Source organism: Schistocerca serialis, chromosome 5 (assembly GCF_023864345.2).
Source record: "Schistocerca serialis cubense isolate TAMUIC-IGC-003099 chromosome 5, iqSchSeri2.2, whole genome shotgun sequence".
In the NCBI taxonomy this organism is placed as follows: domain Eukaryota; kingdom Metazoa; phylum Arthropoda; class Insecta; order Orthoptera; family Acrididae; genus Schistocerca; species Schistocerca serialis.
Window position 1 is genome coordinate 474,272,981 of NC_064642.1, and position 72,089 is coordinate 474,345,069.

Below are 72,089 nucleotides of genomic sequence, written 5' to 3' on the forward strand. Positions count from 1 at the left end.
CGATAAGACTGTTGTAACTGGAATACCAAAATGCAAATCAAAAACGCTACGACCTTATGTTCAAAAAAAGATTCAAATGTGTGTGAAATCTTATGGGACTTAACTGCTAAGGTCATCAGTCCCTAAGCTTACACACTACTTAACCTAAATTATCCTAAGGACAAACACACACACCCATGCCCGAGGGAGGACTCGAACCTCCGCCGGGACCAGCCGCACAGGCCATGACTGCAGCGCCTAAGACCGCTCGGCTAATCCCGTGCGGCATGACCTTATGCACCTACCTAATATTAAGAACGCCACTAGGCTTTAACGAAAAATTTTGACTGATGAAATAATTTTTACCTGATGTGGAACACTACATATCCGTATCGCTCTATTTCTAATGGAAAAAGTGACGTTGTTGACATTCTTACTTTCCGGGCATGAAACTTTTCTTTCTGCCTTGCATCTTCTTAATGCACATTAGGCTTTTTATTTATTATATTACAAACAGAAAAACAGGACTAGCATACGGACAAGGGAGCACATGTACGATTTTATTAGAGCTACTGTAGCCATTTTACGTGCGTCCATTTTTATAAACAAACTTTATTGTTTGCGCCTCTCATAAAGACGACAACAGGCTCTGGCGAGCGCTGCAGTGGCAAATCGCGTTGAGAAGCACGTTCCGCGTGATGCACCAGCCCGTTTCTTAGCGATTGTAAACCATGATTGAAATGACGTTTGGCATGATGAGAGACACGTCTCACGTAAGGACAGTTTTAGCCACTGAGCTGAGCTTGTGCGCACGAACACCACCATAGGACGCTCGATGTATGAAAGACATCGTCTTTGTTGAAGTATCGCGCTACACGTCGACACGCGCCGAAGGCAGCGTTCAAGTACGTCGAAGATCACCCCCAACGTTCCAACAGAAAAATCCTTCAGGCACGTGCTGGAGGTACTCTAGTGTGGAAGAAGTATACGTGAGATGGAAAGTGACTGCTGCCATCTTCTCTAATCGGCGATCGATAGGAGAATCTTCGGTTCGGTCACGTGCAAGCGTTTCTTCGGCTACAGCACACCTCTTGTAAGGGCCTTTCGTTGTGTACTGGTATTGTTTTGTTAGAATATTCCACCGCGTTCTTCGTACGCGTATGGGGCTCATTATGCAACGAAATGCGCGTGGTTCAATTTATGTCGAAGTCCAACCAGACCTCGACACAGACTATATCAGTTGCCCGCGTTTAAGCGGTAGACGGGCAACCATCACTCTCTGTCCACAGAGCAGCAGGTTGTACCAAAAGTGTTAAATTCGTTGGCTGCAAGGCGATTTTCGAACAACATACCACGAGCTCAGACTTACACCAACGTATACACCAGCAAAGGCAACGGCGTTATAATGAAAAGTCTAATTAATATTTTTATCCGTACGTTAAGTTTTGATGTACGTTGTATGGTTACACTGAAATATCTGAATCTTGTCAGTTTTAGCTCTACGTCATCTGACCAGGGAAATTTAAAATTGCACCCTAAGTATTAAAGTATTAAAACTTTCTTCCTCGTTCAATTATTTGTCGATCTATTACAATTGCGGCTTTTATGGGCTCCAATCCTTGAAATGCCATCACTTTTTTTATACTGAATAAAATTATTTTTAAAAATAGACAGCTTTTATTGCCTATTCCGCAATTTACAGGGTGTTACAAACAGGTACGGCCAAACTTTCACGAAACATTCCTCACACACAAAGAAAGAAAATATGTTATGTGGAGATGTGTCCGGAAACGCTTACTTTCCATGTTAGAGCTCATTTTATTACTTCTCTTCAAATCACATTAATCATGGAATGGAAACACACAGCAACAGAACGTACCAGCGTGACTTCAAACACTTTGTTACAGGAAATGTTCAAAATGTCCTCCGTTACCGAGGATACATGCATCCACCCTCCGTCGCGCGGAATCCCTGATGCGTTGATGCAGCCCTGGAGAATGGTGTATTGTATCACAGCCGTCCACAATACGAGGACGAAGAGTCTCTACATTTGGTACCGGGGTTGCGTAGACAAGAGCTTTCAAATGCCCCCATAAATGAAAGTCAAGAGGGTTGAGGTTAGGAGAGCGTGGAGGCCATGGAATTGGTCCGCTTCTACCAATCCATCGGTCACCGAATCTGTTGTTGAGAAGCGTACGAAGACTTCGACTGAAATGTGCAGGAGCTCCATCGTGCATGAACCACATGTTGTGTCGTACTTGTAAAGGCACATGTTCTAGCAGCACAGGTAGAGTATCCCGTATGAAATCATGATAACGTGCTCCATTGAGCGTAGGTGGAAGAACATGGGGCCCAATCAAGACATCACCAATAATGCCTGCTCAAACATTCACAGAAAATCTGTGTTGATGACGTGATTGCACAATTGCGTGCAGATTCTTGTCAGCCCACACATGTTGATTGTGAAAATTTCCAATTTGATCACGTTGGAATGAAGCCTCATCCGTAAAGAGAACATTTGCACTGAAATGAGGATTGACACATTGTTGGATGAACCATTTGCAGAAGTGTACCGTGGAGGCCAGTCAGCTGCACACGCTGTACATGGTACGGAAACAACTGGTTCTCCCGTAGCACTCTCCATACAGTGACGTGGTCAACGTTACCTTGTACAGCAGCAACTTCTCTGACGCTGACATTAGGGTTATCGTCAACTGCACGAAGAATTGCCTAGTCCATTGCAGGTGTCCTCGTCGTTCTAGGTCTTCCCCAGTCGCGAGTCAGAGGCTGGAATGTTCCGTGCTCCCTAAGACGCCGATCAATTGCTTCGAACGTCTTCCTGTCGGGACACCTTCGTTCTGTAAATCTGTCTCGATACAAACGTACCGCGCCACGGCTATTGCCCCGTGCTAATCCATACATGAAATGGGCATCTGCCAACTCCGCGTTTGTAAACATTGCACTGACTGCAAAACCACGTTCGTGATTAACACTAACCTGTTGATGCTACGTGCTGATTTGCTTGATGCTATTACTGTAGAGCATATCAACACAAGCACCGAAGTCAACATTACCTTCCTTCAATTGGGCCAACTGGCAGTAAATCGAGGAAGTACAGTACATACTGACGAAACTAAAATGAGCTCTAACATGGAAATTAAGCGTTTCCGGACACATGTCCACATAACATCTTTTCTTTATTTGTGTGCGAGGAACGTTTCCTGAAAATTTGGCCGTACCTTTTTGTAACACCCTGTATATTATACAACTAACGCATGAAGACTACTTTCGGTCGCTGTCAACAATCAACTTCAGATCGTTCAAATGGTAAGGACGAGTTTAGTATGCATTGAAAACAGTCCTCATTAGCAACAGTCACGCAATGATATGCATCCGTATGGGGAGGGTAGTATGTAGTTGCAAGTGTCATCGAGAGCTCGCCAGGTTGCATCATATGCCTATTATCAATATACGTGATGCAATTATTACTTACACAATTGACTATTTTCTTTCTTCATTACCTGCATCTTGCGAGACCATCGCTTACAACTTGGCTAGCTCTCGAAGACGTATTTAACTGCATATTGACCTAGTCTTGTTGATCCATAATACAAATGCAGGTCAATCCATATGCAATCTGGACGATCAGAAGACAGTTGTTGAAAACACGGAAACTAGTTATCATTCTTGTAAAGGATCATATCAATTGCAGTAGAAGTTTTTGTATTAAAATTTTTTTTTATTCAATAAATTACGTTAAGACTCCTATTTCCTTCGTGACAACGTCAGGCTTCATTTTTATTTTATCTGTTGATATTTTTATTCCCTATTTTGCAGCAATGTGACTGAGTTTATGTACCGCATTTTGAACTTTGCCAGCCTTTTTTAATTCCTTGATTATTATCAGCAGAATCTGTCCCATTCCTTATCGCTAGGATCCTCATTTTATTATTTAGGTGTAATCAAATTTCCGTACTCAGATGTGCTGGCTCTCCCATTTCCTTTGGCTCTCGATCGTGCTGGCAACAAAGCCCAGCTCCGCTGAAAATGCCTCAGATCAAATTACCAGCATCGGCGCACTTCTTAAATGTTCAAATACTAAGATGAGAGTACGCCCACACCCTATTAACTTTTATCGTCAGCAAAACGAAGCACCACTAAACTATCACTCCATCGCTCCCGGATCGTGTCCCATTGACTTGAGGACTCCAGAAGCTAGAGTGTTTGTGTGCCCTGCCCCATCCCCAGCCTATATCACCTAGTCTCTTTGCTGCTGAGCAAATCTGGGATGCCGTCGAGCGAGATGTACTTGCCTTGGAGACATATTCGGTCAATCTTCATGAGTTACGAGAAGCGTTTGATCAGTCATGGATCAGAATGGCTTCAAAAAGTATTCGGTGACTTGTAGTAGAGCTGGTCAACGGAATCGGTTCGAGGAAACCAGCTCACCAGAGAGTAAATCGGAGCTTATACATATGGCAAAGCTCATTTAATTTACGCTTTTCATAAACTGTTTAGTCTTATTGGTGGTGGTGGTGGTGGTGGTTAGTGTTTAACGTCCCGTCGACAACGAGGTCATTAGAGACGGAGCGCAAGCTCGGGTTAGGGAAGGATTGGGAAGGAAATCGGCCGTGCCCTTTCAAAGGAACCATCTCGGCATTCGCCTGAAACGATTTAGGGAAATCACGGAAAACCTAAATCAGGATGGCCGGAGACGGGATTGAACCGTCGTCCTCCCGAATGCGAGTCCAGTGTGCTAACCATTGCGCCACCTCGCTCGGTAGTCTTATTGAGTTACTACACTCCTGGAAATGGAAAAAAGAACACATTGACACCGGTGTGTCAGACCCACCATACTTGCTCCGGACACTGCGAGAGGGCTGTACAAGCAATGATCACACGCACGGCACAGCGGACACACCAGGAACCGCGGTGTTGGCCGTCGAATGGCGCTAGCTGCGCAGCATTTGTGCACCGCCGCCGTCAGTGTCAGCCAGTTTGCCGTGGCATACGGAGCTCCATCGCAGTCTTTAACACTGGTAGCATGCCGCGACAGCATGGACGTGAACCGTATGTGCAGCTGACGGACTTTGAGCGAGGGCGTATAGTGGGCATGCGGGAGGCCGGGTAGACGTACCGACGAATTGCTCAACACGTGGGGCGTGAGGTCTCCACAGTACATCGATGTTGTCGCCAGTGGTCGGCGGAAGGTGCACGTGCCCGTCGACCTGGGACCGGACCGCAGCGACGCACGGATGCACGCCAAGACCGTAGGATCCTACGCAGTGCCGTAGGGGACCGCACTGCCACTTCCCAGCAAATTAGGGACACTGTTGCTCCTGGCGTATCGGCGAGGACCATTCGCAACCGTATCCATGAAGCTGGGCTACGGTCCCGCACACCGTTAGGCCGTCTTCCGCTCACGCCCCAACGTCGTGCAGCCCGCCTCCAGTGGTGTCGCGACAGGCGTGAATGGAGGGACGAATGGAGACGTGTCGTCTTCAGCGATGAGAGTCGCTTCTGCCTTGGTGCCAATGATGGTCGTATGCGTGTTTGGCGCCGTGCAGGTGAGCGCCACAATCAGGACTGCATACGACCGAGGCACACAGGGCCAACACCCGGCGTCATGGTGTGGGGAGCGATCTCCTACACTGGCCGTACACCACTGGTGATCGTCGAGGGGACACTGAATAGTGCACGGTACATCCAAACCGTCATCGAACCCATCGTTCTACCATTCCTAGACCGGCAAGGGAACTTGCTGTTCCAACAGGACAATGAACGTCCGCATGTATCCCGTGCCACCCAACGTGCTCTAGAAGGTGTAAGTCAACTACCCTGGCCAGCAAGATCTCCGGATCTGTCCCCCATTGAGTATGTTTGGGACTGGATGAAGCGTCGTCTCACGCGGTCTGCACGTCCAGCACGAACGCTGGTCCAACTGAGGCGCCAGGTGGAAATGGCATGGCAAGCCGTTCCACAGGACTACATCCAGCATCTCTACGATCGTCTCCATGGGAGAATAGCAGCCTGCATTGCTGCGAAAGGTGGATATACACTGTACTAGTGCCGACATTGTGCATGCTCTGTTGCCTGTGTCTATGTGCCTGTGGTTCTGTCAGTGTGATCATGTGATGTATCTGACCCCAGGAATGTGTCAATAAAGTTTCCCCTTCCTGGGACAATGAATTCACGGTGTTCTTATTTCAATTTCCAGGAGTGTAATTTGTGAATAGTTATTTAGTCTAAAATGATTTCTCGTAGTAAAAAAGCTGACAATGAACTGACTTATGAAGATAGCATAAACAGCAACAAAACTCATCTAGAATTAATATTCTGAAACGAAAACACATCATTGTTTTTTTTTCGGGCAAAAACGAATTTGATGCCTACATCTCGGGGTTTAAGGTTGCCAGAACACATCGATCGCTATTTGAGACGTGATAGCGACTGTTCATTAAAGTGAAGATACGGTTTCAATAATAAAACGATCTAAAGGTTACATTTTCCCGTGCCTAGCACGACGCGTTCCATGTATGTATTCCGATATTCAAGTACTATGGTACTTTACTGGAGGAGCAGTTGAACAGAATGGACAGTGTTTTGAAAGGAGGATATAAGATGAACATCAACAAAAGCAAAACGAGGATAATGGAATGTAGCCGAATTAAATCGGGTGCTGCTACCGGAATTAGATTATGAAATGAGACACTTAAAGTAGTAAAGGAGTTTTGCTATTTGGGGAGCAAAATAACTGATGATGGTCGAAGTAGAGAGGATATAAAATGTAGGCTGGCAATGGCAAGGAAAGCGTTTCTGAAGAAGAGAAATTTGTTAACATCCAGTATTGATTTATGTGTCAGGAAGTCGTTTCTGAAAGTATTTGTATGGAGTGTAGCCATGTATGGAAGTGAAACGTGGACGATAAATAGTTTAGACAGGAAGAGAATAGAAGCTTTCGAAATGTGGTGCTACAGAAGAGTACTGAAGATTAGATGGGTAGATCACATAAGTAATGAGGAGTTACTGAATAGAATTGGAGAGAAGAGATATTTGTGGCACAACTTGACTAGAAGAAGGGATCGGCTGGTAGGGCATATTCTGAGGCATCAAGGGATCACCAATTTAGTGTTGGAGGGCAGCGTGGAGGGTAAAAATCGTAGAGAGAGACCAAGAGATGAATACACTAAACAGATTCAGAAGGATGCAGGTTGCAGTAGGTACTGGGAGATGAAGAACCTTGCACAGGGTAGAGTAGCATGGAGAGCTGCCTCAAACCAGTCTCTGGACTGAAGACCACAACAACAACATGGTACTTTACAGTGGTATTAGATGTGCTGTCTGCGAGTTATAAGGTGTTGTGTCTCTTAAAACTATAAACAGACAACCACATGGAAATAGGAACACAAACATCACGTAAATAGGTACAGCATTTGAAAAGGTGGATAAATTCCTGAAACGCGTCATGCCAAGTACGGAGAAGACTGGTGCCGAGTTTTATTGTTTAAAATGATCATTGAGACAGTTCCTGGCTTTTGAAAAATATTGGTAGTTATGAATGAACGGACTATCAAAATCTTTACAGAATTAGAAAGTATATGAAGGGAAACAGCTGCCTCGCCCTATATTAGGGATTCGACGGCGCGTCAGTACCCTGAGACGAAAAAGTCCGGCTGTTTAGTATTCTCTGTTGCTTACTTATCCCGAGCAACTGGGAGCTCCGACTGAGATAGTGCGAATGCTCCGTCTCCGGAAAACTGCTCCGTGACTACCTTGTACGTTTCACGCTACGACGCGGCACCATCGTTATCAGAACGAAACAAGGTGCCAGACTCTGTTCGCCGCCTAATTCAGTTGCTCATCAGTATACTTTAAATAATTTTATAGATTCACGATCCAGCCGTTCGTTAACGGGCGATATACGTATGTACATGTACCAGTTTCTAGTTTAGTTAAAATCGCCACTAGAAACTATATCACAACGTTTGTACGCCGGAGAAATAAACTTCTGAATACGAATGCACTTCCCAGGGTTTTCTGCCGGATAACATTGTGCAAGTGCTGCGGTATTTCACCGAAGCAACTGTTCCACATCTTGAGGTGGCGGTCGTTCATGTGTTCACTGCTGCAAGACGCAATTCGTGATAATTTCCCGACGACGTCGAAATTTGTCGGAGGCGGTAGCAGGAGTTACGCAAGCATGGAAAAGCATCGAACTAGCGCTTGCAGTCACCGTGCAGAGTTAATCCGCATCAGCGGAGCACATAGAAACATAGCGGAAGCGACTTAACTAGTTGGAATGGGACGACAGCGATATGATACCGACACACAACTCTGTCGTATCTCACAGCACAGCACGGAGCACACAACTTCAGTAAACTGATAAAAGGCGAGGGAAATTTCGTGTCATCTGATGTGACTAAAAAAAAAAAATAATCCGATGTGACTAAAAAAAATCCGATGTGACCAAAAAAATTTGCTTTATGTAGGTGAAGCAAAGCTACATCTCTCTTGTAGTTGGCTTCTCAGTTAAACGTTTACTTCTCGTGTAAAAAAAAATTAGAGAACACACTTTTGGGATGTCTATGCAGTCTTTCTCATTCCAGTTTGTGAAACCTGTCCGGCAATCAAACACTTTTTTCTTATAATCTGACATCACAGCTTCCTAATGGACTGGTTTTCTTTCCTTTATTGGCCACAGTTATTGTGATCTCAGAAAACGGGTAAACCACCAGGCATATTGTGAAGAGTTTGCAGTGAAGAATGGAGTCGCTGGGTGTTTTACGTTTCGTGGATTTTATGTCACAGATTGCTGTGTACGGTATATAGCTAACATATTGAAATTGTGTTTAATGATGGAAGGAGAGCTATCTCCTCTTTGTATTCTCGACAAAATACGTGAGATATATTGAAGATTCTCCGCTACGAGGTTGGCACCTACGCGCCGCTCGCGAAGATATTGCCGTCTGCTACGGCCTGCTTTGCGGATTGCGGAGTTGCCTCGTGTTTCTCCTATTCGCACGGCTCTGATACAAGCCGAAGCTGGCAATAAAAAAATAACTGAAATGAAAAAACACCGGGAGTTATCAGCTGATGACGCTGGCTGAAGTATTTTCAGTCTCCACTACTGATACCTGTTACTTCTGAATGAGCAACTGGACAAACCCGAAAAGGACACGTCACTGTCTATTCCTATGCAGGATTCAGCACCCACTACTACACCATCGATGGTGACTAATCCCGCTTCAAATCCGGCAACATTTTTCCATAAAACTCCTCAAGCTGATTTATATACTCCTTTGCGAAACTGTACAGTTGTAGAAAAAGCTATCCTAACTTTATTAATTTGTAACCATTATTTATATATGCACCATATTTAATGAAATTCTTGCTAAGTGTCTTACGAAATATAAACTTCTCACGGTTCATACACTTGCACCAACTTACATGACTGTAATGAGTACCTTCTCAGCAGGACAAACATAAAGTCAAAAATTTGCTTCCTGCTTGGCAAAGCAGCTACTAATAGTTGTTCCAAAAATGGAAAGGCTTTGGACTGATTCTGCACAATTCATGACATTTTTTGATGTTGGGAGACCTCACGAGAAACCACTGTCAAACTGTTTTTGATAATTGTAGCATTGTACGGAAGCACCCAGTACTTCGTCTCCTTTTTCAGTTTTTCGAGCTCAAAATAATGATAAGCAAAATAACGTCCTCCTTAGAAGAGCTCATCATTGCAACTGGAACTGAAAAACGTAGGGGAGACCGGGGCAAGTTGACGAGCGGGGCAAGATGAAAAATGATTTAGTTTAAATTCCCATATCTAGGTAGAAGCACCGTATGCATACTACTAGCGCTCCACACGACTAGGAAGTAAAATATAGTGCACTGACGCCTCTCGTGCCGTATCGTTCCTTGCTATATTCTGATCGAGAATTTTCTGTGACGCGCAGCAATTTCTACATCTATGAATTAAGACTTCGCAGACTAACAGCTAAGATATTGTTTTCTACTTTACCACACACAAGTAACTTAAACAATGTGCTTTTCATAGCGACTGTGTATTTACACCTCATTCTTCTTTAAACTGCCTCAATAATGGAAAGTCTGTAACATTGTCGTTCGGGGCAAGTTGGCTGGGGCAAGTTGACGACCTCCTCATCTTGCCCCATATGATTTTTGCTGTGCCTGTTTCAATTTTTGACTGCCTTTTTTGTGTTTTGTGTAACAGTCTTGACTATCATGACTCACAACTTATCTCTTAACATGCTGAAAGTGGGCTACTTTACTAATTTATGGCACATTATGATCCAGACATGGTGAGAACTTATAAAAAAGATCCACCAGAGGCGAGTGGTACCGAAATGCTATGGGTGATGCAATAACACATGTCAAAGAAGGAAGCAGCAAACGTTTACAATATCCTGAAGCAACACAACGTCGTCATTTGAAGAAAACAAATGACGTAAGAATTGAATGTTTGTTTCATAAGCAAAAATATTCTTATAACATTGTGTGCGTGTGTGTGTGTGTACTGGGGCAAGATGACAGTTTTGCATTGCTTTCCAAAATTAAAAAAAAATTCATATAACATTACAATAAAATGATATATAATTTCGAACATTGCAATAAAGACCAGTCAAATAATATTTGCAATGAAAAAATATATTTATTAAAAAAATTAATTTATTAAAAATGTTTAATCATTAACATTGCCAACTTACCCCGGTCTCCCCTACGTGATTCTTGTTGTCCTGCTGCTTATCGTTTGGCGAGTCGCAATGCTTATCGTATCGCATATCGTGTCATCCCAATGGGAACACGAATGTCGCCCCTATAAGCGTCGCGTCGGGCGCAACGTGTCCTATACTGCATCGTATCGCCTCAGTGCGAACTGGCCCATAAAGCACCCAGCTATGAGCAGGGGATGGAGGGCTGGGGGGGGGGGGGGCAGTGGCCGTTCGCGCCTTCAGATGGGCAACGATTGTGATGCCGATTGCTTGTGTGATTAAAAGCTGAATTAACTCTCTGAAATTTGCTGCAACGGGTCAGAAAGCGGAGGTTCCTGTTTCTCTCGTTTAAATTTAATGGTAACCAGTGCTGGATTGCAGGCAGTGTTTAGATGAAAGCCTGCCACCCATTCATAACATTGCCTGTGGTATTGGGGTACGCAGACTCCTTAAAAACACAGTCCCAGAACTATGATACTGAAGATAAAACTTCACTCTTTTCACAGAACAAGCGATGCTCCGTGTTCAGGCAGCCTCTCACCCTAGCTGACCTGTCGGGTGGGACCAGGGGTGTATGTCGATGGCGTTCAGCACAACAGTCTTGCACGGTGCAACATGTCTGCCCAGTATCAGACTTGGCAAGTTGTCTTTTACGATTTGCCGACTTCCAAGTATGACATTAGCCAACGGCTTTGCCGCAGTGGGAACAACGGTTCCCGTCAGTCACCGAAGTTGAGCGCTGTTGGGGTTGGCTACCACTTGGATGGGTCACCGTCCGGATCTGCCGAATAGTGTCAGCAAGCTGGCTGCACTTAGCCCTTCTGAGGCCAATTGATGAGCTACTTGATTGAGAAGTGGCGATAAGGGTCACGAAAACTGGCAACGATCGGGAGAGCGGTGTGCTGACCTCATTCATGCCCCTCCGTATCCGTACCATCCGCTGACACTTGAGGGCTGAGGATGACAAGGAGGATGGTCGGTACCACTGGATCTTCAAGGCCTGTCCGGAAGGTGTTTTTTTATTTATTTTTTTAAGTATCACATTTTACGCGTCTGTTACTCGCCAGCAATCTGTGCTGTAACTTCTGTGACCACTAGTACACTAGTAGATATCCGTGTAGCCGCCTCTGTTTCTACTGCGCTGGGTTGTCTTAACTAAGATCTTTGGGCGAGCGCGGGCTTGTCCAGTGAGAACTGAAGGCGGTGGCACTGTCGGTGTTCCTTGTAACTTCGAAGAGAGCAAAGCTTTGCTATGTTCTGTTCTTTTCTGGCGTTCATGGTGTGCTTTTGCTTGTGTGTCCGTTCGTCGTGGTAAAAAATGTGGCTGCCCTCAATGATGCCTAGAAGGACGGAGAATGATGTATGAACGCAACCGTAGGTTTCTGAATGAGAACCGTCGCTGAGAACTGTATATAACATTTCTCCATGCGTCTGCTTGGAAGACAAGATCATATTATTCTGTAACTACCAACTTGGCAAGCCATATTGGGGCAAGAGGTTCCTTTTATATGGAACCAGCGTGAATGGCAAGGTCGGAGTAGCGATTACGACTTATTTGACGCAGTTTCCGTTCTCTTTATACCGCCTATTTATTCGTAATCGACTTGAATAAACAGGCTTCTCATTCAAAAAAGTTTTCTTGCATTCGGTTAGTTTCACAAACACTTTTTAGACGGAGTCTCTGTCTTGTCGTGGCTGTGGGTGCCACGTGGCTTTTGTGATACAAACTATGACGTTGCTTGTAAAAGCATTTGTATCCTGTAGGTTTAAATCATCATTAGATGTTACAGAACCTCTTGTATTTATTTAAGCGTCGTTTCCTCATCAAATTAAGCGCAAAAGTACATTTTTAGGAAAGTTTGTTTTTGAAATACATGAAGCTAGTTGCACATACATAGTGCAGTAGATGTAACTGACTACGATCATGTGCCATCACCCCACCGTTATTTCCACAGCAATTATTTCATAATATATACATTTTCAAGAACGAAAGATTACTTGCAATATTTTGGTAGACACATCTCAATTTCCAGAAATCAAGTTTATGTTGAGAAATTCGGATCTGCAGTGGTGATACCATGCTCCGTGCAGTATTTTTGTAAAACTCTTGTGTTCTGAGCTTCGCTATTGAAAAATTGAGCCAAGCAGGCTTTTTCCCCTTGCTTTGCCTACAAAGTGTGGTATAGGAAATGTGGAGGAACAGGTGTTAGTGTCTGTACCAAAATATATACATTGGACGTTAGTACGTTTGTGTGAGTGAAGTTGTTCCTGAAGACCAGTCAGACCACGTCATGATATTTTCTGTTGCGTTTTTTGCGTAATAAAGTGGACATTTTCCATCAGGGCAGTCTTACGCGAAACTCTTACGTCAGCTGGTTTAAACTTTTGTACACACAGACACCGTACAACTTCTCACACTGGCTTGAGATCTTATACAAGACGCGTTTTGTAAGGTCAGGTACGTCTTTGACCAAACTTAACAGGTTCATCAAAACAGGTGGAAAAACGCACTTTTCTTGAGGGTCCTGTCGATACTTGCAGGCATGCCGCCAAAATACGGCAAGAGGGCCGTTGTATCTCAACACTGAACTCACATTTGATTGGAATGCATTACGTATTATTTATAAGAATAGCCGTTCTGTGGAAACAATGTCCTTACGGTTGCTTCTCACCTGGGAGGCTGTCGGAATCTGGGATCACAATTACTCTATGTACCAGGAAGCGTGAGAGGCTACCGCACTGTGAAGGGCGATGATAGCTTTTGGCCTACAAATAGAACTTGTGGGAGTCGGTTTGCTGGACGCTGCCACCCAGCGTTCTGTCGGCTTTTCTTCTGACTATAGCATCCAGAAATGCTAAGCTACCGTATTTTTCCAACTCCATGGTGAATTGAATATTCGAATGAAGCGACTTCAAAGCTACAGAAACATAGGAATGTCTCTATTCCGTGGGGTACAACACAAATGTATCGTCAACATATCACCAAGAGATTTACTGACCGAAGTTCTTTTCCCTCAGAATCTTTCATAAAATAGCTGCTGGCCTCTATGGGACAGAGAGGACGTCCCACCGCGACACCGTGGACACATTAACAACCTCCACCTTAGGATGTCGAAAAGTTGTTTCGTTGAAAGAGAGTAGAACTTGCACAATTTTATCCAGTGACCAACCCGAGGAGTGTACTAGCAACGAAAACCTGAAAATACACAAATTTGCGATAGTTACACAATGTCACACGCAACAACGATAACGGGCTGCTCTCAAATACTTCGCTATTTATGGATGCCGACGAGCAGCAAAGGAATAAAGGATCTTCTGATGATGGATGGTACAAAATATCTGAGTCCGAAGCCGCACATATAATGGCTGTGAGAGCGACGTAAAGCCGATCAGAGACGATGATAACAGGCAGGCATAAGCTTCTGTCACAGTCGGACGGCCAGCAGGGAGCGCCTTGGGAATAACGTGTTATGCAACCCGCCTAACGTAACGGCCATGCGGGTAGTATCGGCTGAGGCCGCTCAGGGGCCCACCGCACAACAATCTCAGCTGAAGCCTCAGCATCGGAGACGAAGGAGTACCAAAGCTCGAATGTGATTCACAATTGCAGTGACGGTGTGCAGTCATCCACAACTGCATGTATCTACAAAACAGGCAACGCAGCGATCGCATGGCAACCGAGAAAGAACTTGGATTAGCTGGAAGATGCCCGCAACACTCGACTCACTGAAACGTCAATCGCAAAACTATTTCAGTCGAACTATACCAGCGTGGAGAACTCTGCTCGTGGAGCATAGCGCACCGCCTGCCCGTAGATTCCTGTCATCTGCATCGTTCGCTACACTGCAGTTACGCAAAACACTTCGATCGCGCATTATTGATGTGCCATGCTGGTCATACCATATACAAAACGTCTTTAATGGGTTTCCTAACGCACTGCAAAGCGAGCTGATTTCAGGTGAGTTGTCATACGGAAAGCATTCCCAAGCATCTGAGATCAAGAGTGGAAAAAGGTGATGAGTAAGGCGAGCCTTGACTACGGACGCCATATGTGAGACAGAGACTGAGGTGAACCTCAGAAACGGTGCTCTGCAAAAAGCGCTATGTTGATGGTGGCGGTCGTGCTATTTAGTCCAAAGACTGCTTTGCTGGGGTTCTCCATGCTAGTCGACCCTGACTGTTCATTCCTACGCAACTGCTGCAACCAACACCAATTTCAAACTGCTTAATGTAGTCAATCTTTGATCTCCCTTTACTATTTCCATTCTCCCCACTTACCTCCATTACCACATAATGATGCCTTGGTGGGTCATAATGCGTCCTACAGTTGATTCCTAATTTTAGTCAAATTGCACCAAAAACTTATGTTCTCCCCAATTACATTCAGTACCTTTTCAGTTGTTATCCGATCTACCTGGTTAATATTCAGCATTCTTCTACACCATCACATTTGAAGAAATTCAGATTTTTCTTGAAATATCATCGTCCATGTTTCACTTTTATCCAAGGCTACACTCCAGACAAATATCTTCAATAAAGACTTTCTAGCAATTACTCTTTTACAGAAATACTTTTCCTGCTAAAACTAGCCTGCTTTCTACGCTACATCCTGTCTACTTCAGCCTTCGTTATTTACTACCACATTTTTATCAAGTCGCTTTCTTTCCAGCCTGTCTGTTCTATATAAATTTAGCGATTCATCAAATGAAAATGTTATACTAACTCGCCTTCTTGTCTAGAGTGTGGTAGAGGGTACTTGGTGTATCATTGCTGTTTTCCCTTTCTACTGTTACGAATGTGTATGGGGCTAGGAGAAAATATTATAACTTTATAATAGGGTTTAAAAACGTGGTTTATTAAAATTTAATTTTATTTAAATAATTATTTTTCTATACAAAAATCAAAACTAGTCTAAGACTTTTACTGTCTCATTTCCTAATCTAATTCCCCCAGTACAGTCAGTTCTAATTCGCCTGTATTCCAATACCTTCGTTTTACATTTGTCGATCTTTATCTTATAATATATTTTGAAGACATTACACATTCCGTTAAATTGCTCTTCCTAGTTGCAGTGGCTTCAGCGAACCTCAAAGCTATTGTTTCTTCCCCTTGAATTTAAATAGGTTTCCAAACTACTTGTTGGTTTCTTGCTCAGGGTGCAGACTAAATAACATCAGGGACAGGCTACCACCCTGCCTGACTCCCTTCTCAACCACTATTTTCCATTTCATACCTGCGACTATTATAATTGTAGTCTGGCGTCTGTACAAGTTGTTATTAACCTTTTGCTCCCCATATTTTATCTCTGCTACTTCCAGAATTTCAGAATGTTTTCCAGTCAAAAATGTCATAAGTTTTCTCTAAATCAACAACCTACCTTCAAAGATATGTCGTAAGTCAGTACTGCCTCGCGTGTTTCTGCATTTCCCCAGAACCAAAACTGATCTTCCCCTGAAACACGTCGACTGTTAACATGCCGACACATTCCATAAATAAGTCCAGATTAAGTTCTCACACGCGATAAAGACGTAATATATTTATTCAGTCAGAAAAAATAACTAGCTTTTTATGGAATTGATTACATTTTTTCCTATTTTTCTCTCCGTATAAACATAGTAATGGTATTTGGGATCCTTCTTAGCTATCTGTAAAAATCGCTCTGGTGATTCAGAGTAATTGAATAGTGTGAGTCTGTTTCTGTGGTTGCACACACTATCGTCGAACAGAGAAGTTGAAAGCCGTCTTTGAGTTAAGGTTGCCTTTATCTGTCAACTTTGGCGGTAATGGGAATTGTCAGGAACGGTCAACGAACAGCTCTGTCTGGTCGTCGCCAGAGACTGGAGAGAGATGACACTTGTACACACCACTGGAATGAAGGTATACCCTTCGTATGAGAATCCTGCAGAATCTGCTAACGTCTTCTGTAGGTAAATCAAGGTGTTGTCTGAAAAGCTTGACGGAATCTTCTTATCTTCCACGCGACGTATAATGTGTTTTGCCTGTTCTTGTACAAATTTCTGTTTTAAATTATTAATATCGGGATCGTTTCGTTGTATGTTGGACCACGTATTGAAACTATACCTGGATGAGTTTCACATAAAGGATGACACTGGCACACATGCTGCGGTTCATGATTTAAAAATTTTTAAGCTCATATCGTTTACTCTCAAATAGAGGCAAATCGTGGTGTGTAGTCTGCATTATTCGTCTATCCAACCATCCACCGCCTTCACATCCTTTCCCTGTGTCTTTACTTCTTTAGAATCGAAGAGAAACCCGTGGCGCTTTTTATTCTCTCTCTCTCTCCCCTCCACACATACACTCACCCAACCATCCACCCACACACACACACACACACACACACACACACACACACACAGACACACACACACACAGCGCGCCCGCGCGTGCACGCACAGAATTCAGTAAAAGCGCCATCAGACTATTGGATAAAGAAAAGACTGAATTCGCGCACAATCGTATTTTACTTAAATAAAATTCAGTTCTCTTGCGGCAAATCTCATGTGCAAGCATGCTGAATTGAAAATGAAGCCTATCAGAGAAATTATGCAATTTAACCCAGCTCCTAAAATAGAAACTTTTTCCAGTTACTTTTCCATTTCAGCTACATATTTCAGGAACGTGTTATGCAGTAGTGTACGGTCGGTCCATAGCCACACTTCATTCAGAAAGAGGCTGAAGCACTTCTCCTTTATTGTGGAGTATCCTCCCTCTCGGTGAATGTAACTACTCCGCTTATCTAACTGGGCAATGGTATCTGACCGCTTTTCTTTCCATCCTTTCATCCTATCTGAAATTTGATGTGTTTCCTCGTGGTTCATCCCGAAATTTTCTTCATCATTTTTATGTTCTCACTTACGTTAATATTAACAAAAAGTTAAGAACAGTTCCTGATCAACGCAGATATAATATTGTATTGTTGTTGGTCTCTTCAGTCTCAAGGCTGGTTTGATGCAGCTCTCCACGCTACTCTGCTTTGTGCAAGACTGTTCATTCTGCATAACTGCTAAAAGTTACATCCATTCGAACCTAATAACTGAAGGCAATCTTTGATCTCACTCTACAAGTTTTAACCCCTCCCCCTTTCCACCTCCATATACACGTCGATTAGCAAATAGATTTTCCTAAGAGTTGTTCCAAGGAGTGATTTTACAGACGACCTCTTCTTTTAATCAAGTACTGTCATTTTTCTTTTTCTTTTTTTTTTTTTTTGCCCCGTTCGATTCAGCGTCTCGTCATTAACTATCTGCTGGACCCCTCTAATTTTCTGCGTTCTCCTGCAACACGACATATCAAAAGCTTCTACTCTCTTCTTGCCTCTTCTGTTTATCGTCCATGTTTCACTTCCATATAACGCTACCTTCAGACATGGATTTTCAGACGAGATTTCCTAATTCTCAAACTGATATTGTATGTTAAACTTTCCTTATCCAAAACACCCTTCTCATATTCAGAAACAGCGCAATTTTCAGTTTGGCTTTTATGTCGACTCTGTTTTGGTCATCGTCAGCCATTTTCTGTCCAAGTAGCAAAAAATGTCTACTATAATACTTCTACTATCTTTAATTATCTAATTCCCTCAGTGTCACCTAATTTATTTCCACTATATTCCGTTACCATTGATTAAGTTCTATTGATATTTGTCTAACAATATCTGTCCAAGTCAGTATCCATTTTGTTCAACTACTCTTACAAGTAATTTACTATCTCCGATAGTATTACAATTTCACTGGCAAGCCTCAAATTCTTTCTTCTTCTTGCTGAAATTTAATTCCCTTTCCAAATGTCTCCTTCGTCTGCTTTATCGCTTGCTTAAGAAACAGGCTGAATAACTCGGTGATATGCTACAACTCTGTCTCACTCCTTTCTCATTTAGCTGTTTCCCACTCACGTCCTTCGACTGTTGTAAGTGCAGTCTGGTTTTTGTGCAAATTGTAGACATCCTTTCGTTCCCTGTATTGTATCCCTGCTACACTCAGAAATTCATGAACGCACCCAGTCAACAATGTCAAAAGCCTTCCCTAAATGTGCAAATGCTGTAAAAGCTTGGCCTTCTGCAGTCTGTATTCCAAGATGAGTAGTAAGATCAGCAATGCGTTACGTGTTCCTGCATTTCTCTGGGAGATAAAATGTTATTTGTACTATACCTTACCTTTTTAAATAAATTGGTATATTAAGATTAGAAAACGTCAGTTGATAAAAGCTGATGATTTACATAGTATCAACAAGATTTATGTCATTAAATAGGCCAAAATGGGATGACAGCGGTAAGTAGTTAGAGAATAATTACCTCTTGCAGCATCCCAGAGTTTCAAGGTACGATCTTACAACATTTTCGAAGCTCGAACCGTACGAATAGCGTCCTTCAACAACTCTGGACGGTTTCAGGAAAACCAATAGTACGAAACACAGCCCGCTCTTTTGATACGCAGCAGTTTATAGCTGTAGATATAGGTGAACAATTACCATCTATTTTCACAAATTTCCGGCAGGCGTTAGACAGTGTAATCCATTATAGACTTACGGGCAACATTCGAGAAAATGGAGCAACTACACAATGGAAACTATTAGCGGACCTGAACTGAGGATCTTCAACTGAATCTAAAATAACGCCGGTTATACCACACAGGAGTGTGATAGGACCGCTTGAGTTCTCAATAAACACAAACGAGTTATCAGGCATACTCAAATTGTTCGCTGACGATGATTTTGTTTACAGATGAGTATACTCTTTGGAAGCGTGTAATGAAACTTTTCCGGGTGCGGGGCCACATCATCGCTTCTTTCATCGCACTTTATTGTACTCCACTCTTGACTGGATGACAGAAGAGTGAGTCTACTGAAACGCGAAAGGTACATTCGGCTCTGACAACACTTCGAGTCAGCAGTGGTGGAACTTTGCAATGACTGCGATGAAAGTACACAGTTACGACAAACACACGCAGTAGCTAGGCAGCTACTTGCTTTTTTAAAATGCGGAACATACCTCGGGAACAACATACTAAGTCACTGTACTGGCTTTCAGTTATTCGATACCAGCCAATAGGAATTAAGATAAAAACTAGTTTCGATGAAAGTTTTCGGTCCCCGCTCTCACACTCCTGCCCTTCAACCAAAAATAGCGTCCTTGATAACCTAACTATAGCAGTAGGACGAAATTACTCTACATTAAGATATGAACGGGCCGTAGGCAGAGAATCGCTTGCAACAATATCCCAAAAGGACGTTATTGTAAGACCAAAGACGCTGCAGTATTTGATCATATTGTGATATACTGTGTATTAGAATTGGCTTATTTCGGCGTGACTGCCATCTTCAGCCGGCCGCGGTGGCCGTGCGGTTCTGGCGCTGCAGTCCGGAACCGCGGGACTGCTACGGTCGCAGGTTCGAATCCTGCCTCGGGCATGGGTGTGTGTGTGATGTCCTTAGGTTAGTTCGGTTTAAGTAGTTCTAAGTTCTAGGGGACTTATGACCTAAGATGTTGAGTCCCATAGTGCTCAGAGCCATTTGAACCATTTGAAGCCATCTTCAGGTTATCTGTGGAAAGTACATAGTTTGGTACAATATTTCAAATTATTAAGGAGATAATTTAAGACATATTGAATTATGGCTTGCTACATACATCGGGTGGTCTTGATACTCCATATCACATCGATATCTCAGTTGCTTTCACACTGTTGTATAAGGTTGCTCCTTTGCTATAGTAGATGTTAAGCTTTTTGTTGAAGCAGCTATTTGCGTAAGTGTGAACTTTGACTAGACCAAAGAACGTTTGTAGTTGTTTGTGTATTCATACTTTGTGTGTTTCGATTTGATCCCTTTGGCGGTCACATAGTTTTGTTCCTTTTGCATTTATAAGGTACCAGCTATTAAGCGTGGAGTTATGAACAAGGATGCACTACTGTAGTTGTACCAAGGCACAGCGTGTTTATGTGGACTCTGTTCTACATCTACATCTACATTTGTACTCCGCAAGCCACCCAACGATGTGTGGCGGAGGGCACTTTACGTGCCACTGTCATTACCTCCCTTTCCTGTTCCAGTCGCGTATGGTTCGCAGGAAGAACGACTGCAGGAAAACCTCCGTGTGTGCTCGAACCTCTCTAATTTTACATTCGTGATCTCCTCGGGAGGTATAAGTAGGGGGAAGCAATATATCTGATACCTCATCCAGAAACGCACCCTCTCGAAATCTGGACAGCAAGCTACACCGCGATGCGATGTTAAGACAGAATGCTATGACAATTATGTATTTCTACATTTGGTTGGGTCATATTTGACAAAAATGTATGTACACTGCGTAAGGATTATGGTTTTAAAATGAAGTTTTTTAATTCCTCCATATTCTGTTAGGCTTGTGTATATTCTGTAATCGTCTTTCTTGCACCTTACAGTTTTCGCCTGTGAAGATGATTGTAATACTCGAAACTGATAGAGAATAAACATTTAGCTGTTCGGCTGATGGTATCATATGCTTGTACCAAAGAATAATACAAGTGTTAAATCAACCAAAGATTTTACTTTAATTACAGATAGCAATTAAAAACATTAGATCTTGAAATATGACTTTACTCAATAAATTATCTGAAAAAAACTGAGTAGTACCCAAACCTAAATAAATTAAATCTTATCTGGATTTTCCATTGTTCCTATGCATAGTCAATTAAAACTAAATTGATATTTAGTCATTTTGCTGATAATTTCTTATGTGATTTTGACAAAATCCTGTCTACTTCTGAAAATAAACCACAACGAAGGCACTGATGTCGTCGAAATTGTCAGGTATTCGTTGGCCAGCTTATACAACTGGGGGAGTAAACTTTTCATGCTTTTCCATTGTTCTGAAAGATTAGCCCACAGTCGTGATGAAGATGCTGTCAAATAAACGCTCATTCCATCTTTTTGGTCAGACAGAGTAGGTTTCAAAGAGGCGGCTGCACCAAATCTTTCCTTTTTTTACTCCAAAATTTATATTCGACTTCAAGAAGTTCGCAATAAATAATTACTAGCGTCATTCGACATAATACCTGCTATAAAGTACGATATGAGTAAAAGAATCAACTGAAAAAATTGAGTAAGAAAGTGTCGGTGTGGAGATGACAACAATTATTATCCCCTGGAGTGTGGCAGGTATGCCATATGTAGGGGCGTCGGGGGGGGGGGGGGGGGGCGGAGGGGGACATGGGGTTAGCATACCTTTCGGATTTCTAGGCCTCTGAGCGGCTGCTTCCCATTCATTCGAGGGCTATTCGGAAAGTAAGGAACGATAGGTCGCGAAATGGAAAGCACAGTGAAAATCAAAGCTGTTTTATTTGCAAAGGTTAGCTACACCTTCCACCTATTTATCTACACAGTCGCCGCTCAGACTTCAGACATCTGTCGTAGCGTTGTACCAACTTTTTAATTACTTCGTTATAGAAGACAACTGCCAGTGTTTTTCGACAGTCTTCTGCTTTGGACTGCAGCTCAGTGTCTGTGTCAAAATATTGTCTTCATAGCCAGCGGTTCATTTGAGCAGAGATGAACCTCAGAGGTAGACAATTACAAGCTGCATTGTGGGTGATCAGAACTTCCCATTGAAAACGCTGCAGGAGCATCTTCATTGCCGCTTCAGAGTGAGGCCAAGAATTGTCGCGTTGAACAAACCGCCTGACAGTTATGTGGATTGCATAGCTTCAGGCGAAATCTTTCGCCAGGCCCTCATACTTGGCGGGAGACGCTAATTTCTATCCATCTTTATGTTCTCACTGTGAGCCCAGAACTGAAAGGAGCGACATGATGCGATCGATGGGCATACTAGACACAGTGCCCAAACATCTGTGCAAAGCTTCACCAGATTTTCACTGTATTTTCCATTTCGCGACCGATCGTTCCTTACTTTCAGATTAACCCTCGTAGATAGCTTCCCTGTTAGCCTCAAGACGGTGAATGCACCGCCTCCCCTCCCCCCCCCCCCCCAACAACAATGAAGAAAGAACCAGAGTCTTTCGCATGGTAGTCAGATAAGCTTTCAGCTCAACAACGGATACGGATTTCCAGTTTATGTAAACAGGAAAAGTATTTCACATTCATTCATTCAAATAGTAAATTAAATGTATATTCTTAGCTCCACCGGTAGTAATTATTTTCGCATACAGGCTATGTCGTATGGGCTCAGAGAATGTGATTAACTACTACTTCCGAAGTAGGTTTTCTGTCTTAGAAATTAAACATGGCTTCGAAGTAATAGGTAGCTGTTGGAAAATGTTATTTTCGTCTCACTGTGGAAAACGGGTACCTGGCTTTCCAGATAGAATTCCTTCCTCCTATACCTCAACAAATAGCGTACTCTAAAACGGCGTAATATTGAATGCTAGCGGTAGGTGGCACGAGAATGAACTTTATGTAAACAGTAGTATTGCAAACCCAGCAACTGTGAAAGGTTCGCTCCGTGGAAAGAGAAGAAACAGGGGCAACTGAATATGACTTCAGGCTTTACGAAGAGCTAACATTACGAAACATGGAACACAGCAGCTCTACCTCTCTGCTCGGGGGCAATAAAAAGGAATGGAGATGGAGACAGCTCCAGACATTCTCTACTGGGAGATCCACACTGTTATTGGAGCTTAATTTCTACGGTATAGGAATTAGACCCATCAGTGAAACGAGATAGGTAAGACAGTAAGGATAAATTGTAGGGTTGTGTTTAGCGAAAATCTCGGTGGTGTAGACTAAAGGAGAAAAATCCTCTCGTGAGTCAGCACCTTTACAGCCCTACCCCGTAGGTAACTGCCGCAGCAGCCGAGACATGTATTGAGGGCGAAACACACAGCCGTTATATGTGCGTCCATTGTTCCGGATTACTCAGTACCATTCGACGTTACTGGTCCCTTTATGAGATTTAATTTAAATTGCTTGAGCAGGAACGTCAACGTGTTGTCCGCAGATTACTTTTTTTTCAGTCCCTTGTTTTTTTTTCCCTCCCTGACGTACCTCTACGCTCAGTTAATTATGTTGCGTTATTCGCTAATGGCGTTGCGTAATGAGTGGCTGCAGATGCAGGGCGGGCCATCATTGCGTAATTTGTCGGGAAAATTGCTCCGTCTGCCAACTATTTCGAATTCTGTTGCCGGAGGGAATCTCGTACGGCCGTGCAGAGGGAACGTACCGAGTGTGGCGTGGGAGCTAGTGTGTGTGACGAGGCGGTACCTTCTCCTTTGCCACCCAACACAAAGCTACGTTTGTCTCGAGGTGGAGGGAGTATGTTGGTAAAGAGGGAAAAATAACAATTCTACATCTGGCTTAGTAAAAGCCGTCGTGAAATCATAGCTGAAGAAAGTAGTAGTACATAGTTTAACCTTTTCAGACCCCCTGGCTACAATTGTGTAAATTAACTTTTACTGTGCCTTAGTTTGCAATGCAAGCATTTTTTTCCAATGGAAACCTGCATTACACATTTTTGAATGTTCATCATTTTCATAATGCAAAAGTGCTGCCAACTGTTGGGCATCACTAACGAAAATATCAGCAAGTCAGTGTAGAAGTACGCAGCAGCTCGTGACCACCGGAATACGTGGCTGTGGTTAGTTCGCTATGTTCTGCTATATAATTAAATATTATTATTGTTACTTTGCATGGTAATTATTGAATACTTCTTAATTTGTCATTTTACTCCATAAAATAAAGCCAAGTGTACAAAGTATGTTTTGAAAACGAGTGCATATTTTTGTATAAAACTTGCATCTAAAATCACAAGGAAATCACATAAAAGCATTACATCATAATGAAAAATTTTCTTTTCTCAAGAAGAAATTCAGGTCTGAAAGGGTTAATAAACGTTGCACGGAGCTCTTGCCGTGTCACCGAGCGAGGTGGCGCAGTGGTTAGCACACTGGACTCGCATTCAGGAGGACGACGGTTCAATCCCGTCTCCGGCCATCCTGATTTAGGTTTTCCGTGATTTCCCTAAATCGCTTCAGGCAAATGTCGGGATGGTTCCTTTGAAAGGGCACGGCCGATTTCCTTCCCCATCCTTCCCTCACCCGAGCTTGCGCTCCGTCTGTAATGACGTCGTTGTCGACGGGACGTTAAACGCTAATATCCTCCTCCTCCTCCTCTTGCCGTGTCAGTTTTGGATGCAATCTCAAGCTTTCGCGACTTCCTCCGTCGCCGTCAGGAGCTATTACGACGAAAACTGGAAGTTATATTGAAAAGTTTCTTCCCTTCTGCGACTTTAGGGATGCTAGAATGAGACGAACCAATATAATTACGAAAAGTTAAAAACAAATAATCGGAGATATTCAAAACAAATATCCTACGACATTTAATCTACTTCAGTAGTAAATTGGAGACGGCGTGTGTTATTTGTGGTTCTCTGCAGAATAACCGCATTTTGCGTACCATATCAAGTGTCAGACAAGTTATATGTTGCGATTACGGGAGCCACACGGCCACAGGTATTATAAACCCAAGTTACGTTCAGTCCAAGTAGCGGTCCTCCATATCACACTGCCTACGGATTGGTTCCGACAATGATTGCAGAGGAAGTCGTCGAAACTTTGAGATTACACACGGAAATTTGACACGGCAGGAACTCCGTGAAGTATTAACTCAAAAGTATCGTCGAGAAAAACTACGGTCTCAAAGAACATATTTTCTCGTGCATTTTCAAATGCAATGAGATATCGTGGAACACATAACATATCTCACGCTTTGCACTCCACATTATTCGTTATAAATCTTACAAGTACTGTCATTGTTATGAAAAGACTCACTAGCAAAAATTTTCTGGGCTATCTGTATGAGGATATGAATGAGGGTAGGAGAAAATATTTTATACTCTTTTGTCCAGTTTAAAAACATGTTATGTAAAAAAATTAATTTTGTTTACGTAATTACTTTCTGTCAGACTTTCGAGTTACCCTATTTAGTATAACAGTGGGCCATTACTTAACTGATTAAATTAGAAGGAAGGACGATTATGAATGTTGTTACTAGGCACCGAATGAGCAGATTGAAATTCAAGCACAGCTGAAGGCTGCTTTGAGTATTGTCGAGACGCTGTACAATAAGTGGGGTAGTCTGGAGAACTGACCCGAAAATGAAAATGAAATGAGATTCGTAGCATTCCAAACACTGCCCACGCAAAACAAAGAATGCTCAATGAGAGGCTGTCCACTGACTAGAAGTGGTGTGTCAGATGCTCTGTGCAGGGCGAGCAGTGTGAGGGGAGAGCCCAGGGTTTCAGTCGCATCCACCTCCTGAACGTGCTTCAAGTCGTGTCTGCATCTTGTGGTGAATCCGAGTCAGTGTGACGCATTTGTACCTCAGGCGTGGCGTCCCGTGTGAACTTCAAGCATATGCTACCTCAGCATAGTGGCAACGTTGTTAAGACAGTGAGGTCACATGTAGGAAGTCGTCCGTTAGGATCTCCATCTGGCCATGCAGATGTGGGTTGTCTGCGGTTCCACAAAATCGCCTTAGGCCAATGTTGGCACAGTTCCTTTGAAAAACACGTGACCCACAGCCTTCCCCATCCTTGTCGTATGGTTCAAATGGCTCTGAGCACCATGGGACTCAACATCTGAGGTCATCAGTCCCCTAGACTTAGAACTACTTAAACCTAACTAACCTAAGGACATCACGCACATCCATGCCCGAGACAGGATTCGAACCTTCGACCGTAGCAGCCGCGTGGCTCCTTACTGAAGCGCCTAGAACCACTCGGTCACAGCGGCCGGCCTCCTTGTCGTATCCAAGATTGTCAAAAATGGCTCTGAGCACTATGGGACTTAACTTCTAAGGTCATCAGTCCCCTAGAATTTAGAACTACTTTAACCTAACTAACCTAAGGACATCACACACATCCATGCCCGAGGCAGGATTCGAACCTGCGACCGTAGCGGTCACGCGTCCAAGATTGTCCTCCATTTGTAATAACCATGTCGTCGACGTGCAGTTAAGACCTAATCTTCATTTCCCCCTTCCTTCTTGCTTTCCTCTTTATTTTCTTCGCTTTCCTCTTCATTCCATTTGCTCCCCGCTATCTTTTCCTCTTAAGCAGATGCAGTAGGGGCAACGTCTATTAAACTTATACTGTTCAAACGTACGATAAATGAGGGTCTCCTTTAAGCAGATGGTGCCAAACGATGGGAGGTGAGCGGTAGGGCCATGTGAACTCAGTCTGAGCAACTCATACAGTATACTGCACAGGACATCACAGCAGAAATTAAACGAGCGTGGTGGAACCAAATCAAGATTGTTTCCCACGTTGAAGCAGTGTGTGTTGTCTGAATATGAGCTAATACTTCGTTCCTTTGGACGACTGGCAGACATAGTTGAAACAAGGGCTATTTAGTTGTTGGCAAAGCTCACACTGTGCCTCATTCTTTTTGGAATGATTTTTGCGCCTAATGGAAGAGCGAAAGCAAAGACGTAGCCAATCTAGCTTCGACATTCTTCGATTAGGGACTAAGGTTTTCGGAATTATACAGTCCATATCCACAACTGTGTATGACTAAGTCGAACGTAAGCAGTTGCTCTTTAGTTTAGACTACTCTGCGTTGAGTCACGATTTGCATTGCTGCAGAGGTTTCCAAAATACCAGATCAAGTGGAATATTAATATATTGTTATGAACCCTTCTCGGGTGATCAGCCGCGTGGTCGCGTCGTCTTGTCGCAACGTTTCGGTAAGTTTCGTACCCATCATTCTCAAGTGTTCCTCGCTTGAGGATAATGAGTACGAAACTCATCGAAACGTTGCGACAAGACAACGCCACAACTCGGCTGATCACCTGAGAAGAGTTCATCACTGGAATAAGCCGAGAAAGCCTGCAATCGCATTTATTAAAATATTACGAGGGTGAGACATATGAAAACAAATTTGTAGTAACAAATTGAAATTTCGCGCCGTTATCCTGTAAGTGGGTAAGCGTGCTACAAACAGCGTGCAGTATGGCCTGTAGATGGAAGAATAGTGCAGATGCACACATACCGTCGCAGTATCAGTATAAAGATGACCGCCCCACTTCCGACTTGCACCAGGGAAGAACAGCGTTCTGTTACTCGGTTTTTGCGTAGTGAAGGTGTGAAACCTATTGAAATTCATCGACGAATGAAGGTTCAGTACGGTGATGCATGTTTGTCACAGCAGCAAGTCTACGAATGGAGTAGGAAGTTTGCAAATGGTGTGACTTCAGTGGAAGATGCTCCTCGTCCTGGTCAGGCACAACGAGTTGTGACTCCACAGAACATTGCAGCAGTTGAAGCCATAGCGAAGGAAAACCGCCGAGTGACACTGAATGACATTGCAGCGTGTTTACAGATTAGTCATGGGTCAGCACACCACACTGTGCATGATGTGCTCCAGTTTCACAAAGTGTCTGCAAGACGGGTGCTACGGCAGATGACTCCTGAAATGAGAGAACGACGTGTTGATGCTTGTGAAGAACTTCTTCGGCGCTTTGAACAAGAAGGTGATGGCTTCCTTGCAAGAATCGTTACTGGGGACGAAACCTGGGTTCACTTCAACCAACCGGAAACGAAGAGAGCGAGCAAGGAATGGCGCCATTCCTCATCACCAAAGCCAAAGAAGTTTCGAACAGAACTATCAGCAGGGAAGGTTATGCTCACTCTCTTTTGGGATGAAAAAGGCGTCATTTTGGAGCATTACATGCCTGGAGGGACCACTGTCACCCGTGTATCATACACAGATCTCCTAAAAAATCATCTGCATCCTGCAATCAAACCGAAGCGACATGGATTGTTGTCAGCAGGTGTCATTTTGCAACATGACAAAGGCCCCACACTGCCTGTACAACAGTTGAAACAATCACAGAACTGCATTTTGAGTGTCTTCTTCATCCACCATACTCACCAGACCTTGCCCCAAGTCATTTTCATATGTTTGGACCACTCAAAGACGCAATGGGAGGAAAGAAGTTCCGTTCTGATGAAGAGGTACGCCACGCGATGCAAGAGTGGTTGCGCGGACTACAAAAATAATTTTTTTCTAAAGGAATTTATGCACTTTGTAAGCGCTGGAGGACTTGCATTGAGCGTGGGGGAGATAATGTTGCAAAGTGATACAGCTTTGTACCACTTCTGCACAATAAATAATATTTAAAAAAATATTAAAGGTTTTCATTTGACTCACCCTCGTAGTTTTTCAAAGAAATCGGGACTTGTTTTCCCTTTTCTGATAATAGTTCGCTTCAGATAATTAGAATCCGCCGTAAATTTCAGGTGAAAGGGGTTTTCCGTCCACTATCTAAGATTTTCGATCTTCTGGGATCTGTGAAGGCTATTTTTTTATTGCAGAAGGCTGGAATTTACAAAATACCTTGCCACGGTGATATAGTTTACAGAGGCCAGACGACACACACCATGGAAGAACGTGGGTACAGACATCATCGCTGTATTCGCCTTTTGGAACAAAGTAATATTCCGACTGCCGAAAATTGTATCTCCAAAGGACGCTCAATGGAGTATGATAAAACAGTAATTTTGACCACAGCAAGATATTTTTGGGACTCCATTGTTAAAGAATCCGTGGAAATACGCGTGGCGGAAAATAGGATGAACCGTGGCAGATAATGCGTGAAACCCTATCATCTCTACGATTTTCTGTAATCGAAGACAACGGAATCCGGCGATGGCCGTGGCGAACGTCAGTTCTGAGAACAACCCAGTTTGCAGTTCCGCCAGCGAGGGTGCTGTCGCCGGGTAGTGTCCGCCATCACGATCTCGGCGCATGCGCAGAATACTCAAGTGCGTAATAAATTACGGAGTGGAAGACGATCTCTGTCAGTCTTCGTAGTCTCACCTAACGAGACAGGCAAGTGCTGTGTCGAAATATCTTGTAGTGTAGTTAACGACAGCTGTCTGCAAGCCCAAAATTTCTTTGAACTTTCAATTTGTCGGAAAAATTCTTAAGTTCACAATATAGTAGTTACCAACTGTAGAAGACTTGCAAAAAATCTAAATTTTCAAACACTATTGATTAAAGGATCTTCTCCACCAGGCAGTATATGGCAAATTCGTGGCAGTAGACAAGAAGCTTATATGAACTGTGATACAGGTTGAGCCTTAATGCAAAATGCTTCAGTCGAGAACATCTATCAATGACAGAAAAAAACTGTTAGCTGGATCCTTCTATTCGTCGCGCGACTCACCTCCAAAAGTAGCTGGCAATTTCTTAGAGAACTCAATCTCACTGATAGGTGTATTACAAATATATATAACAGAGTGGGGCGGGGGAATCGGTAATTTATTACTGGAAGACGAGAAAAATTTCTACTAAATCATTGCAAAATCTTTATCTAAATATTATGTAGAATGAAAAGTATGGAACTGTACCCACTTGTAAATATATTAGATTTGTTGCTAACAGTCAGAACTAATCTCTTGGGCAGAGACTGGAATGTGTGGACATGAGGTGGTTCTAGCAGCAATGAGCGCAAAGGTAAAAAGTCTATATGTTGATTGAAATCGATAAGGAAGAGGTTACCTCATTACGCAGACAGCAGCTAGACCCATTTAAATCAAGAAAGGAACTTTCAGAGGGAAGATGGCTTAACTTCAAGCGAACAGTCGATAAATCTCTAGTAATGAATCTACCTATCGGAGCTATTGAAGGCGGTGGAAACCCTCTTGATACAAAAGAAACGACAAACAACTTTTTCCAAACAGCGTTTACTGCCCGACACGTTCAGGGAAAAATAGAAAACTTACACTGAGGTGACAAAAGCCATGGAACAGCGATGTGCACTTAATACAGATGGCGGTACTATCGCGCACACAAGGTATAAAAGGATAGTGCTTTGGCGCAGCCGTCATTTGCACTCAGGCGATTCGTGTGAAATGGTTTCCGACATGACTATGGCTGCACTGCGGGAATTAATAGACTGAACGAGCAGTGGTAGTTGAAGCAAGTCAGGATGGGACATTTCGTTTTGGAAGTCTTTAGGGAATTCAATATTTTGAGATCCACAGGGTCAAGAATGGGCCGAGAACACCACATTATCAGGCATTACCTCTCACCACGGACAACGCAGTGGCCGACGGTCTTCACTTAACTACCGACAGCAGCGGCGTTTGCATAGAGCTGTCAGTGCTAACAGACAAGCAACTCTGCATGAAATAACTGTAGAAATCAATGTGAGTCGTACGAGGAACATATCCGGTACGACAGTGCTGCAAAATTTGGCGTTAATGCGCTATGGCAGCAGTCGATCGACGCAACTGCCTTTGCCAACAGCCCGACGTCGCCTGCAGGGCCTCTCGTGGGCCGAGACCGTATCTATTGGACCCTAACCGACTGCAAAACCGCGACCTGGTCAGATAAGTCCCAATTTCAGTTGGTGAGAGCTGAGGGTGGGGTTCGAGTGTGGACCAGACCCCACGAAGCCTTGGACGTGAGTTGTCAACAAGGCACTGTACAAGTTGGTGTGGGCGTGTTTACATGGAATGGACTGGGTCCAGAACCGATCATTGATTGTAAATGGTTATGTTTGGCTATGTGGAGGTCATTTACAGCCATTCATGAACTTCACGTTCCGAAACATTATGGAATTTTTGTAGATGGCAATGCGGTATGTCACCGGGGCACAATTATTCGCGACTGGTTTGAAGAATATTCCGGACAATTGGAGCCAATGATTTGGCCATCCAGATCGCCTGATATCTTTACAGTCGAACATTGATGGGACACAGTCGATTGGTCATTTCATACACAAATTCCTGCAGTGAAAACATGTTCGCAGTTACGGACAGCTATAGAGGCAGCAAGGTTCAATATTTCTGCAAGGGACTTCCAACGACCTGTTGAGTCCATGCCACCTTGAGTTGCTGCACTACGCCGTGAAAAAGGAGGTCCGACACGATATGTGGAGGTATCCCCTGATTTCTGTCATCTGTGTTGACTGGCAAATGTTAGCTGAAATATGTTTAGATGCCAGAAAGAAACTGCTACAAGATTTAACTAACTGACACTATAAAATATTATCTCAGGGTGCCTCACAGATCTCTAGGAAGAACTGGACATGCGTTATGGCTGTCAGTAGCTGAAACATAAATATCTAGATCCTTTTTGACGATTTATGGATCGAAATAGATAACAGAAAAATTAAACCCGAAATGTTGAATTCTGCCTTCAAATGTTGTTTTCGAATTAAATAAGAAATATGACGACAGGCATTACCAGTCAAATCAAAAAGGAGCTCCATCTTGCATAAAATATGATTTCAACATGAAAATAAAGATTTCCAGAACCCATCTCAATAACATACTTTCGCCTTCGTTGTACGAGGAATATATTCTGAACGTTTGGCCGTATCTTTTTCATACAACCTGCGTATAGAGTTTGCAACTTAATTCTCTATGGTATTGACTCTTTTCACTCAAGCACACAACCCAGAAACTATAAAAGAGAACAAGTCACATGATCTACAAGAAATGGAGCAGAACTGGTGCACTAAACCGACGTTCAGTTTCACTCAACTATATTTCTGTGAGCTGATGTAAGTAAAGACATAATGACCTACCTGGAAAAATTACCTTCATCAAGAAACACAGAAGGGAATTAGAAAACATCAGTGATATGAAACCCAATTCTCTTTCTTCGTACACGATATTCTTCTGCCAATAATGGAGTAAACAAGAAGATTCGATGTTTCTCAACTTTCTGAAAGTTTTCCAAGCAATAAAACACCAAAAAGTACAAATTAATGTTCGTGGATGATGATGTACTCGGATTGTAACTGAATCCAAAATTTATTCCAAGGTATAAAGCATCACATTACCCTAGACTGAGCGTCAACGGATTTACTCCATATATATATATATATATATATATATATATATATATATATATATATATATATATATATATATTGTAAATCGCATGGATTTAGGTCGAGGGAATGGTGCGGCTAACTAAGTACACTACCATCCAAAGCGCTTTATGATACTGTTCTAGACGCATTGGTGATTTGTGCTCTCGGATTGTCCTGTGTGAAGGACCCGTTAATCTTTTCGTTACTTCTTATATTAGTTCTCTGACAAATGATTGCATTATATTGTGCACACACCTATCACACGTTATTGTTTGATGGAAAAAGATGGGTCCAGTGATTCACGTTGCATTAATTGCATCCAACATCTACATATTGATCTATTTCCATATCTATACCGACATGGAGGATAGGTTCGTTACCACTATCACTTTCTGTCTTCTCCATTCCATTCGCGAATGGTGTGTGGGCAGAACGACTACGGTGATTTTCCGTGTGCGTTCTGATTTGTCTGATTTTTTCATCGTGGTCATTTCGCGAGACATACGTGGGAGGAAATAATATATCGCCCAACTCTTCTTCCAGCTTAACCTCTCGAAATTTAAACGGTAGCAATACCTCTCAAGTTCGTTGAACATTTCCGTAACGCTCTCGCGCGTTCTAAACAATCCTGTGGTGATACATGCCGCTATTCGTTAGAAAATTTCTGTCCCTTAGGTAAACCCTTCTTGGTAAGGGTCACACACTGCTCAACATTACTCAAGAATCGCTCGAACAGCTGTTTGATAAGCCACCGCTTTCACGTATGAGTTACACTTCCTTAAGATTCTTCCAATGAATCTCAGTCTGCCATATACTTCTCCTACAATATGTTCTAAGCGGAAATTCCATTTTAGTCGCTGCGGACGGTTTTTCATTGGTATTTTAAGGTCATTGTTCTGTCTAGTGTTTCTTTACCAGTAACGTAATCGAAAAGTAATTGACCTCTTCGCCTATTTACACGTAAAATGTTACACTTAAGACGGGCGTTCAATAACTAATGCAACACTATCTTGCATCGGCCAGTTTAGGTTGAAAAAATGCGGAATTTGTTGCGGGACATGATAGAATATTCCTGCTTCAGCCCTTATAGTTCCACGAAGTTCCGATGGGTAGTGGCGATATACGAAGCCTTCGAAATGGCATGAACAAAAGTACGGTGAGTCGTTGGGCGAGACAACGCGTCCGATCTCCCAGGCCGACAGGCCTCACACAGCTGTGACTCCTGCAATGTTGGAGCGTGTAGACACTCTCAGTCGAGGTGATCGACGGATCACAATCAAACACCTCGCTGCACAATTGGGCGTCTTTGTTGGTAGTGCTGACAATCTCGTCCGCCAGTTGGGTTACTCAAAGATGTGTGCCCGCTGGGTGCCTCGCCGCCTGACAAAGTCCATAACGGGCAACAGAGGAAGATCTGTGCGGAGTTACTTGCACGTTACGAGGTTGATCGTGACAATTTTTTGTCGAACACTCGTGAGAGGCTATGAAACATGGGTTGATCACTTCTAACGGGAAACAAAATGGCCATACATGGAGGGGCGCCACACCATCTCTCCTCCGAAGAAATCGCCCAGAGCCGTACCCTCAGCCGGTAAAGGCATGGCGACGGTCTTCTGGGACTCTGATACCCTCCCTCACCGTGCAACAATCAGCTCGGAAATCTACTGTGCTACCCTCAGGAAACTGAAGAAACTACTAAAGCGTGTTCATCGCCATAAAAATGCAAACGAACTTCTCCATGACAACGAAAAACCTCACACAACTACGAGCAACCAAGAGAAGCTCTCAAAACTTCATTGGACTGTTTTTCCTCACCCAGGTAAAGCCCGGGTCTCATACCATTCGACTTCCGTCTCTTTAGCCCGATGAAAGATGCACTCAGCGGGAAGCAGTATGTGGATGTTGGCGGGGTTACTGATACGGCAAGACGTTGGCGCCGACGTCTACGAGTAGAGTGGTACCATGCGGCCATACAGGCCCTCCCAGTAAGGTGGCGTAAGGCTGTTGGGTTGGTGTTCTTTGGGGGAAGAGACCAAACAGCGAGGTCATTGGTCTCATCGGATTGGGGAAGGACGAGGAAGGAAGTCAGCTGTGCCCTTTCAAAAGAACCATCCAGGCATTTGCCTGGAGCGATTTAGGGAAATCAAGGAAAACCTAAATCAGGATGGCCGGACGCGGAACTGAACCATCGTCCTCCAGAATGCGAGTCCAGTATGCTAACCACTGCGCCACCACGCTCGGTGAGTAAGGCCGTCGCGTTGAACGGAGATTACGTTGAAAAACAGGATTTTGTAGACAAAAGAATGAGGGATAATATAGTGCATTGGAATCCTGAATAAAACCAACGTGCTTTCAGGGAAAAAAGTGTATTGCATTACTTATTGAACAGCCCTCGTGCATTTCGTACACGCAAGTCTGAAATACTAAACGGCGCAATGATTCTCTTGGACTTTTCCCTGTGACTGCTACTAATTGTTCTACTTTATTCACTGATAATGCGCTTGTTTTTCTAGGCTTTTTTGTCTTAGGAATAACAAGTCTCCTGCAATATCTTTACCAATCTACGTATCGTCGAATCATCGGGAACGAGTACACTGGAAAGTTGTCGTAAGAAACCCAGGCGACATTCAACTTAGGAATTTGTTTTTGCATAGTTCTCCAGAAGATACGCTTGTTGGTGGTTCATATATACCTTAATGAACGGATACCACTCACAAAAAGAAATGAAACAGAAACGTATACTGAATTGTACAGGAAATGAGACAGAACTTAATAATGGTACGCGACCTACCACAAGTGGGAACGGGCCGCAGCGCCAAGCGCTGATGGGAGCCTGCCTACTACCTACGGTGGTGTCAGCACCCGCCCATCGCCAGCTGCAACACTTGGGTCATACTTCAACACTGCCCAGTCACATTAATGTAACCGCCTGTCAAAAGTACGAATAACCATCTTTTGCAGTGCGGACCCCTGAAGACGTATAGGAAGAGATTCAATGAGGTTCTGGAGTGTACCTACAGGAATGTGCAGCAATGCAGAGTCCAGTGTCGTGGCCAACTGCGCTACCTTTCTTGATTGAGTATGCATGTCGCGTGCAATGCGATTGTGGTGCCCCCACAGATTCTCGACAGGGTTTGGTGGCCAGAGGAGAACGGTAAACTCAACCTGGTGCTCTACGAACCACGCACGTACACTGCGAGCTGTGTAACACGTAGCATTGTCCTGCTGGTAGATGCCATCGTGCCGAGGGAAAACAAACTGCGAGGAGGGATGCATACTTGCGTTGATTTCTTGAGCCATCCAGGATGACGAGATCACCTCAATGCCACGAAAACATTCCCTAGATCATAACGTATAGATCATGTTTGCTTTCAGACGTTCCATGTTCCACGTCAACCACCATTTGTCCTTAGTAGCATAAAACGTGATTCATCTGGAGAGGCCACCTGTCGCCACTCAGTGGACTTCCAGTTGCGGTACCGGCGTGCAAATTACAGCCTTCATCGTCGATGAACGGCAGTCAGCATGGGTGCGTGAACCAAGCGCACGTTGCTGGAGATAGCTGAACGGTCGTTGAAGAGACACAATTAATAGCCCCTTGGTTCATATGGTCCTGCGTTTCCTTAATCCTCAACAGTTGCGCGTCTATTCACCCGTAAAAATCTCCGCAGCCGTCGTTCATCCCTGTAATCCATAGCCCGTGGTGCATTACAGTTGCCTCGGCGCCGGTTTCTGATAACGCCATTTTGTCATGTACGGCATACTTTAGCCAAGCGTGGCGCGCGAACAGTTTACAGACGCAGCGGTTTCGGAAATACTTCCGTCCTTGTCCCAAAAGCCAATGATCATGCTGTTTTGGAAGTCGTATTAATGGCTCAATTTCAGCATTACATAACTGCACAGTTCATCATATGCCCCCTCCCCCTCCCCCTCCCTCCCTCCCCCCCCCTCTCTCTCTCTCTCGCTCTCTCTCTCTCTCTCTCTCTCTCTCTCTCTCTCTCTCTCTCTCTCTCTCTCTCTTTCACTCCCTCAGCCGATACGCTCTGTATCGTCTCCAGTATACCCTCCACTGCTATTGTGCCAGCCGCCATCTGCGAATGGTTATTGGAAGTTGACGTCGAACAAAGGCGGTGTCTCATTAATGTGACTGGAACGTGTACAGTCGCCATCAATATTTCACCCACGACATGTACATATACTTATGTCTAACTACTTCATTATCGTTTCTCCTACTACTGGATGGATGATACAGACAACTGTTCATTTCTTTCTTTCGCTTGTGCCTTTTTCCCACAGGTACGCAGGGTCGGCGTGGTTAATCGGATTTGGCAGTGTTAGATTAAGGGGTGGCTAGATGCCCTTCCTGCCACCACCCCATACCCCCCCGGGACGGAATTAGTGTACCCCAACTGTCTGCGACTAGTGTAATCCATGGAATAATGCGAAAGTGTTCAGATGTCTGCGGATCGTGTAACTGAGGCGGGACATGGGGACCAGCCCGGTATTCACCTAGGGGTGTGTGGAAATCCGCCTAAAAACCACATCCAGGCAGGCCTGCAAACCGACCGTCGTCGTTAATCCGCCGGGCGGTTTCGATACGGGGCCGACGCACCTAACCGAGTCCACGAAGCAGCGCATTAGCGCTCTCGGCTAACGTGGCGGGTATACAGACAACTGTTCATGTTCTACTACAGTAATTGCTGACCGCTGTTGTGTCTGTAGCGGCGTGAGCCAAAGGCTAGGCTGTCGGTCGCCTGGAAAGGCGAAAGTCCGAAGGATGCCCTGCTGCCATCTCTAGTGGGACTAGTAGTGTCTGAAGGTTACGTCTTCGCTACACATCGTGCCACGTGATCCATGGATTCTAGTTACCATTATCGTCCTATTTGCTGCAAAATATTAGGCCACGCCTTCCACCTAAGAGTGGTAGCACGCCCACCAGGTCGATGAGCGATGAAGTTACCATTACCAGGGACACCTCGACACGCGCTCTATGTGACTGCTCAGCAAAACTGCTCTGGCAGCTATAAATACTGGCCGTCCGGCCAAGGCTGCAGTGTGGGCTTCCGCCTTGACAACGCCATTGCTCAAATGTGAAGAGCTGCCTGGGGGTCCAATTACAGCAACCATGTGTTGAGGGCCGAACTGAAGTCCGGCCAGCTGCCAAGCCACTGCGCACCAGACGCCTCCATCCAGATGCAGGACCGAGCGAGGTGGCGCAGTGGTTAGCACACTGGACTCGCATTCGGGAGGACGGCGGTTCAATCCCGTCTCCGGCCATCCTGATTTAGTTTTTCCGTGATTTCCCTAAAATCGCTTCAGGCAAATGCCGGGATGGTTCCTCTGCAAGGGCACGGCCGATTTCCTTCCCCATCCTTCCCTCACCCGAGCTTGCGCTCCGTCTCTAATGACCTCGTTGTCGACGGGACGTTAAACACTAATATCCTCCTCCTCCTCCAGATGCAGGACCAGGTTTCATACCCGGATGCCTTGCCACCACACACCACAACTGTACTGGACGAGCTGCGGGTAATTGTAGATTATTGAGAAATAAGCTTTTCTGCTGTCTTCTAGCTGCTTGTGGCTTAGCCTCTCCACCCTCCATTAGAGAACACTTGTACCCCTTACATTAAACATTCCACTCAGTGGCAGTTCTGCATACAGAGAACTGTCCCACATACTGTGCTGTGGTTGGCCTCCACCTCCACATATACATCCGGTGGTTGGGGTTGGGTTGATTTGGGGGAGAAGACTAAACTGTGAACTCATCAGTCTCATTGGATTAGGGAAGGATGGGGAAGGAAGTCGGCCGTGCCCTTTCAAAGGAATCATCCCGGCATTTGCCTAAAACGATTTAGGGAAATCACGGAAAACCTAAATCAGGATGGCCGGACGCGGGTTTGAACCTCCCTAATGCGTATACATACGGTTTTTCCTATATTTGTTTCTTTCTGATTCATGCAAGTGCGTGGAATATGAACCGTGGCCCGTCAGATGGTGTGCCAACCCTCTTTAGGGGTCATACACTTTATAATGATACCCAAAGTGTCGACGAAATCGTATAAACCTTTCAGCAGTGATTTAGCTTGACCACAAAGTTAGTGACTTGGTATGTGGGAGAACAGCACAGACCAGTAGTCTTTAGACTGCTTGAGAGTGAATGACAATGATGTCGATTGGCTCACATCTATATAGAAGTCACAATGCACTCATAGTGCACCCCTCCCCTGGCGAAGGAAACCTAGCAGGACATCTGTAGAGAGAACACAGTGAATGATACTGTTCATTTCAACAGCTAATCCAGTATTAGGGTGAAACGCAGCTCTCAGATACTTTTATCAAGTCGTCCCCAACACTGTCGGGTGTTCTATAAGATCAGTTTGACGCATTACATCTATGAGACGATTCCGATAGTTCAGGGGAGATAATTTGTGTTCAGTTTTTCCTGATTTATAGAACCCAACCTAAACCACAGCACCTTCAACTTTTGTAGTCCTGTCTTCCTCAGTTGCGTGTAATAGTACGGTATACTGATAATTTTTACTTTATGAACCCTCTGACTACAACTGAATGAAACACAATCTTCGTGCCATACGCGTTTCGCCTTTATTTTCTGCAAGGCATCGTCAGTGGCCTGGAATATGTACTATTTAGTTTACATTTTGGTCAATGTACCTATAGGTTATGGATGGATGGAGAGGGTTGTATGGGCGCACGACGGCAAGGTCTTCAGCGCCCGCCCAGTGACAGATTGAGACGGGTGTCAAGAAAAGACTCAGAACAATAAGATAAAACAGAAAGTAAAACACAGGTGACAAGCGTGAAAAAATATGTGCCTAACCACACCGAAGCGTGGGACGCTGCATGCTGCCAGCAGTAAAACATGGACAACACAGGAAGAAAGTGGTAGAAACCATAAACTGTTCTGGTGGTTGGTTTTTGCTATTATGTAGTAATATTCTGAACTGTACTTAAAGGGTGCGTGGGCGATTTTCTACATATTACGCTCCTACTGCATTTTTGGTGTTGCTCCCCTTCTTATAAATGCCAATTTGCGTTTTTTTCCCCACATTTCACAGCACTAGGAACTGAACACTTGTTTTGATGCAATGTATTGGTTTGTGTTGTCGACTGTCAGATGTTGTTGCCAAAGATCGAATATTATGGCCAACTGTCGAGTGTAATTATTGAAGTATCTGTGATCTGTTTGTGAATGCATTTGTTTGTGTGTACGTACGTATGTGTGTGTGTGTGTTTGTGTGTGTGTTTTGGTGTGATATAATTTTTTTTTGTGAGCTGTGTGTGTGTGTGTGTGTGTGTGTGTGTGTGTGTGTGTGTGTACGAAAGGCAAAGGGGGGGAAGTTTTTTTTTTTCCTGGTTGTGTGAGGGACGATTTTTAACTTATATGTAGAAAATCGCCTACGCAATCTGTAAGTACAGTTCAAAATATTACTACATAATAGCAAAAACCAACCACCAGAACTGTTTATAACATATAGATACAGTGACCAAAATGTAAACTAAATAGTACATACTCCAGGCCACTGAAGATGCCTTGCAGAAAATAAAGGCGAAACGCGTATGGCACGAAAACTGTGTTTCATTCAGTTGTAGTCAGACGGTCCATAAAGTAAAAATTATCAGTATACCGTCATAAACCACAGCACGGTTAAGACATGGTATCAGTTCCAGGAGAAGTTCGATTAGATCTTCATCCTGATTTAGATTTACGCGGTTTCCCAAAATCAAATGGCTCTGAGCACTATGGGACTCAACTGCTGTGGTCATCAGTCCCCTAGAACTTAGAACTACTTAAACCTAACTAACCTAAGGACATCATACACATCCATGCCCGAGGCAGGATTCGAACCTGCGACCGTAGCAGCAGCGCGGCTCCGGACTGGAGCGCCTAGAACCGCACGGCCACCGCGGCCGGCTTCCCAAAATCGATTCAGACAAATTCCGTAGCTTTTTCTTTAACAAGCCTCTGCCCAATTATTTACACAAACGATTTAGTGATCCGTCTATAACCACCTAAATGTTGCAGGGTGAATTCTAAACTCACTTTACAACCAGATCGAGCAGGAGTTAGTGCTCATAGCTAAGCGTTTGCGGAGACTATACCAAATTAATCCGCGGAAACTGACATTGTTAGTGTGGTTGTGTCCTTAGAGCAATGACTGTATAGTGTTTCTGTCTGTTATCGTTCTTTTGACATACCAAATCCCATCCGTTCGACGAACTCGTCTAGAAGGAGAAGACTCGCCAGTGACTGAGACCCAATTACGATTCTCCTATGTGGAGCGGAGTTGGCTGTGACGATGCACTTCCGTTTCCATAGCTGCGGAGCCATTCGGCCGTATGAGGCACCCAGCCGGCAACCGTGGCGTTCGTTTGCTGGTGAGGCGCTGCAGGGCGGCATGTCAGCTGCCCCGGGCCCGGTGTCAGTCTCTCACACACGCTTAGCGTTTTCCATGACAGAGCACCCTCCCACTCGCACTACACCGCGTTGTACACGGCGCTAATGAGGACCTCACGGAACTCGCACTAGAGATCTGCTGCTATTTTTGGGCTGGACATTTGTGTCCTCCGTATCTGCAACTGTGTTCAATCGGTTTTTTATTTTTTTACATAAAAATTTTTCGCAGTTTACACAATCAAGATTTGGAAAATTGGAGTGCATGTTGAAATGTTAAAATATGACGGACCTGCCTGTGACGTGACATCGTCGGAAAAGGGTATTTCTGGTCTTATAGATCAGTTGTCATATTACACCATACGATTACATATGGACGGTGCATAATATGGCTAACACTGTGCACAAAGAGAAACCATTTGTTTGCTTATAACGCTAACGAGCGCCTAGTTGCAAAGGCCCTATTATTTGCACTAAACTTGAAAGTAAGAGCCGGCTGCGGTGGCCGTGCGGTTCTAGCCGCTCCAGTCCGGAGCCGCGCTGCTTCTACGGTCGCAGGTTCGAATCCTGCCTCGGGCATGGGTGTGTGTGATGTCCTTAGGTTAGTTAGGTTTAAGTAGTTCTAAGTTCTAGGGGACTGATGACCACAGCAGTTGAGTCCCATAGTGCTCAGAGCCATTTGAACCATTTTTTGAAAGTAAGAACGTCTTCTCCAATACCAATTTCCTCCGCTATCTTTGTGTTTTGGAATTCTTCCTCCTCCTCCAAAGCACCGGACACGTAGCTAAAGCCGGCCGTGGTGGCCGAGAGGTTCTAGGCGTTTCAGTCCGGAATCATGCGGCTGCTACGGTCGCAGGTATGAATCCTGCCTCGGGCATGGCTGTGTGTGATGTCCTGAGGTTAGTTAAATTTAAGTATTTCTAAGTTCCATTGGACTGATGACCTCAGATGTTAAATCCGTTAGTGCTCAGAGCCATTTGAACCATTTGGTGGCAAGGCGTAGGCTGCAACCAAGTCTCCCGTAGCCAGCTACGTTACCCCCAAAAAGGGTTCCATCTGGATACCAGCAGGTTGACCGCCACTGAAAAAGTGTCAGATACAGGAGACGGTCATAAACGTTCGTAATCTCTACTCGAAAACACTACAGTACACAGCGACAATTTTCCACTCAGTAAACTTCCAGACAGGAATTACGTGTGTAATGTTTCATCGACGAGGCGACCATTCGTGACAAAGTACTTGTTTAGTTGTCTGATGTGCCTTGTTTCAGGAAACATCCCAGTATTCGGATAATATCATTTAATGAGAAACAATCTAAAATCTTTGTTAGGGTAGCCAAACACAGAAATTTTCTTCCTACAATTACGCTACCACGGCTTCCTCTGATAATTCGGTTTGGTGGCGAGCATGTTAAGTCTAGTGCTTGCCCTTATTTTCTCTTCGTGTCCAACAGAGCAACACGGGGCAACTTAAATGGCTGTGCTACTGGTCTATGAGAACGTTTTGCGCTTACTGTAAGAAGTTGTGGCCACGTACGGACACGAGCGATATACCCAATAGCTCAGAACCTATCTACACATCGACAGGAAGAAAATGGAGATTAGGGTATTACGGCATGTCGATCTCTACGATCACGACGTGGGGGAGTGGTTAAGGCGCAGCACTCATATATGGAAAGAGCGGCGTTCAAACATCAGTTAGCCCGAAATTAGTTTTCAATAAATCGATGAAAACGAATGACGTATGGTTCGTTTGAGAAGAAAACGGGTGATTTCCGCCTCCTTCCTTGTTATATCTGACTTATTATTCCGATCCCAAAATGGTTCAAATGGCTCTGAGCACTATGGGACTTAACTTCTGAGGTCATCAGTCCCCTAGAACTTAGAACTACTTAAACCTAACTAACCTAAGGACATCAGACACATCCATGCCCGAGGCAGGATTCGAACCTGCGACCGCAGCGGTCCCGCGGTTCCAGACTGAAGCGCCTAGAATCACTCGGCCACCACGGCCGACTCCGATCCCAAAAAGTCATCTTCGATAGGACGTTAACCCCTAATCATCCTGATCCCTTTACGCCTCAGTGCCGACAGCAAAGTTTAGTGTCACGGATTTTACGCGAAACCTGAGGAGTCATCGCGATCCATGACCGCTAAACGGCTTCCCAAAATTCACGAAGGCTACTCGGAGCTGCGTTTAAGGCGCCAAAGTCTCTCTCGATGGTTTCCGAGATTTCATAAACAGGTTTCGTGTCATTTATCCTGAAAGTCCACAAAGAAAATGTAGGTTCTTGGAGTGTTCTTTAAACCATTCTAAAATTTCTTGAAGTGACGATCGGGTGCTACATTGTCGCGCGGAAGGCGCAGCTCACGTGTGGGGAGCTGCGAGGGCTATTCGGAATGCAAAGCACGATCGGTCGCGAAACCACAGAACAAATCCGATGAAGCTTTACACAGATGTGTTCGGTAGTGTTTCTCTTACGCCCGTAGATAGCCTCGCGTCGCTGAGCTCAGTCTCTTCTCATTTCCAGGCACGAATCCGTCCATGCAGTTTGTCGATTTAGTTAATGTTCAATCTGTGTGTGATAATTAGCGTAAATGTAATGAGTCTTATATTTAAATCTATACGTGAATGGAACACGAAGAAACCCTAATAACTAGTACAATCGGACCTACCCTCTGCCATTCACTTCGCAGTGATTTGCAGATCATAGATGTAGATGTAAATAAATAACATAGATATTCGAACTGAAGGGGAAGAAAAACGAAAAAGTAACGACCAAACCGAGACTTGAACCAGTGAAGAACAGTCTTGAATGCTACTGATTCTTCCCCATCTTTACGCATTTCACGCTTAAGGGAATTGCTCGTACACAACACCTTAATTTAAAAATTTGCATCGACCAGTAATTCAACCCAGGAGCTCTACATGGGAGGCGGGCATTCAACCACACGGTCACACTATGTGCCAAAAACCATAGATATTACTTCAGGGTATTAAACACGGTCGAAAAATTTCAAAGTCGATTTTGTCGAGAGTTTTTGAGAGTTGAATCGATTGATATTTGAGTTCTGAACTTCATGTAACACAAATATAATAAAATTACAATAATCTGATTTCTGTGACGTCTCCTTGTAAGAATCGTTGCTGAGCAGCATAGAACCTCAATATACTGTTCAATCTTATTAATCCACTCCTTGCTGCAAACAAATCAACTTTGTCTCATTCAGTAATCTTCCTTCAGCATAAATAGTTTGTAAATATTTTCTCTTTCTTCTCTTAACTTAAAATATATTTCTTGAAACAGTCGAACTTCTTCGTACTAATAAATTGCAACATTATTTTTCAGACTTATATAAATGTTGACTAAGAAGTACCTACTCACGTTTAATGTTAGTCGTTTATATCAATATAAATAAAATTGATGCAACGTTTTTCATATCTCCATAATGTCATAACAACATCTATCTGTACGTCGTAACAAGTAACTAGATAAAAAATTCAATGGACACGCCGCACATTCCTTCACGTTCCCCCGTCGCCTGAAAAAGGTTAGGAATACAGTTTTTTTGGTAACAGAGCAAACACATACATTAACACATAAGACATCTTATCAAACCGTCCTTGCACACACGTTCGACCGCCGATTACAGTCAATAAGTGCTGCTAATAATCTGTGAAAACGGAGAGGTTTATTTGATGCCCAAAAGGGCATGATCATTAGCTTTCGGACCAAGAGTGGAAGAATTTCCGAAACGGGTAAATGTGTAAGCTGCCTGCATGGTTCATGTATACCGTGCGTGGCAGAATGGAACTATCCAAAACAGGCGCGGAAGCAACTCTGTTGCACCACGGGCCATAGATGACAGGTCAATAATTCAAGAACAGTCTTAATCGCATTTATTATTGTTATAATACCGCCAACCGGTTTCAACCCGACGTAGGGGTCATCTTCTGGGCGTTTACACCATTGGTCGACTGCTGGTGGTGTCACTCTTGTCAACTATCAACTAGTTTCCTGCCGTTATAACAATAATAAATGCGATTAAGACTGTTCTTGAATTATTGATTAATCATACTAATCGCTGCTTCTCTCCACAACCATGTTGTCCAAAAATAAATGATAGGGATGAACGACGGCTGCGCAGATGTGCACGGACGAATAGACGTGCAAATGCTGAGCAAATGACAGCCCAGATGAACCAAGGAGCTACCAACAGCGTCTCCTCAACGACCGTTAAGAGAACGTTGGTGCATATGGGTTCAAATGGCTCTGAGCATTATGGGACTCAACTTCTGAGGTCATCAGTCCCCTAGAACTTAGAACTACTTAAACCTAACTAACCTAAGGACATCACACACATCCATGCCCTAGGCAGGATTCGAACCTGCGACCGTAACGGTCTCGCGGTTCCAGACTGTAGCGCCTAGAACCGCACGGCCACTCCGGCCGGCTGGCGCATATGGGCCTCCACAGCAAGCGCCTTGTTCGTGCATCCATGCTGACTGCCGTTCATAGGCGACGGAGACTGGAATTTTCACACCACTACCGCAGCTGGATGTTTACTGAGTGGCGACAGGTGGTCACTTCAAGGAAATCACTTGTTGCTCCTGTGGTATGCTCCGTCAGACAGGTGGCCGTTGGCATGCATGGAGTGGAACGTCCCAAAGCAAACTGTCCAGGCCAGCGGAGGAAGTGCTACGGTCTGGAGAACGTTTTCGTGACGTTGCCTGTGTGATCTCGTCATTCTGGAAGGCACAGTGGATCAACACAAGTATGTATCTATCGTTGGGGATCATTACAACTCCTATATGCCATTTTTATTTCTTGGGCCGATGGCATCTACCAACAAACCAATGCAACTTGTCACACGGCTCGCGGTGTACGTCGTGGTTCGAGCACCAGAATGAGTTTATCGTACTTCCATTGCCACCAACCTCCTTGAATTAAAACCCAATCGAGAGTCTTTGGGACCACCTCTATCGGGCTGTTCGCGTCATAGATCAACAGAGAAACGTGCAGCAGTTGACCAAGGAACTGAAGTCGGTATTACTCCACTTCCCTGACGGTACCCTCCAGAGCCTCGTTGACTCTCTTCTTGCACCTCCCGCGGCTGTCAGTGCTGTAAAAGTTTGTTATTCAGGCTTTTGGCAGGTGGTCACATTTATGTCACTGGCCAGTGTATATTCATATTGCGTTTATTTTTGAACACAAGTCATATTCTTCAAACAGCTTTCGCAGCACATAGCCACATTCGCCACACTCTTCAGCAATTATCACGTTGTCATAGCTGCACAGACGATAATATTCTTTGCATTTTCTCACTGACATTCCTACAGGGCTACATGTACTTCTCCATGTCCGTACTGCTTCTACACAGCAAGGGATCCCTTTCCTAATGTGGAATTCCTGTGGTAACACATTCTCTACTTTCGCCGAGTTGGTGCATTAACAATATAAGGCTCTAACTGCTCTAAAGTACGGTAATAAGAAATTTCATTCCCCACTTTCAGCAATAAGTTGTTGGCTGAACAACTGAATAGTTCCCGTAACAGTCCTTGTTCATCATCTGTTAATTTATCTGAGTGCACTGTAATTCCTGAGGTACAGGGCGTGGACAGATTATTAAAAAATACGTTACACACTATGACATGCGCAGGATTGTAAATGAAAAACTGAGTAAATGGAATAGAAATTAATTACAGGGAATAAAATTTAAGCAGAATATCTATGACAGCTCCAAAAAGTGTAATGATGATAATTTTTATATGTGACCTGAGCAGCACTTATATTAGCGAACATACGGAAATATATTATGAACTAAATATAACAAAAAATATTTCACTTCTGTAACTACACTGTAGAATTCATTCCCTGTCTATGAAATCAAGTACACCAAATTCACACCGATTAGAGTAAGAAATGTATAAAGAGAAGCGTTCCGCCACATACAAAGATCGCCGAGCTGACGTCTGTTAGTACACCTCAAAAGAACTTTCTTAATAATTCTTGAATGTTGTTCAGGTATCACCCAGTACTTTGCACTGTGAATCAATTTACAGTTTTTTTGAGTTACAGTGAAGGGACTAAACAGGAGGTAGGATGATAACAGCTGTCTTTTCAGCATATAAAATGGTCATTAATGCTGTATACTAGTAGGTCCTCATGATTTTTTTTTTTTTGTATTTGTCCATGCAATAGCAATGTTTCAACGCAGATATCCTCACAAGGAAAGAAACCCAAACGTGAAGAGATAGTTTAAATCGACTGTTTTGATAGCCCTTTATGACACTTCACGCAGCCGTTATACGTTCCCTCAACTCCAGTTTTTGTTTCAAATTAATTTTAAACCGATCTAGATCTCAAAGGCACATACATTACGAGGAGATCCGTTGCGATCATCACATGATCATCTTCAGACTTTCAAAACCATACTGATAGACAATAGCTGTACAGAGAGCAGGAACCGCTGAATGACGATAGTCAACTGTCAAACTTTCATGTTTCTTCCGAAAATTCTCTCCAGAATCAGCTGACGTTCATGGTCCATATCTAATTGAATTTGTGAATAATATAGTTGTACGGTTCATGTCAAGAATGTTCTTGCGAGACTCTCCATCTATACCCAAACTATGCCAGCCATTTTAAAGCGCAAGGTGGAGCGCACTTATCACCACTGCAAATAGAGCGACGAAAAAATATTTTTATAAGCCTCTGTGAAAGCCCTAATCTCCCTTAGTTCGTCCTGGCTGGAGGCAGTAGAACCGTTCTTCAATTTGTCGGACTCTCCTACCTTCGAATAACTTTGATTTCGTCCTCTAAACGAACCTTGTGAAGATCCCAAACACTCTGGTTGTACTCAAGAATGAGACACACAAGCATTCTGTATGTGATCTCATTTGTAGGTACACTACTCATTACCAGAAGTCTTGGTGTAGTTAGTAAGAAAACATTCACCTTTCCTTTCATTGACCTTAAGTGCTCATTCCATTACGTGTGGTTTCATAGTGTGATACCTAAAAATTTAATCCTTTTGGCAGTATAAAGCATCATTCCATTAATACTGCATTCGAACCTTACAGGAAAGTTCCTCCTAAGCGTCCATTACTTACATTGACCTATATTTATCTATTCATCACACCTAACAGAAATTCTGTCCAATTCATGATGTATCTCAATGAAGACACTCTTCCATACACAACTGCAACATCAGTAAAGAACCTTAGGTGGTTGTCCGCTCTATTCTACAGATGGTTTATGTACACAGAAAACACGAGCGGTCCTGACTCACTTCCCCGAAGCGCTCTTGAAGTTACCACTAACCCTGACTAGGTGTTCGCGTCCAGACGAGGCACCGTATTCTAAAGGGTGTTTATCAATGAATATCGGTGTTTTAAAGCTTTATAATGTTTATTATATTAAACTTACATTTATAAATGATATGTCAAATGAAAGAGCAACTCAAGCAGTTTTACCAAGTACCTTATAAATGTTCAATGTGAGCACTGGCATAGCAAAGTACGCGATTGATTGAACTTCACTGTACCCAAGCGCTGGATAGGCCGAATGACAGGGCTTGCTTTGCATGTCCTCCACGTTCACCCGACCTAACGCCATGTGATTTTTTCCTTTGGGGCTTCATCAAGGATCGTGTGTACGTGCCTCCGCTACCAGCAGATCTCCCTGAATTAAGAAACGGGATTGAAGCAGCTGTTGCTACAATCACTGAAGACACACTTCTCAACTTTTGGGAAGAACTCGGCTATAGACTTGATGTGTGCCGTGTGACAAATGGTGCTCACATTGAACATTTATAAGGTTCTTCCTAAAACTGTTTGTGTTGCTCTTTCATTTGACATACAGGGTGTCCAGAAAAGGACTCCCTGTTTTCACAATTAAATATCTCGAAAACAAAGATCGATAGAGGAATGCAGTAAACGGTATGTTTATTGTGAAAGCTGTAAGAAGTTTATTCAGCAGTTTGAAATAATAGTTACAAAAGCTGCTAACAGATGGCGCTGTAATCGCCATACGTAATGCCTAGTATAAATAGTGATCCGAAGCCCAGAGCGATCAGTTCCACTATTGAAACGTGAAAGGAGGTTAGCGTATCGAAGGAAGAGATTAAAACCATTTATTCCATTGAACAGCGCGTTTTTCTGGTGCTAGAGTACCACAGGTTAGAAGGGAGTCCTACGGCAACAAGGCGAAGTTTTCAAGCACGATTTAATGTTCCAAAAGGACCCGATGCGAAAACCATTAGTACGCTCTTCGCAAAATTTGAACGAACAGGCAGCGTAACTGATGATCTAGTGGGACATGTTGGCCGCAAGCAAACAGCAGTTACGCCTGAAAATATTGCCACAGTTTCTAGAATTATTCAGCGAAATCCAATGTCATCCGTCCGTAGAATTGCATCTGAGACTGGTTTGAAGCGTTTCAGCACACAGAAAATACTGAGAAAGAGCCCACACATGTTTCCATTCAAAATTCAAACGCACCAGGCCATATCCGTACGAGCTGTGCAACAAAGGGTTGCCTTTGCTAATCAGATGCTCACAATGATTGATAGTGAAGGATTTGATGTTGGCTGCATCTGGTTTACAGATGAAGCACACTTACACTTGAATGGATACGTGAATAAGCAGAACTGGCGATTTTGGGGTTCCGAAAAGCCATATTGGTGTGAAGCGAAACCCCTGTACTCTCCTAAGGTTACTGTGTGGGCTGCAGTATGCAGCAGAGGCACTATTGGCCCTTTTTCATTCGAGAAACGGTCACTGGTGCACGTTACGTTGCAATTTTGGAACAATTTGTCGCCACACAGCAAGCGTTAGAGGATCGACCAAGTACTGAATGGTTTATGCAAGATGGAGCCCGACCACATCGGACCGAACAAGTGTTTCGCTTTCTTGAGGAATACTTCGGGAATCGAGTCATTGCTTTGGAATATCCCAAATTTACTGGTGCAGGCATGGATTGGCCTCCATATTCGCCGGATTTGACTCCCTGTGACTTTCCTTTATGGGGCACAGTGAAAGACATGGTCTACCCGAAGCATCCCGCCACGTTGGACGAGCTTCAATCGGCGATCTCTGTGGTATGTGAATCCATTTCGGTTGAGACACTACGAAATGTGATGGCGAATTTCATTCTTCGTTTGCACCACCTCTGTAGTGCCAACATTGTGATGTGATTGTTTGCAAAGATTGTTTTCATACGATTATTTCACTTATGTATGCTGATATGAGCTGTACAGCGTACAGCGCCATCTGTTAGCAGCTTTTGTAACTATTATTTCAAACTGCTGTATAAACATCTTACAACTTTCACAATAAACATACCGTTTACTGCATTCCTCTATCGATCTTTGTTTTCGAGATATTTAATTTTGAAATCAGGGAGCCCTTTTCTGGACACCCCGCATCATTTATAACTGTAAGTTTAATACAATAAATACTATAAAGCGTTAAAACACCGATATTCATTTATAAACACCCTGTATTACCCAAAGCGTCTCCGAGCGAGTCACTTATTTGAGACCCTGCTCCTTATCTTCGATCGTTTTTAACAGTCTACAGGGTGAGATACCATCAAACGCTTTCTAGACGTGTCGGAATGTACAGGATGTAACGGGCAGAAGTGCAAATATTTTTATATGTGTGGTGTATGTTCACACATCACATTCCCTGCGTCGAACGGCCTCCCGCAAAAATGTCGCAAACTTTACGGGCTGATGTTTTCCGCATGGACGTAACTGTATCACTACGTGGAATTCGCGTGGCAGTTTTATCTCCACGCATCCGTACTGTAGTACCTGATATGCTGTCCAGAGACAAACAGGTATTAATGGCGTGCTCTTGCCACATGTGCTTGGAGGTACTATCAAATCTAAAAACATACGACTTGTAACAGCTATAACTATCATCCTGTCAATGACGTGAATACTGACGTAATGTTGTTCAGTACTCCGCCCTCAATCACGAATAAAAATTTCAATGCAGATACCCGTTACACACCGTATAGTACATGGTAATATTTCAGTGCATACAGGAAACGTCACCTTGCCAGGAAGTACAAGTAGTTGGCAGAAGAAAATTCCTCTTTTATTTTTTTCTGTTTGGCTGGCGGTTTATTTAATATTCAACGTCAAAGGTTTTTGTTCACGGGAACGACCTTCAGAAATCAAAAGTGGTAGCCGGACGGCAGACTTCCTGGTTAGCGGATGGCACGTACAAGGAAAAGTATACCACATTAGCTCTACGAAATACCGCGAGCAGGGCTGCTTGCCACTCCAAAGTATGTGCAGTATTTCCGGAACTATGACCCCTTTCACTTCGTTCGCTAGTGACTTTTTTCGCACAGTTAGCGACCAGCGTGTTTCCTTTAGATGAGGCAGCTCCGTGAAGTGTTTATAATGTTACGATTTTATTAAACTTTAGTTAAATGCTGAGCTACAGAAAATTTGTGTCAGTGCTTCTTGATTCCCTTCAGCAGTATTTGTTAATCGTTTGATTTTTCCATACACATCAGAAAGCCAGTGCGTAGAATCAGCCTGTTCTATATCCACGAGTCGTAGGACGTCGTGCAGAGTTCGCGCGAAATGACGTGGAGCTGGCGCTGTAGCGTGTTCTGGTTGTGAGCGCAGGGCGAGTCCACGCCGTCACTGCGAAGGGGCGGCTGTGTCGAAGGCTGCGCCTGGCGCTCGCCAACCCGCACACCTCGGAGCGATCCCACTGCCGTCTCTTTTACTTCACAGCGTGGAGCCGCAGTTTTCATGCAGCAAAAGTATTTCATAATCACGCATGTGTTGTAATATGCAGTGCCACTACGTTTTTGTCAGAAGAGACAAAGAAGGAAGCAACAATTTTATTATAAACCTTTCTTCAGATGGTTGCAGGAACCGCTAGCTATTCCAGTTGCGCAATAAAGAGAAGAAGGAAGGAATCTTCGTTGATCCACTAAGGATCATGGGACGACGGCTGGCATGAACTTCTTCATGCAATAATTTACCAACATCCGTATGATTTGTAGAAGTTTATTTTACTTTATGAACTTCTATGTGCTACCAGTTTCGGCATTACATTGATGCCATCTCCAGGCCCCACTCGTCATAGTCGTAAAATCGCTATACACGGCAGGAGCCATATAACTGGATCCGTGAATCAATCGTCCTGCAACAGCTCTTGGTGGCCAGGCGACACAGAAGGAAGGAAGTGGAAAACATATGTGCAAGACCTCTCAAGGATTCACTACTTTAGGAAAGAACAAGAAGAAGAAAAGTTTATTTTACTACTTTTTACTGTGTCATTTTCTTGCCTTTCTGTCTGTCTCTCTTTCTTCGCTATAAGTTTTGCAGTTGATTTTAGACTAACATCATAATGAGCTAGAGGCCTGAAATTTAGGAATTAGGAATGGATGACAGTGCCATATAACTCACAGTCCTCTGCACCGTGTGATTAGATTAGATTAGTTTTTCGTTCCATAGATCCGTACTGAGGAGATCCTCGTGGATGTGGAACATTTCAATTTTTTTTAAGCTGAAATAACAATACTATTAGTATGAATATATACAATACATCATTTGTTTCTATTAAAAAATTCGTCAATGGAGTAGAAGGAGTTGGCCACTAGTAAGTCTTTCAGGCTCCTTTTAAACTGATCTTTATTTGTAACTAAATTTTTTATGTTTGCTGCCAAATTATTGTTGTGGGGAAGAGTGCTTTGTTTAACACTGTCGTTTCCCGATGACTTCCAACATAGTCGAGAAATGGATGACAATACAATATTAACTTCCATTCTTGTCTGGTGTGTGGCGGCGGTACTTTGTATACCACAATCATTTCCCCCTTTTCCTGTTCCAGTCGTGGATAGTAAAATAATTATTCAAATAAAAATGAAATTTTAGCGTACCATATTTTTAAATAGGATTAAAGAGTACAAAATATTTCTCGTTGCCTCACACAGATCCCTAGCCCCATAAAGATAGCAAAAAATGGTTCAAATGGCTCTGAGCACTATGGGACTTAACTTCTTTGGTCATCAGTCCCCTAGAACTTAGAACTAATTAAACCTAACTAACCAAAGGACGTCACACACATCCATGCCCGAGGCAGGATTCGAACCAGCGACCGTAGCGGTCGCGCCGTTCCAGACTGTAGCGCCTAGAACCGCTCGGCCCATAAAGATAGCACTTTCTTTTACAGCTCCGTCTTGATCACGTAAATTTTTACATTTCACTATGACCGGTTTCGGCTACTGCCATCTTCAGATCTATTACAAAAACAAAAACATTGTGTAAACAACTACGCTAGTTTCCTGACGCTAAATCTATAAAATTCCTGGTGCTACATAAGAAAAATAAAGTGTCAACATGATTAACAGCCATGTATACCAGCCATACATACCATAAAATATTCTGATGAAGTATCAACGCCAAACTAAACATGTAGGTACATACTAAGTGGTGGTGATGATCAGAAAGCGTCTGGTATTTATGGCAAGGAAACTGAGGCCAGTGTCGCAATTGTAATGGTTAAAATGCGGTATGCGTAGCCATTAATTAAAATTACTTCACGTGGCAAAACGAGCGCCTGATAATAAAATATGTACTGACATAATCCAAGTGGAATTGGATCCATAGTTGAAATCCACATAAAAAGTGCAATATTAATAATGTGAAGCTTCTATCCTGGCAAGGTAAAACATACAGTTGTATAAAAGCCAATACAAAAAGTATAAGATTAAAAACATCTATAAAATAAAATCTTCCAGCCTGACAGATCATAAACGTAATTGTAAGGTAAGTAACGAAGCAGTGACTAATAATTAAAAATTATAAAAACTATAGTCGATAACACATCTGGAGTGTGGTCTCAATGGCGGCACGTCGAGGCTTCTCCGTATGACGTTCTTGTTTTCCTGCTGTGGAACTTGCGGAGGGAGGCCCAGTCTCCTCGTCGCAGGCGGCCGGCGCACACGACCGCACGCCAATCCTCTGGGGCGCTCGACGCTGCTCAAACCAGTAGGTTTCTGAGTACATCAGAATAAGCATTTAGGTTAAACTCGTTTCGTTCATTCATCAGTAATTCCGGTTGCCGTTTTCTGTGCACATAAATCTCCATTTCTTCGAGTAGGTTCAGTAACTGTCCCTTTGGCGTCCTATGCAACAATTTCATATTATTCTCTATGTTACCTACCAAATGTTTTTCTCTGTCTAAACGTGTACCGAAAACGCTCTTATTTTGGTTATATGTATGTTCCCTAAAACGAGTCTTGAAATTACTTCCTGTCTGACACATAAATAGTCCTGAAATTTGATTGAATAGTCTCATTATGACAATACTGAAGGGCGATGTTTTAATTCTTACAAACTATTCAAAAGAAAATCAGTTTCAACAGTCTTAGTTGTCATCTTCATGTCTTAAACATTATTTTGTAGTAAAACATGTTCATTTTTGAGCAATATTGGCTTTTCGAAATTTGACTGTGAATTTTTAATAACTATGAAAATACTTGTCAGATTTAAAACGAAGAATGTGGAGTGTATGCACTATATAATTGATGTATGAATAGTTAACCTTCATGCTACTACACTACTTAGTAAATGATATATGAGCCGGCCAGTGTGGCCGCGCGGTTAAAGGCGCTTCAGTCTGGAACCGCGCGACCGCTACGGTCGCAGGTTCGAATCCTGCCTCGGGCATGAATGTACGTGATGTCCTTAGGTTAGTTAGGTTTAAGTAGTTCTAAGTTCTAGGGGACTGATGACCTCAGATGTGAAGTCCCATAGTGCTCAGAGCCATTTGAACCATTTGAAATGATATATGAATAATTCACTTCCTTTGTATTACCTGTTGCAAGCACCCGAAGTTCTTTTGTTTAAAATTTTTCAAACTATTAAAAATTCACAATCATAAATTTTCTGAACCAATTGTAAGCACTTTCGAATCTATATGGGGACGGTCAGTTTCGATTCCAGAGAAATGTAGGGACATGTGAGGCAAACTGATCCTGCAACTTCTCTTAGAGGATAGTTTGAGGAAAGGCAAATCTACGTTTGTAGCATTTGTAGTCTCGGAGAAAGCTTTTGACAATGTTGGCTGGAACACTCTCTTTGAAATTCATAGGGAAACAGGGGTAAAATACGGAGAGCAGAAGGTTATTTACAGCTTGTGTAGAAAGCAGATGGCAGTTATAAAACTCGAAGGGCATGAATGGAAGGAGTGGTTGAGAATGGAGTGAGAGAGTGTTATAGCGTATCTCCAGTGTTATTCAATCTGTACACGGAGGAAGCAGTAAAAGAAACCTAAAATAAATTTGAACTATCATTTAAAGTTCAGGAACAAGAAATAAAAACTTTGACGTTTGCCGATGACGTAATTCTGTCAAAGACAACAAAAGGCTTCAAATGGTTCAAATGGCTCTGAGCACTATGGGACTTAACATATGAGGTCATCAGTCCCCTAGAACTTAGAACTACTTAAACCTAACTAACCTAAGGACACCACACACATCCATGCCCGAGGCAAGATTCGAACCTGCGACCATAGCGGTCGCGCGGTTCCACACTGAAGCGCCTATAACCGCTCTGCCTCTCCGGCCGGCCAACAAAAGACTTGGGAGAGCAGTCGAATGGAATGGATTTTGTCTTGGAGGAAGGATATAACATGAACATAAAAAAAACAAGACAAGGAGAATGGAATGAAGTCCAATTGAATCAGGTGATGCTGAGGGAACTAGATTATCAAAACGAGACACTGAAATTAGTAGATAGGTTTTGCTATTTTGGCAGCAAAACAATTGATGATGGGCGATGTGGAGAGTATAACAATGTAGCATGGCAATGGCAGGAAGAGAATTTCTCAAGAAGAGAAGTTTGCTAACATCAGATATAGATTCAACTATTTGGAAGTATTTTCTGAAGGTATCTGCTGTGTAGCCGTGTATGGAAGTGAAACATGGACGATAAACAGTTTAGAAAAGAAGAGAAGAGAGGCTTTTAAAATATGGTGCTACAAAAGAATGCTGTAGGTTAGACGGGTAGATTGCGCAGCTAATGAGGGGTGCTGGATAGAACTGGGGAGAAATGAAATTTGTGGCATAACTTGACTAGATGAAGGGCTCACTTGATAAGACACTTTCTGAGACATCAGCGGATCACCAATTCGGTACTGGAAGGAAACGTGGGGGGCTAAAATCGTAGAGGGACACCAAGAGGCAAATACAGTAAGCAGACTCAGAAGGATGTAGGCTGCAAAAGTTATTCGGAGATGAAAAGGCTTGCACAGAACGGAATTGCAAGGAGAGCTGCATTTTTCGGACAGATGACCAGAAAAACAACATTGGTATAGGAGAAATTATTTTGTACTTTTTAGTCTGATTTGAAAACGTGGTATATTAAAAATTCAGTTTTATTTAAATAAGTATTTAGGTATTGTTGTCGAATAGGTTGCCTGGGGACTCAGTTTTCGAGTGTCGCCTGTTATTTATTTTACACTCAGTACGTCAGAAAACATTTTTACCATTTTTTTCTTTTATGACACTTCCTGTTTCCTTCTGGCAATGCGTGGTCCATCTTGTTTTGTTTACGCGAATATTTCTTTTTTGTCTCTCTAGTGAAAAACTAGTGCCTTTGAATGTCTCTATTTGTTAAATTATTGGTCATACTGACAAGCATTGTTTCCGGACTAGTTTGTGGCTTACAAGTTACTGAAGATATGCGCTTGTGCATAGGCTTCAGCTGAGTTACTGCTCCTCGTCTGACAGGTGGTGGCCGTTCACAAAGGAGCCTACCACTAGTTTTGGTTTCTCCCCTACGGCCCTGTCTACGCAGGTAAGGACGAAATTATTTAGTTGCGCTCTACGAAAAGTGTGAGCTATGATTTGCACTAACTATGCTTTCAAAATCCATGCTGGTTTATGGACAGAAGCTTTTCTCTCTTCAAAAAACTCATATTGGAGCGCACAGATACTCTACGATACTCCATTAAGGATACTGGAGTTTCGTGAGCGAGATATTGTATTTCTCTTCTCTCCTAAAACATTATGACCGCTGCGACGCTTGGTACCGCCTGGTGGCGTTGCGCGTACTTGATACGGTAGCAAAAGTATGTAAGAGGAGCAGACACTGACGGCGGATCACCCTAGTGAAGATATGGGCTGCAATCGGGAAATCCATTAAGATAAGAGACTTTGGCAAAGGGCAGATTATTATTACTCAGAGTTTGTAATCGAGTATCTTGAAAACGGCGAAGCTGGTCGAATGTTCACGTGCTACTTTCGTGAGCATTTACGGAATGATGTAGAATGACAGTGAAACTACCACTAACCGCCAAATGGTTGGATGTCCACGACTCTTCACCGAACGTCGAGTTTGGAGGCTCGTCTGCTCTGTGAAGTAGGACATATGGTGACCTGGGGCATTTCTGGAGAAAGAGCACAATGCTAGTACATGCTCAAGTGTTTCGGAGAACACCGTTTATCTTACATTGTTGAACATGGAGCTCCGCAGCAGACCACCCCTAAGTGTTCACATATTGACCTAACACCATAGACAGTTACGGATACAATGGGCACGGGACATCGGGATTGACCGTAGATCGATGGAAACGTGTCGGCTCCTTGGGTGAATCACATTTTTGCTACACTAGGCCAGTGATCGTCTCCACAAACGCCACCATCGAAGTGAACGGCGACTCGAAATGTGCAGCGAGTCAAGGACGCGGGCTAGCGGGAGAAGTATTGTGCTATGGAAGACATTCTCCTGCCCTTGCTTGGGACTTATGGTAGTAATCAAAGACACACTGATAGCTGCGAACCACCTGCATGCCTTCTTATTTTATGTCTTTTCCGGTGGCGATGTCATCTTTCAGTAGAGTGTGTGTGTGAATTCCTAAGGGACCATACAGTTGAGGTCGTCGGTCCCTAGACTTACACACTTCTTAAACGAATTTAACGCTAAGGACAACACACACGCCCATGCCCGAGGGAGGACTCGAACCTCCTTCGCGAGGGGCCGCACGGTTAGTGACATGGTGCATCTAACCCCAAGGCCACTCCGCGCAACCATCTTTCAGTAGAATAATGGACCGTGCTACAATAGTTTGAGCAGCATTTTAGTGAACTCATGTTGATGTCTCGGCGTCCAGATTCGACTGATGTGAATCCTATGGAACCCATCTGGGCGCTGTCGGGCGCCATCACCTCGTACGCAAATCAGTGGCCCGTTATCAACGCGGATTACGTGACCTGTACTTAGACATCTAATGCCACATGCCTCTAAAAGTCTACTAACAAACTAACGGTTCCCTGATACGCAGTATCACTTCTGTATTTCGTTGCAAAGACGGACAAACAAGCTGTTAGGCAGGTGGTCATAATGTTTTGGCTCATTGCATACCGGTATATTCAAGGCAGATTCTCTTCTTTCTAAGTATTTGTTAGCGTTCCCTTCGTTGCTAAAAAGATGTCAGAACTACAAAACCCTTCTACATATTTCCACCTCGAACCACATTTCCCTAATTCACACCTCTCTGGTAAATGGGCCGAAAGAACCGAGAGCTTTACACGGCTCCCCTTCTTAGTGACGTACGTGCCACAAAAAGAAATGCCTGGTTCCTCGATTGTTCACTCCACGGTTTCCTTCTGAATTTTGTGCAGCCTTCACACAACCACTGCATAAGCTACAAGTATTATTTTTATGTAAGCAATCATTCTTTAATTTATTTGACAAGCTTTGAATTAAAAAACGTTAATCGAACATCTTTGATTGCCTCCTAATCAATAGCCGTTCCTGACTCTGCAAACATTATTAACGAAATCTTGCAACCCGAAAGGTTGTTTGAACTGTAATTCATTCCTAAGACAGTAATGTAATAGTAGAGTTCGTGGTGCTCAGATCAGGTTTTGGATTCCTGTCTTATTTGAGTGTTTTTCAAAGAACATTGTCTCTTGAATTTGTACACCAGAGTTCGTGGTGCTCAGATCAGGTTTTGGATTCCTGTCTTATTTGAGCGTTTTTCAAAGAACATTATCTCTTGAGTTTTTACACTTTTCCTTTTATAATGAAGTGACTCGCTGTGACGATGATCTATGTCTATAGTAATTATGTATAACATATGTTTTGAGTGGAATCCGCCTTTAGCAAAACACAATTTTGTTTTTTGTCCCAGACATGTTTCACTGCAGTTGCAGCATCAGCAGTGGGTTTTTTATTATTATGACTGTAAAACATAAGGAATGTTCTTAACTGTTTAAGTACAGGTTTACCTGTAATTACGATTTAGAAACTAATATTTATATGTATTTAAACAGTATGTTTAACAGCCATAATAATAAAAAAACCACTGATGTTGCAACTGCAGTGAAACATGCCTGGGACAAAAAGCAAAATTGTGTTTTACTAAAGGCGGTCCCCACTCAAAGCATACGTTATTGGTAAAGCAAACACAGACAAGAGCTTCAACATCAAGATAGTAATCGTGTATGTTGACGAAATGAAGTGCCAACACTCAGTAGGTTATGAAATTACTATTTATTTCAGTGACTGTTTTTGGCAGCTACGCCAACCTACAGGCACGTGTGATGCAGTACACGGCATGTAATCTGCTCGTGTGACGCGAGAAAGATAAGTGTACGGTTACAGGTAGTTCAAATGGATAAAAATAGATGAAAACAGAGAATGAGTTCAGCTGTCCCTGAGTCGTCCATCAATATTAGAGGCAAAGAACTCGGTAGACCATACTTAGCCTGGAGATCCAGAAGGAGGGGACGTTGCACCAGGATGTGAGCTACTGTCTGTAAGGCTCCACATCCACAACGTTAAGGCTATTCATTGTACAAAGTATTCTATGTACCGACTTGACAGAAAATCCTAGGAAGTTCTGGTCTTACGTTAAATCAGTAAGTGGCTCGAAACAGCATATCCAGACACTCCGGGATGATGAAGGCACTGAAACAGAGAATGATATGCGTAAAGCTGAAATACTAAACACCTTTTTCCAAAGCTGTTTCACAGAGGAAGACCGCACTGCAGTTCCTTCTCTAAATCCTCGCACAAACAAAAAAATGGCTGACATCGAAATAAGTGTCCAAGGAATAGAAAAGCAACTAGAATCACTCAACAGAGGAAAGTCCACTGGACCTGACGCGATACCAATTCGATTCTACACAGAGTACGAGAAAGAACTTGCCCCCCTTCTAACAGCCGTGTACCGCAAGTCTCTAGAGGAACGGAAGGTTCCAAATGATTGGAAAAGAGCACAGGTAGTCCCAGTCTTCAAGAAAGGTCGTCGAGCAGATGCGCAAAACTATAGACCTATATCTCTGACGTCGATCTGTTGTAGAATTTTAGAACATGTTTTTTGCTCGAGTATCATGTCGTTTTTGGAAACCCAGAATATACTATGTAGGAATCAACATGGATTCCGGAAACAGCGATCGTGTGAGACCCAACTCGCTTTATTTGTTCATGAGACCCAGAAAATATTAGATACAGGCTCCCAGGTAGATGCTATTTTTCTTGACTTCCGGAAGGTGTTCGATACAATTCCGCACTGTCGCCTGATAAACAAAGTAAGAGCCTACGGAATATCAGACCAGCTGTGTGGCTGGATTGAAGAGTTTTTAGCAAACAGAACACAGCATGTTGTTATCAATGGAGAGACGTCTACAGACGTTAAAGTAACATCTGGCGTGCCACAGGGGAGTGTTATGGGACCATTGCTTTTCACAATATATATAAATGACCTAGTAGATAGTGTCGGAAGTTCCATGCGGCTTTTCGCGGATGATGCTGTAGTATACAGAGAAGTTGCAGCATTAGAAAATTGTAGCGAAATGCAGGAAGATCTGCAGCGGATAGGCACTTGGTGCAGGGAGTGGCAACTGACCCTCAACATAGACAAATGTAATGTATTGCGAATACATAGAAAGAAGGATCCTTTATTGTATGATTATATGATAGCGGAACAATCACTGGTAGCAGTTACTTCTGTAAAATATCTGGGAGTATGCGTGCGGAACGATCTGAAGTGGAATGATCATATAAAATAAATTGTTGGCAAGGCGGGTACCAGGTTGAGATTCATTGGGAGAGTGCTTAGAAAATGTAGTCCATCAACAAAGGAGGTGGCTTACAAAACACTCGTTCGACCTATACTTGAGTATTGCTCATCAGTGTGGGATCCGTACCAGATCGGGTTGACGGAGGAGATACAGAAGATCCAAAGAAGAGCGGCGCGTTTCGTCACAGGGTTATTTGGTAACCGTGATAGCGTTACGGAGATGTTTAACAAACTCAAGTGGCAGACTTGCAAGAGAGGCGCTCTGCATCGCGGTGTAGCTTGCTCGCCAGGTTTCGAGAGGGTGCGTTTCTGGATGAGGTATCGAATATATTGCTTCCCCCTACTTATACCACCCGAGGAGATCACGAATGTAAAATTAGAGAGATTAGAGCGCGCACGGAGGCTTTCAGACAGTCGTTCTTCCCGCGAACCATACGCGACTGGAACAGGAAAGGGAGGTAATGACAGAGGCACGTAAAGTGCCCTCCGCCACACACCGTTGGGTGGCTTGCGGAGTATAAATGTAGATGTAGTTGTAGAAAGTAACGTAGGTGTTAATTTGGTATGAACGATTCGCAGGCGAGTAGGATGTCGAATCTCTTTCTGCAAGAGCAGAAAGAGAAGCACCATTCAGCAACAGTCTCCTTGATAGTGAGGAGTTTATTAGAGAGGACCCACCAGATGCTATTCCATCTGCAAGTGAGAAGATATCTTATTTGCACCCTCAGATCCCCACATGGGATCGTCAAAGCGAACGTTAGGCGAGTAATCGCTTCTCTAGCCAAACGGTTGACTAGTTTATTTCCCGGGATACTCAAAAAAACTTTGCACCCAGACAAAAACCACTGGGCAGGTAGTATGGACGTATCACAGGGTAACATTAATCAGATACCTGGAGACTGCTCATTAAGTAGCTGAAAATTACAACACAGTCTAGGGTAGTCTGTTTAATAAAACTTAGAGCTCTTTTAATGGCTATTACCTCCGTCGTAAAAATACTACACGTTGCTGAAAAGAAAGGTTGTTGATTGATGTAAAAGCATATCCCGTCCTGTCCGTGGTTTTAGAGCCATCAGTGTAAAATATGGTAGCACCCTGAAGAACTAAGAGGAACAGACGCCGACAGGTCATGAGAGCGACCGAAACTTTAGGAGCTTGAAACAGATCAGTCCTAATTCGCTGCCTGAGTAGTAACCGAGGGAGGCTGTGTGGGAGAACAGGGGAAGAGAATTTTAAGGTGTTTAGACAGTGGTCTCGTTAGAGGACCTCGAAGTGCTCTCCAGCTGGTAATCCCATTTTAGCCTAGTGTCCATGGGTCGATGTCCCTTGTATTCAAAAATAATTTAGTGAATTGGATAATTAGGAAATTGTGGAATAGTGGTTTGGTGGTTGTGTAAGTGAGCAAGAATTGGTACCATTGGAACAGAGGAGGGAAGATCCTCACTTTGGCAAGGACCTGGTAAATATGGATTGGAGTTGAACTACCCGCAGCGCATGAGGCGTGGGCAAGGAAGCAGAAAGAGTAAAGCTTTTGTAGCAGCTAGTTTTTAGCTGACGAATTTGGGCATGCATACCAGATTTTTATCAAAGAAGAGTCCCAAAATTCAGGACTGTGTAAAAATATCCAAGGATTGTGTACTCAAGTAGAGTACTGGGTCAGGATGTATCGTGGTATGAGACAGGAATCCATGATTCGTGCTTTTGCGGGAGACAGTTGGAAACCATGGGAAATGGTACGGACGGATGTCCTTCAGATGGCTCCTTTGAGCTGGCGTTCAGCCAAGGTTTACAGACTGGGACCTAAACAAAAGCAGAAGTCGTCAACATACAGCGCGGAAATGACTACCAGTCCTACTGGAGGTCGATAACCCATTGATGGTGACGAGAAATAGCATAATACTCATCACAGAGCTCTGCGGGACGCCATTGTCTTGGTCCCGTGGAGCGATGAGAGAGGTACCAACTGTAATCTCAAACAACCAGTGAGATAAAAAATGACGATTAAAAATCGACAAGGATCCTCAAAACCCACAGTGATGGAAGAAAAGTAAAATGTGATAGCGTTAAGCGGAGTCGTATGCTTTATGTGAGGCAAAAAGATTGCAATGAGGCTCTGGAATTTAGTAAAAGCTAATCAGATTGATGTTTCAAAGTTTATCACATGGTCGGATGTAGATTGTCGCTCCCGAAAACATACTGATAGGACGACAAAAGACCTTGCGATTCGACAACCCAGCATGATCGTTAGGTTACCAATCTTTCAAGCAGTTCGCAGAAGACATTGATGAGGCTAATCGTTCAGCAACTATCGACTGACTTTAGAAATATGCCTGGCTTAAGGACTGGGACGGTGATAGTACCTCTCCATTGTGAAGGGAAAAAATCTAGCTAAACACAGCTGAAGACCGGGACCAGATATGTAGCTTTTGAGTAACATTCAGGTGTTGTATCATCCGATTTTGAATTAAATCAGGCACTGGGGTCTAATCCTGAGTCAAGGCAAGAGCATGAACACCCAGTGGGTGAAAGGTCTATTGTATAATACAGTGCGACGGGGATAAAGCACATGGGAATTTCTGTAAGTTATGCATTCATAAAAACGCCGCTAAGAAGATAATTCCGATGATGTCGAAAAGTGGGTCATGATATGTTCAGCAAGAATCGATGCGTTGTTAGAAATACCACCGTGAAGTAGTAGTCCAGAAGCTTGGCAGCCCAGTGAACTACGGAGCTAGGCCCGCACCAGGGATGAAGAGGCATACGTTCGAGAAGAGGAGATGTAGCAGTTGCAGTATTCCTTCTTACTGCGTTTAATTAGATAGCGAAAATTATCACGGATCTCTTAAAAGTGGCGAAAATGGTCTGTGGAGAATGCCGCTTGAGACTTTGTGAAGTCATCCGACGATAATGAACAGCTATTGCAATTTCTTTGGTCCCTCACAGCACCTGATGGCTGCAGAGAAGGTCTGTGGAAAAGGGAGAAGCAGCTCCAGCGACACGGATAATAACGTTGGAGACGTTCCCACAACCTCGACGATGCAATTTGACAGAGGGCACGAACATGATGACAGAGATATACTGCTGCCAGTTGGCTCTTCAAAGAGTTCACTGTGATGATTGGCCCGTCTGGCGGTGACAAAGAATTGACAGGGTCACGAGAAAGTGAAAACTGCGACAAAGATCGCCATGCAGCGATCACAGTAGCAAATCCAGAAGACTTGGAGAAGAAATCGTAAGTGCCATGAGTACCATCACTGAGGAGTCACAGATCAAGATCGGAAAGAAGGTGGCCAATCAGAAGGTCCCTAGTAGACGGCTTGGTCCTTCCCCACAGGGAGTGGTGCGTATCGAAATCCCCAAGTAAGGGAAAACAGGGGAAAGGCTGTTAGTTTAATGTGATCACTGGATGACAAGTATGCAGGAGAAGAAGCCTGGAGTGTAGAAGAAAATAAAACAGCTGCTTTCATCAGGATAGTGCGTCTACTCTAAGAGGTGCTTTCGCAATTGCAAAACTGAGGGATCGGAAGTACAAATTGTTGGAACAAGCGCTCTGATCACCAGATTTATCACCATGTGTATCCATATACGCCGGGATAGCACGTTTTGAATCCGAGGAAGAAATTACAGCGATCGCAGGAAAATCATTGGACAAAGCGCCTTAAGCTAAGAGGACAATACGTAGGATAATACACTGCATTTTTTGCAAAAAAAACAAAAAAAACGATGATCCAAGGGAAAGAAGATATGTTTTCAATTTCTCCTATTATTTCCTAGAGAAATTAGAATTTTTTCTGCAGTCAGTCATATTATTTATTTTGGTATAACTTATACACTACTGGACATCAAAATTGCTACACCACGAAGATGACGTGCTACAGACGTGAAATTTAACCGACAGGAAGAAGATTCTGTGATATGCAAATGATTAGCTTTTCAGAGCATTCGCACAAAGTTGACGCCGGTGGCGATACCCACAACGTGCTGACATGAGGAAAGTTTCCAACCGATTTCTCATACACAAACAGCAGTCGACCGGCGTTGCCTGGTGAAACGTTGTTGTGATGCCTCGTGTAAGGAGGAGAAATGCGTACCATCACGTGGCCGACTTTGATAAAGGTCGGATTGTTGCCTATCTCGATTGCGGTTTATCGTATCGCGACATTGCTACTCGCGTTGTCGAGATCCAATGACTGTTAGCAGAATATGGAATCGGTGGGTGCATGGGGATAATACGGAACGCCGTGTTGGATTCTAACGGTCTCGTATCACTAGCAGTCGAGATGACAGGCATCTTATCCGCATGGCTGTAAAGGATCGTGCAGCCACGTCTCGACCCCTGAGTCAACAGATGGGGACGTTTGCAAGACAACAACCATCTGCACGAACAGTTCGACGACGTTTGCAGCAGCATGGACTATCAGCTCGGAGACCATGGTTGCGGTTACCCTTGGCGCTGCATCACAGACAGGAGCGCCTGCGATGGTGTACTCAACGATGAACCTTGGTGCACGAATGGCAAAACGTCATTTTTTCGGATGAATCCAGGTTGTGTTTACAGCATCATGATGGTCGCATCCGTTTGGTGACATCGCGATAAACGCACATTGGAAGCGTGTATTCGTCATCGACATACTGGCGTATCACCCGGCGTGATGGTATGGGCTACCATTGCTTACACGTCTCGGTCACCTCTTATTTGCACTGACGGCACTTTGAACAGTGGACGTTACATTTCGGATGTGTTAAGACTCGTGGCACTACCCTTCATTCGATCCCAGCGAAACCCTACATTTCAGCAGGATAATGCACGACCGCTTGTTGCAGGTCCTGTACGGGCCTTTCTGGATACAGAAAATGTTCGACTGCTGTCCTGGCCAGCACATTCTCCAGATCTCTCACCAATTGAAAACGTCTGGTCGCCGAGCAACTGGCTCGTCACAATACGCCAATCACTACTCTTGATGAACTGTGGTATGGTGTTAATGCTGCATGGGCAGCTGTACCTGTACACGCCATCCAAGCTCTGTTTGACTCAATGCCCAGGGTATCAAGGACGTTATTACGGCCAGAGGTGGTTGTTCTGGGTACTGATTTCTCAGGATCTATGCACCCAAACTGCGTGAAAATGTAATCACATGTCAGTTCTAGTATAATATATTTGTCCAACGAATACCCGTTTATCATCTGCATTTCTCCTTGGTGTAGCAATTTTAATGGCCAGTAGTGTACAATGAGCGCGTTTCGAGCTTGTATTGCTGATTATCAACAGTTTGCGCGTGCGTATGATATCAAAATTTAATGAATTAGTAAAAAACTGACTGACCACTTAAAAAGTTATGTGTACAGTAATACTGAAGCAGTCGGTACTTAAGAGAAAATGGTGGAGGGGTGGGGAGGGATCGAGAAAGCGATGTTCAGTAGTGACAAGTGACGTTGTTTTGAGGCATCTCTTTGATTGTGCGGTTGCTCAATATAGCCCGCGCTGGGCACATGAAAATATTTTAGCAAGGTGTGTATGAGGGCGTGAGGAACAGTAATGTCTCCAAATTTTTCATGTTACGTGGAAACTCTTAACGCTTTTTAAACAAAACAAACTTTATTAGAATTCTACATCTTTATTCGTCATGTCTACATATTTATTTCTCAACATAATCACCCTGGCGACGAACATATTTCTCCCAACGAGAGATCAGTTCATCAATACTGTCACTGCAGAATGTTTGACTTCGTTGGCGGAGCTGCAACCTCATCACCACTTGCACCGCTTTATCACTGCCAAAGAAAAGTCCTCGAAGGTGTTCTTTAAGTTTTGGCTATACTCCGGGTTCTGCCACACACGCTGAGGTTAGCACCACCGTTTCCGTCATTACGAGCACGAACAATCCAACGTCGCATGCATCTTATTCATGTCGATATAATCATTACCGAGTGAAGTTTTCATTCTTCTATGGATTTCATTTGGGGGGTGGGGGGGAGGGGGTTGTATCCCTCCTGGATAGGCGGTGCGTGTATCTTCTGTGAATTGCTTCTGTAATATAGGCCGAGAGTGACGGAGAAGAGTAGAAGCAGGAGATGTGAAGCACTTAGGTAATGCATGTAACTTTAACACTTTTAATAGAGTCAAAAACACAAGTAAATATCAAATGCATACATAACTTTGGCTAGGATGAGCACGTAGGTGTGAAGCCGTAGTCCATGTCTAATCCTGTAAAGTTAGAAGGAGTGTTCTGCATAATCTCAAAACTAACAAATACTCGTTGCTGTCCAAACTTTAACTGAACGTAACTAATACAAAGTCTCAATAGCAAGGTAGCCCACTCGGTAGTAGAAGCGATATTTCCAGGCCGACTGCTCTTGATGAAATCGACGAAATCAAGACGGCACTCCCTGAGCTCCACAGCGTCGACCAGAGGGCGCTGTGGTCGGTGTAGTTAGTCTTCTCTCGTAGTGCCAACTCGCGAGAGCGGGCACCTACGTTGTGGCATCGTAACTATCGACGCCACACATGGATATGCTACACGCTACAGTTCGGAGTCCTCTAGTGTCAGAGGCTTGCAATTTGCGTCAGCGAGCGGGAATGTCGACCGAGTAATATGCATGACGTGTAATATTCCTCATCAATATTGAGAACAGAATAAAAAATTCGGAGGCATTACGTTTTCATCACGCCACCGTGCTACATCAAAATATAATAAAAATGTGACCGTCAGACGTACGAAACAAATAATTCTTTCATAACAGTAATGGAACCTACACTCAGCCACTATGAGCATAGTTAACATTTAATTAATCGAAGCAGTTATATTTTTGATATGACAGTCTCGCATGTTTATGCATATGTAGTTTTTAAATTCTAACGCTAAATGCTAATACGCTCACCAGACAAAACATTAGTCACCCAATCAAACAATCCACACTCTTCGCTTTGGAGCGATACCAGGCCTTCACCTGACCCTCCACACCTGCATAGGTCATGGCAGTGAAGTGTTCTTTTTCTGCCAATCAGTTGTACGGGATCAACGTAGTAACACGGGTCGACATGGAGACGTGACACAATGGCGGAAACGAGCTGTCGTGTTAGCACGTGACCGTGAGGTCACAGCTGATGAAGTTTTCTGATTTGTTGTGGAAACAAAGTGGACTCTACAATGAATAATGTACTACTGGCAGCCACAAATAACGGGGTAGGTACATTGGTCACAATAATAACGTAACCGCAGGGGGCCGGAAACAGTCGGTTTCAAACCCGACCGGAGTTCTGCTATCAGTGAATGCATGTTCATCTCTGCATCTACATGTACATGATTACTCTGCAATCCACACTTAACTGCCTGGCTGATGGATCTTCGTAACAACTTCAGACTATTGCTGCATCTGCATCTACATCTGCATAGATACTTCGGAAGCCACAGTACGGTGTGTGGTGGAGGGTATCCTGGACCACTACCAACCATTTACTTTCATATTCCATGTGCAAATAGAGCTAGCGAAAAACGACTGTCTAAGTGCCTCCTTGTGAGCCCTAATTTCTCGTATCTTGTCTTCGTGGTGCTAACGCGCAATGTACACACATCAACAAAAGTTTTGCATCACGTCGGTTCCGAGAGATCCGGAACCTGTACAGAAAATTGGAATAGCGATAAACGTAAACATCATTTCCGCCCTTTTTATTGCTCATCAAAACCACGCATTGCATGTTGTACCACCGTACAGCGAAACCTTCAGAGGTGGGAGTCCAGATTGCTGTACGCAGCGGTACCTCTAATACCCAGCAGCACGAACTCTTGCATTGATGCATGCCTCTATTCGTCGTTTATCAAGGCATTGTTGATCCAGATTGTGCCACTTCTCAATGGTGATTCTGCGTAGAACCCTCAGAGTCGTTGGTGGGTCACGTCGTCCATAAATAGCCCTTTTCAATCTATCCCAGATATGTTCGATGGGTTCACGTCTGGAGAACATGCTGACCATTCTAGTCGAGAAATGTCGTTATCCTGAAGGAAGTCATTCACAATATGTGCACGATGGAGGCGCGAATTGTCGTCCATGAAGACGAATGCCTCGCCAATATGCTGCCGATATGGTCACACTATCGGTCGGAGGATGACATTCACGTATCGCACAGCCGTTTCGGCGCCTTCCATGGCCACCAGCGGCGTACGTCGGCCCCATAAAATGCCACCCTAAAACAGCAGGGAACCTCCACTTTGCTGCACTCGTTGGACAGTGTGTCTAAGGAGTTCAGTCTCCGACGATTCTCTGGTTGAAGGCATAGGCAACAGTCATTGGTGAAGAGAACGTGCTACCAATCCAGACCGGTCTATTTGGGATGTTGTTGGGCCCATGTGTACCGCGCTGCATGCTGTCGTGGTTGCAAAAATGGACCTCACCATGGACGTTGGGTGTCAAGTTGTGCAATCTGCAGCCTACTGCTCACAGTTTGAGTCGTAACACGACGTCCTGTGGCTGCACGAAAAGCATTATTCAACATTGTGGCGTTGCTGTCAGGGTTCCTCCAAGCCATAATCCATAGGTAGCGGTCATCCACTGCAGTAGTAGCCGTTGGGCGGCCCGATCGAGACATGTGATCCACAGTTCCTGTCTTTCTGTATCTCCTGCATGTCCGAACAACATCGATTTGGTTCACTCCGAGACGTCTGGATACTTCCCTTGTTGAGAACCCTTCCTGGCACAAAGTAACAATGCGGTCGTGATCGAACCACGATATTGACCTTCTAGGCTTGGTTGAACTACAGACAACACGTGCCGTGTACCTCCTTCCTGGTGGAATGACTTGAACTGATCGGCTGTCGGACCCCCTTCGTCTAATAGGCATTGCTCATGCTAGGTTGTTTACATCTTTGGGAGGGTTTAGTGACATCTCTGAACAGTCAGAGGGACTGTATCTGTGATAAAATATCCACAGTCAACGTCTATCTTCAAGAGTTCTGGAAGCCGGGGTGAGGCAAAACTTTTTTTGATGTGTGTATGTTGGCTGCAGTAGAATCGCTCGGCAGTCAGTTTCAAATGCCGAGTCTCTAAATTTCCTCAACAGTGTTCCTCGAAAAGAACGTCGCCTTCCCTCCAGGGCTTCCCATTTGAGTTCCCGAAGCATCTCCGTAACACTTACGTGTTGCTCGAACCTACCAGTAACAAACCTAGCATCCGACCTCTAAATTTATTCGATGTCTTCCTTTAACCCGACCTGATACGGGTCCCAAACATATGAGCAGTATTTAAGTATAGGTCCCACCAGTGTTCTATATCCTATCTCCTTTACCGGTGAACCATACTTTCCTAAGATTTTCGTAATTTCAGAGCAAATGTAATGAAGGTTACAGTATGAAATACACATTTGGAGTCACATACCGTGTAAAAAGCCATTCTTTGCAACGGCACGTAAAGCTGTGCGGCTTCAGTGGATCAAACAACACAGAAACTGGACAGTACCTGACTGACGGTGTGAAGTGTGGTCCGAAGAGTCATTATTTTTCCTCTTTCTTTAAATGACGTAAGGCGTTGAGTGCACCGACAACCCGATGACACGTTCAGTTGGTGTTGGTTGGTTGATTTGGGGGTGAGACCCAAACAGCGAGGTTATCGGGAAGTGCCCTTTTAAAGGAACCATCCTGGAATTGGCCTGATGCGATTTAGGGAAATCACAGAAAACCTAAATCAGGATTGCCCGACGCGGGTTTGAACCGTCGTCCTCCCGAATGCGACTGCAGTGTGCTGACCACCGCGCCACCTCGCTCGGTATGACACGTTCAACCTGGAGTCTGTGGAGGGTGCGTTTCAGTCCAGGAGTACACGGCCCAGTCACGTTAACGTCACCACCGCCTACGTTGGACGTCGGCATGCTACAACCACTCACAGACGGCAGATGGAAGCAGTAACAGTGGAGAGTACGTAAAGAATGTTGGAGGGATGCAAAAAACAGTGCAGTCGTTGTCGTAATAATATTACATGATCATTGGCTTTTGGGCCAAAGACGGAAACGTGTCCGAAAAGGCTAAGTTTGTAAACTGTTCGCGTGCCGCTTTGGGTAACTATGTCGTGCTTACGTAGTAATTGACGAAAAGTCATCGAGTAAAACAGAAGTAATATCTGGCGATCCCCAAGGTGGTGTTATAGCCCCTCTGTTGTTCCTGATCTGCATCAAGGATTTAGGAGACAATCTGAGTCGCACTTTTAGAGTGTTTTCTGCCAGTTACCGTCCCATAAAGTTATCAGTTGATTAAAACAAACTGCGAAAGATCTACACAAGATATCTGCATGGGTGCGAAAAGTGACAATTGATTCTAAATTATGAAACGTTTGAAGTCATCATCATCAGTACCAAAAGGAATCTGCTAAATTTCGGCTACAAGGTAAATCACACAAACCTAAAGGCTGTAGGCTCAACGAAATACTTAGGGATTACAATTACGAAAGTTCGAACGATCAAATAGACAATGACGTGGGTAAAGCAAACCAAAGACTACAGTTTACTGGCAGAACACTGAGAAAATGCATCACGTCTTCTTTTGGAGTATTATTGTGCAGGATAGGATCAGCATCAGATGAGCCCGGCGGAGGACATCTAAAAATTTCAAAGAAGGGCAACTCGCTTCGTATTATCGCGAAAAAGGAGAGAGAGTGCCACGGATATGATACTTTGAATTGGGCTGACAATTAATAAAACAAATGCGTTTTTCATTGCGGCAGGCTCTGCTCATGAAATTTCGCCGGCTCTGCTCATGAAATTTCAATCACTAACGTTCTCCTTAGAGTGTGAGAGTATTTTGCCTGCGCGCACCTACATAGGGAGGAATAATTATCATAATAAAATAAGACAATTCAGAGCTCGCACAGAAAGATTCAAGTGTTCGTTTTTCCCGCGCTGTGTTACAGAGCGGAAAGGTAGAGAAATACACTACGCGATCAAATGAATCCGGACACGCATAAAAACATAAGTTTTTCAGAATAGGAACATTGTGCTGCCACCTACTGCCACATACTCCACATCATCCACCTCAGTAGTCATTAGACACCTTGAGAGAGCAGAATGGGACGCTCCGCGG